This window comes from Drosophila yakuba, chromosome 3L (genome assembly GCF_016746365.2).
Source record: "Drosophila yakuba strain Tai18E2 chromosome 3L, Prin_Dyak_Tai18E2_2.1, whole genome shotgun sequence".
Taxonomy (NCBI): domain Eukaryota; kingdom Metazoa; phylum Arthropoda; class Insecta; order Diptera; family Drosophilidae; genus Drosophila; species Drosophila yakuba.
Genome location: NC_052529.2, coordinates 23,662,287 through 23,734,224, shown reverse-complemented (window position 1 = coordinate 23,734,224; position 71,938 = coordinate 23,662,287). Strand labels below are relative to the sequence as shown.

At 41.7% G+C, this 71,938-nt stretch overlaps 4 protein-coding genes across 4 annotated transcripts; 2 read left to right on the top strand and 2 right to left on the bottom strand.

Annotated features, from left to right (window-relative positions):
- Positions 1-17,493: 17,493 nt before the first annotated feature.
- On the bottom strand, positions 17,494-22,971 carry LOC120321457. The gene is made up of 2 exons (XM_039373975.2): positions 18,430-22,971; positions 17,494-17,713 (listed from the first exon to the last, which is right to left on the bottom strand). The coding sequence occupies exons 1-2, from the start codon at positions 22,379-22,381 to the stop codon at positions 17,637-17,639; spliced, it is 4,029 nt and encodes a 1,342-aa protein (XP_039229909.1). The 5' UTR covers positions 22,382-22,971; the 3' UTR covers positions 17,494-17,636.
- Positions 22,972-38,892: 15,921 nt separating this feature from the next.
- Positions 38,893-41,953, bottom strand: LOC6535216 (casein kinase II subunit alpha). Its single transcript, XM_015195613.3, has 2 exons — positions 41,826-41,953; positions 38,893-40,234 (listed from the first exon to the last, which is right to left on the bottom strand). The coding sequence occupies exon 2, from the start codon at positions 40,102-40,104 to the stop codon at positions 39,094-39,096; it is 1,011 nt and encodes a 336-aa protein (XP_015051099.1). The 5' UTR covers positions 40,105-40,234; positions 41,826-41,953; the 3' UTR covers positions 38,893-39,093.
- Positions 41,954-47,795: 5,842 nt separating this feature from the next.
- Positions 47,796-49,180, top strand: LOC6535215 (60S ribosomal protein L10). Its single transcript, XM_002095838.3, has 5 exons — positions 47,796-47,876; positions 48,010-48,040; positions 48,101-48,406; positions 48,472-48,634; positions 48,937-49,180. Exons 2-5 carry the CDS (start codon positions 48,018-48,020, stop codon positions 49,099-49,101), a joined length of 657 nt encoding a protein of 218 aa, XP_002095874.1. The 5' UTR covers positions 47,796-47,876; positions 48,010-48,017; the 3' UTR covers positions 49,102-49,180.
- Positions 49,181-51,182: 2,002 nt separating this feature from the next.
- Positions 51,183-51,689, top strand: LOC120321413 (CCR4-NOT transcription complex subunit 4-like). Its single transcript, XM_039373736.1, has 2 exons — positions 51,183-51,540; positions 51,577-51,689. Exons 1-2 carry the CDS (start codon positions 51,318-51,320, stop codon positions 51,618-51,620), a joined length of 267 nt encoding a protein of 88 aa, XP_039229670.1. The 5' UTR covers positions 51,183-51,317; the 3' UTR covers positions 51,621-51,689.
- The last annotated feature ends 20,249 nt before the right edge of the window (positions 51,690-71,938 follow it).

Sequence of the window (71,938 nt, the reverse complement as noted above, 5' to 3'; positions counted from 1 at the left end):
GTTGTCAAACCGAGGTAGTTCTCGCTCGAGGAAAGGTCCAATCCACGGCTCCGGGTACCTTACGGGGGTGTCGTTTCGTTGCGCCTTCTCCTCCGAGTCGTATCCGGCGTCCGCGGTTCCGCAGGAGGGACTGCTTATGGGCGTCGGCGATTCCGGATCCTGGAATCGGACTCTCTTCTCGGCCCTGAGAAAAAGGTTCCGCCGAGCATGCCAAGCAGGAGATCATCCAACACGTCTGCCTTGATGAGAGCGGAGAGGCTGACCCAAGCTTCGCCCAGCTGGACTGTTGCTCTGAGTGTCTGTGTTACTTCTCAGGATCGGATGGCTCGAAGATTGCGAATATTGGATAACGGCAGTTGTTTTGCCAGGCATCTGCTGATAAAGCTGTGCGAGGTTCCCGTATCCAGGGTAGCAATGAAGGGTCGTCCCTCGACCAGGGCGCGAATACGGTTATGACCCTGTTGGATCGCGGTCGTCGGTTTCCTTGGGCGTTCGGGTAACTCCCGGATACTCGAGGCCCTTGTCCGTTTTCCTGCGTCAGAGTCCGGCAGCATTCGATGGTCCGTACATCGGGTTGGCCACAATCCCAGCAGAATAATGTCCGGGGGTTCCGACACTCTGCAGCGAAGTGTTCGGTCCGTCCACCGTTCCGGCAGGAGGGTGGTGCGTCTGGGATCTGGTTGCCCGAAGAACACTTTGTCTCCGCTCGGCCAGTGCAGTAGCCTAGGATGGCTTGGCCTCCGCCGCTGCGCGCAACTTCGAAATTTACCACGAGTTCAGTCAGCTCGGGCAAAGTTCGGAAGTCCTGTCGACGGGTAAACATCTGTTATTCCGGCAGCATATTTTCATATATGCGTTCTAGCTCTTGTTCCGACGCAAGTCCGACGCGTCGCGACATTAGTCAGAGGTCGACTAGGTACTCCTTGAATGGCTCCTGTTTCCTACTGTAGTAGTGCGTCCGGATTTCGTCCTCCAGACGTTGGTAGTATCGGGGTGACAGAAAGAATTCTAGGAATTCCCGTCTGGGTGGAATCAGAAAGCCCAGATTGTCGTTCGAACGCGTAAAGTCGGGCAAGTTGTTTTTCGACTGTACGGTTTGGGTCTAGCCCAAGTTCCAGAAGGATGGCTTCGAGTTCGTGCTTCTTGCGAAGCTCTCTTTTCAACAAGTCCGGAGTCTCTCTGCATTTCCAGAGTCTCCAACCTTTCTTCTATCAGAGTCTCCAAACTCTCTTTCTCCAGCCCAGAGTCTCCAAACTCTCTTTTTCCGGCCTTCGCACTGCCGTTAATACGCTTTGCCTTGTTGCAAAACTGGCGACGGCAGGCCCTCCTTATGCGATCATCATCCGCATTTGTGCGGAGTTTCAACTCCTCACATCTCCCCCTTTCTTCGGAAAAAAATTCAACTCCGGCCTTGCTGTTACCGCGGAACACTCCTGAGATCTCGTTGACGCTCACAGCTCCATCTCGAGTTCCACAGCGCCGATCTCCTTCCTGTACGTTTCTCGGTTCTCCTTTTCAAATTTTGCCGCCCATTTGAATTTTTGTGACTCTACTTCTTTCATCACCCATATTCCGTAATTCTCGTGATCTTGTCATCTGGTCACACTGCTACCCGTCGATCGATTGCTATCGATAACTTTCGTTGGTGCGGCGTTACCACTCGATGACCATCGTGTTTCCATAGTGTGACCCGTCATGTGCTGCTTATTCCGATATTTTTGCCCATCGATTGACACTATCTCGGCACTCGATGCCGCCTTGTGATCGAGGCGCCCCCTTCCATAATCTTTGATGACTATAAACTTTGACTTTCTTCCCTGCAGACTTATTTGGCGTGCATTGCGGTACTGCTGTACCGTCCCTCCCCTTTCCTCAGGAGTATGTGGGTTCCTTGGTCCGGTGGTTGTTGAGGCAGGATTCTGGTTCGCTCGTGGTCCGTTTCCGTTGACTCTCGCCTTGGCCTAACGCTAGAACGGTTGTTTGATTCATAATCTGCGCCCGTTGACTCTCGCCCTGGCCTGACGCTAGAACGGTTGTCGAGCCTAGTCCGTTCTCAGGTGCTGTCTTTCTCAACTTTCGCGCCGTTCGTGACCTTACTCCTCCCTGGTGGTGGCTATCGAGGCAATACTCTGGTCAGCTCGCGGTCCGCATCCGTTGACTCTCGCCTTGGCCTGACGCTGTGATGGTTGTCGGACTCGCGGTCTGCATCCGTTGACTCTCGCCTTGGCCTGACGCTAGAATGGGTGCAGAACCCCGTCCGTTCTCAGGTGCTGCCGTTCTCTTGCATGCCTTCCCTGCTCTCTTCCGAGGAATCTGCATCCACGTTCTCGTCATCATTCTCCTCTTGACCCTGCTCGTCTCTCTCCGTTGACCTTCCCGCTGCATTTCCTCCATGCTCAGACTTGCGATGAGGTCTTCACCCTCGGGGTCTGTTAGCTTTACGCTTGGACCTGGTCTGTCTGGATATGCCGCCTCAAATTCGGTCCAGACTGCTGCAAACTGTGGGTCGTTTTCCGTCTCTGCGTAGTACTCCGCTAGGGCCTTTCGCATGTCCGCTGTCCTGCCGGACAGCGATATTCGTAACCTCTGTGCGACATATGCGGAATCTTCCTTTTTAAGACGGTAGATCAAACTCCTCATCCCTTTGGTCTCCAGTCTCCGGATTCAAAGTCCACGAAGGCCGGGTCCAAAGTTCGACTTGTCCCGTTATTTGCCTTTAAACCTTCTGACTCTCCAAACTCTCTTTTCAACAAGTCCGGAGTCTCCACCCTCTCTCTCTTCATTTCCAAAGTCTCCAACATCTTTTCTATCAGAGTCTCCAAAATCTCTTTCTCCAGCCCAGAGTCTCCAAACTCTCTTTCTCCAGCCCAGAGTCTCCAAAGTCTCTTTCTCCGGGCTTCGTACTGCCATTACAACGCTTTGCCTTGTTGCGTAACTGGCAACGGCATTTGTGCGGAGTTTCATCTCCTCACACTCTTTCTTGGCATATTCGCTCGCAACCTCCTTAATATTAAAGAACTTATTTTACACTTCAGCACAATTGCTCAGAATATTCAGTTCGTTATTACTTTTAATTTTTGAACTTTTTAGCTGTTTTCCGATAATTAATTGCAAATTAAAAAATTTGATTGGAACGACATAAAAATCTAACATATAATCCTCTTCATCAATCTAATATGTTTTATTGGTGTTGCGGTCACTATCGAATCCAATTAGAACGACATTGCAGCTTTCCAGCTTCGGCTTGCCAATATCAAAATAAAAATCTTCCCGTATGATATTGAATTTACTGCTCGTATCGAATAACGCCGTACACTTCTTATTTGCAATATAAAATTCTTTGCTGGTTAAATGGTTTCTCAAACTGCGCGTGTTCGTGTTAAAAAATTTTTTGTCAATATTTGCGCATTCTTTAGAAATATGTTCGAACATACTATTTGTGACACTTTCTGCCTTTTTCTATATTCTGGCAGTTATTCATCACATGCCCTTTTTCACCACAGTTGTAGCATTTCACCTCTTTTATCGCGTATTTGTTCACATTCTAATTTTTTCTATCGTTTTTTTTCACACTGTTTTGTTTATACTTTTTTTGTCGATGCCGTCAATTGAATACTGTCTGAAAGCGTCATCTGCAATTTTACCTATAAAAGCAATATCTTTCATTCTATAAAAGTACTCGAAAACACACTCGTTTTTTCCACGTTTCGGTTGCGAGTTTGCAAGTTGCTCGCGAACTTGTAGGGGTCAGCATAGAAAGCCAAAAGAAAATAAATTGTACCGCAGCAGGAAATACAAATTGCCCTTAAATTCGTTCAGGCCCAGTGTAAAAGCTAGAGTAGTAATTCCAATCGGTAATGCAAAACTAGTCGCACCGCTTCAATACTCCCAGTTATCTAACTATCTCGCTCTCGCACACATTCGCAAGGCAAGCAGACAGAATAGAATAGAGACAGAGCCGGGAAAAGTCCCGTTTCTAGCGGTTCACGCAAATTCCAGTGCACATCGACTGTACAATGCGTAGATCAGCTCGTTCATTTGGTTTTGCAATCTCGAAGTATTTAAACGTGCGAAAAGTCATCATCTAGTGCAAAGAAGTAAAGCCACGTGGACTTTCTTTAACCACGAGGGTGTTACATAAATCCCAGTTTGTGAACAAAACCAGATATTGAAGTCAGTAAAATCAGTCTATATTTACTCGCTTGCTCAGGTAAATATTTGCAGCCGTAAAGTTCATAGGTAACTTAGTTTATGTTTTTTGACGTAGGTCAAGGCCAGAACACGCGCTTGTCGCGGGCGCTATCGCGCTTGCATTTGTTAAATCACCCTTCTGGACCTGGCCAGCCTACAGTTCAGCGTGCAGCCACAGTTTATGGGCGCGTTCAGCGCGCAGCCACAGTGACTGGGCGCGTTCAGCACATTTCACGGACAGTAACTTGATGTCGGAACAGAACAGCACCTCGGCCTAGGCAACACCGCCTGAACCACCACAGAATGAAAATCGTCGCTAGGGACTAGCCAATCCTAGGCAAGATGCAGGATATCCACCAAATCTGAACCGTCTCGCACCGCCGCTGAAAAGCCGCATTTACCGTTTTGCTATAAGCAAGCCCGCCGTAGCGCGCACCGGCCACGTGCGGCTCATGTTTAAGGAAAGTCGTCTCCCAGAAGTAGATCGTCTTAAAGAGCGATCCGCGGAAGCTCGTCAGCCGAACCGAAGCACGTGTGTCTCAGCCACATAATTTAGGCAATCATTAAGGACCGCCATCGTTTAAAGCCATAGACAGAGAAGTCGTTTGCATTCTTTAAATTAATAAACTTTAAGTCACACGGTTTATCTTATACTAGTTATATTCTTTTTCATATAGTTGTAAAACAGAAAGCGATCTGTATACCGCCGGAGTATATCCCATTTAAGAATGAATTAACTACGCATTTACTTTGACAACGTTTTACACAGCACCTGCATCTCGATGGGCCCAGCGAATCAGCAGCGAGGATCTGTACGTAAGTGATTAAGCCGCAATATCGGCAAACGTAGCGCATATATTTTTATATTCAATTTTAAGTGGGACTTGTAAAACCGGCGTATAAGAAAGCATGTAGGTTAAGCTAACGAACTATCTTTATTTTGTTTTGGAAAACTTGTAATTGAGAAGAACACCCATGAAGGGAACCGATTTAAATTATTTTGTATTATGAATAGTGGTTATTATGAATAGATAAATCCACCAATCCGGGTCTGTTGCCAGTACCGTGATGCGAATGTCAATATCCTTTGAAATGAATTGAAATATAATAAAATAATTAGTGCACTTAAAACTTTTCGTAGTAGAACGGGTGTAACATATAGATGAGGAGGAAGACCCACGCCATATCCGACGAGCTTTGTATCGAGCAATTGCAAGAAGTGCACGAACACCGATCCATCTATACGCTAGAGAGCCCTCTGCGTTCTAGTGAACACCTACCTCAGGGCTACCCCAAGAGAATGGCGCCCAACGTGGGGCTAGATACTAAAGAAACAGTACTACAAGTACTACGAAAAATAGCGTCCACAACTTGGAGGTACTAGCCTAGCATCATTGCTCATTTTTTTATTGGTATTAATCAGATAAATTTAGATTTCAGAAATAGTTAGAAACTACAAAAACGATTTCGCATTTGGTGTTAGCCATAAGTGTTTTAGGTTTTAGCTTTCTGGAAAAGCTTCTGCAATTCTGTATCACGAATTGAGAAGACCGAAGCAAACGTATTCACTAGGATGACATACAAGTTTGGAATTAAGTAAGAGTACTAGACTTTCGTTTTGGGAATAGAAGGAAGCGAACTTGGAATTTTGTATTTTGGAATCGCGATCCTATATCGAGTATTACGGTATGATCGACCAATGCAAACCGGTTGGCGAAAACTTTTCACGTTCGAGCGTTTTAGTGATTCTAGTATTAGGGCGTTGTACGCGTACCGAGGAATAGCAAGTCATTGGAGAAACTTCGATACTTGACCAGTACTGCGAATTCGCGTCCGAGGAAGAACATTTGTACTAGTATAAAGTAGTTAAGAGAGGATACCTAGCATGAAAAGGATTTGACAAACAACTCACTGGGAAGCACAGACAAAATTTTTGAGAATAAATAAACTTTTATTTCAAGTTTTAATATAATACGAAAATGTCAGTACGACATAGCGCGGAGAATCTGGCAGCCGTTTCAAACGAAGAAGTACCTGTCTGCATTTTATGCGCTCGACCTTTAAACTATGAGTACACGACAGCATTGTCGCCCTGTAATCATAGATTCCACCAACAGTGTGTTGTTAATCATTTGCTAACAACAAATTCCTGTCCTACTTGCAACCAAGTATGCACGGTGCATCAGTTAGCGATTTCAAATAACAATCTGTTAGCAGAGCTGGCAGATGCTGAGCGAATAGCGAGTAACGCAAGTGGAACAGAGGAAAACCGTTCAGAAGGGTTAAACAGCAATCGAGGCCGAGGCAGAAGGGCTAGAGGAGCTAATCAACGAAGAGGCATGGTTACTAGATCGCAACAACAACGCAACGCGGCTCAGCAGCATGATCGAAGCGCGAATACCGATTCAGTTTTTGATTCATCTAGAAACGAGAACATGGAAGAAATAGGAAAAGTCGTTCAAGCAGCAATGCTGTCTCAGCAGCAACAACTTATGCAGAACCTTACTCATTTATACAAACACAGTTGTCAAATTTAAATATAGGTCACGCGGTGCAGTCCTCAGATAGGAGAAGGTCAAATGAGGCCATTGATCAACCAGTTTTTTTACCTGGAGGGAATCCTGGGAATCGTCACCATAGTCAGCATTCAGACAGATCTCACACGTCAGTACAACCAGAGAAAGTTCCTAGTATTATCCAGAGTTGGCACTTAAAATTTGATGGGGCGAAGGATGGGTTGCAAACCGAAGATTTTCTATACAGAGTTCAAGCTCTAGCACATCAGAATTTGAATGGTGATCACCAACTACTATGTGATCATTTGCATCTCTTTTTCATAGGCAAAGCGAACGAGTGGTATTGGTAATTCCACCGATCATGCCGACAGTTCACTTGGAAAGAATTTTGTAAGGAATTTAGGGAGAAGTTTAAGGATATAGACACAGATATGGACATATGGGAAGCCATTAACAATAGGCGTCAAGCAGAAAGAGAACCATTCGAAGACTATCAGTTCCAGATAGAAAAACTAGTTTCTCGACTGAGTACCCGTATTTCTGAAGAATCTCTAGTCCAACTCCTTATCCGACATGCGAAACCATCTCTCAGATACGAGTTGATGCATTTGCGAATAAACAGTTTAGTAAGCCTGCGAGAAGAAATACGCACTCACGAGCAATTCTGCAAGCAGAACAGACAGTCGCTAGGGCACAAGAATTTCTCAGTCCGTCCCAGTGTGTCCCAAATCGAAGAGGACCTCGAGGATACAGAGAAAGGAGATGTCGCCGCTTTACAACGCAAGTCAGCGAAATGCTGGAACTGCGAGCAGCTTGGACATCGATTTGACGAATGTCTCGAAGCTCGCAATATCTTTTGCTACGGATGTGGAGCCAAGAACACGTTCAAGCCAAACTGTCAGAATTGTAAGCAGCCGGAAAACCGACAACGGGATGCGTCGAGCCTAGTCCACGCGTCGTGTCCGAAATATTAACGACCAACAGTAGTAAGCAGACCGATACATTCGAGAGTTCGGATCTGAACATACCCACTAACCATCTCGAAAAGTCAATTTTAAACAGAACTAGAGTCCCACAGCCGTACCACATTCGAGAAGCGAATTATGCAGCAGTCAGACAACGAATTTTCGGAGACGTCAGCAGCTGTATTGTTTCTCAGAAACACAGACGATCAACATTACGAATACAACGGTTTTGGTTGAACGTTCGACAATATAGGAAGAAGCTAGTCGCAGCCATCTTTCTTAATTCCGATAACCGTTTGTACACCGAAATTGATATTTATAACGCACGTTATACAGCTTTGCTAGATTCAGGCGCTACTATTAGTTGCATCGGTGGCAAGGCCGCTAAAGATCTTAACGGTCATCCGGAATTGCGAAAATGTTCAGGTCGCGTAAAAACAGCGAATAACACTGAGTGTCCAGTTACGGGTAGACTAGTGATCGATATCACTTACAGAAATCGCACCAAGAAAGTTGAATTTTTCGTTATACCAGACCTCAAACAAGATATCTATCTGGGTATTGATTTCTGGCGCGATTTCGGATTGTTGAGCAAGATAACAGAGGAGACAGAATCTGTTTCGGAACTTGATGTAGGAAGAGAGAATGAAGTCGTTGATAGCCCAAAAATGCATTCGTTATCGGCAGAGCAACAGATAAGACTGAAAGGCGTTATCTGCAAGCTACCCTCTTTCGAAACCGAAGGATTAGGAAGAACGCAGCTAATAGAACATTCCATCGATGTAGGTGAGGCAAAGCCTGTGAAGCAGCGACATTGGCCAATTTCACCAGCTAAAGAAAAAATGATGTTTGCAGAAATTGAGAACATGCTATCCCTAGGCGTTATAGAAGAATCTCGAAGCCCATGGAGCAGCAACTGCGTACTAGTCAAGCGGGGAGAGAAAGTTAGACTATGCTTAGATTCGCGAGAGGTGAATAAGCTGACTATTAAAAATGCTTATCCGCTTCCTCACGTTGATGGAATTCTCAGCCGGTTACCACCAGCACGTTATATCACGGGTCTAGACATGAAGCACGCATTCTGGCAAATTCCGCTGTAGGTAAAGTCAAGACAGTGCACGGCGTTTACCATACCGAATCGACCTTTGTATCAGTACAAAGTAATGCCTTTTGGTCTGTGTAACGCAGCACAAACTTTATGCAGACTAATGAATTTAGTAATACCAGTTACGTTACGTACTAGGGTGTTTGTATACCTAGACGATTTGCTAGTCCTGTCAGACGATTTCGAATCTCACATGAGCTTACTGGAAGAGATCGCTATGTATCTTCGTCAGGCTAATCTCACGATAAATATAGCGAAATCAAAATTTTGTATGACGGAAATTAAGTACTTAGGCTTTATTATTGGTCACGGTAAACTGAAGGTAGATCCAGGCAAAGTCAGTGCCATAGATACATTCCCAATACCGAACACTGTTAAGCAGCTCCGAAGATTTCTCGGGCTCGCTGGTTGGTACAGGCGTTTCGTAGACAATTATGCATCCATCACGTTTCCCTTGACCGAACTTCTGAAGAAGAACAAGACTTTCTGTTGGAATCCGGAGGCAGAGAATGCATTTAGCCTATTAAAAGCTAAACTGACATCCTCGCCGGTATTAAGAACTCCAGACTTCGATAGGAAGTTTATTTTGTTATGTGATACCGGCTGTGTTTTAGCACAAGAACATGACGGAGTCGAGCTGCCAATTGCATATATGTCAGAGAAACTAAGTAAAGCGCAGCGCAATTACTCAGTCACTGAGCTGGAATGCCTAGCGGTTATTAAAGGCATTAATAAGTTTAGACCCTATATCGAAGGTCAAGACTTCCGCGTAGTTACTGATCATGCGTCGTTGCAATGGCTAATGAAACAGAAAGATCTTTCTGGACGCTTAGCCAGGTGGGCAATTCAGTTGCAGGGGTTTTCATTTAATATAAAGCACAGGAAGGGATCGCAGAACGTTGTAGCTGACGCACTTTCGAAGCGCGAAGAAGACGTCATAAGCGAACTGACTGATTCTGGCCCCATTGTCAATTTATCATCTAACGAATTCCTATCGGAAGAGTATCTTGATCTAGTCAACCGTGTCAAAGAAAATCAGGATAGGTTGTCCGATTTGAAAGTAATAGATAAATTCGTGTATAAAAGAACAGAGCCCTCCAGAGGAGATAGACTACAGGAAGCAGAGTCTTGGAAACTCTGGATTCCGAAACTACTAACTGACCAAGTCTTAAATCGCGCACACGACTCACCGGATTCTGCTCATGTCGGAATGACTAAAATGATCGAAAAGATAAAAGGATATTTATTTTGGCCCGGAATGGTGACTCAGATTCGAGACTACGTAGCGAACTGTTCGGTATGCAAAGCTACAAAGAGTCCCAATCATATTCTCAGACCGCCAATGGGTAATCCGACAACGTCAGAACGGCCATTCCAGAAACTTTACATGGACCTTTTAGGACCTTATCCCCGTTCGAAGAACGGAAATATAGGGCTCCTTATAATAGTCGACCATAACACCAAATTCCATTTCTTGCATCCAATGCGAAAATTTACATCTGAGAAGATATGTGACTTCTTATTGAAGAATGTCTTTTCTACATTCGGCGTTCCGGAATCTATATTAACAGATAACGGGTCGCAGTTTAAGTCTGGTAATTTTAAGGCGTTCTTAACTCGATTTGGTGTGAAGCATGTGTGCACAGCTATTTACTCGCCCCAAGCCAACGCGAGCGAGCGAGTAAACCGATCCGTACTAGCGGCAATTAGAGCGTATATCGGGTCTGATCATACCACTTGGGACAATCATATTGAGAAAATTAGCGCATCCTTGAGAGCTAGCGTACATCGGAGCACCGGATTTTCACCGTATTTCTTATGCTTTGGGCAGAATATGATAATGAATGGACAGGATTATGAACTCTTAAGAAAATTGCAGTTATTGAACAACGATACAGCATTAAAGACGCCTGATATAGTTCAGTTAGCGCGCAGGGAAGCGCGAGGCAAAATGAGAGAGACACATACAAACAATGCGAAAGTATATGATTTGCGTAGCCGTTCAGTACGTTTGAACGTAGGCGACACAGTATATGCCCGCAATTTTGCGCAAAGCAACGCAGCTAAAAAGTTTAGTGCCAAACTCGCTCCTGTTTTCATTAAAGCTAAAGTGTCAAAGAGAATCAGTAACATCTATTTTGAGTTAGTAGACGATTCTAGCAAGGTCTTGGGTGTTTATCACCTAAAGGATATTCGAACTTAACGCTTCGCCGAGTTGCGACTGACCTTTTTCAGTTAATACTTCGTCGAGATATGACTCTTGCTGAATTAACTGTGGTGTAGGGGTCAGCATAGAAAGCCAAAAGAAAATAAATTGTACCGCAGCAGGAAATACAAATTGCCCTTAAATTCGTTCAGGCCCAGTGTAAAAGCTAGAGTAGTAATTCCAATCGGTAATGCAAAACTAGTCGCACCGCTTCAATACTCCCAGTTATCTAACAATCTCGCTCTCGCACACATTCGCAAGGTAAGCAGACAGAATAGAATAGAGACAGAGCCGGGAAAAGTCCCGTTTCTAGCGGTTCGCGCAAATTCCAGTGCACATCGACTGTACAATGCGTAGATCAGCTCGTTCATTTGGTTTTGCAATCTCGAAGTATTTAAACGTGCGAAAAGTCATCATCTAGTGCAAAGAAGTAAAGCCACGTGGACTTTCTTTAACCACGAGGGTGTTACATAAATCCCAGTTTGTGAACAAAACCAGATATTGAAGTCAGTAAAATCAGTCTATATTTACTCGCTTGCTCAGGTAAATATTTGCAGCCGTAAAGTTCATAGGTAACTTAGTTTATGTTTTTTGACGTAGGTCAAGGCCAGAACACGCGCTTGTCGCGGGCGCTATCGCGCTTGCATTTGTTAAATCACCCTTCTGGACCTGGCCAGCCTACAGTTCAGCGTGCAGCCACAGTTTATGGGCGCGTTCAGCGCGCAGCCACAGTGACTGGGCGCGTTCAGCACATTTCACGGACAGTAACTTGATGTCGGAACAGAACAGCACCTCGGCCTAGGCAACACCGCCTGAACCACCACAGAATGAAAATCGTCGCTAGGGACTAGCCAATCCTAGGCAAGATGCAGGATATCCACCAAATCTGAACCGTCTCGCACCGCCGCTGAAAAGCCGCATTTACCGTTTTGCTATAAGCAAGCCCGCCGTAGCGCGCACCGGCCACGTGCGGCTCATGTTTAAGGAAAGTCGTCTCCCAGAAGTAGATCGTCTTAAAGAGCGATCCGCGGAAGCTCGTCAGCCGAACCGAAGCACGTGTGTCGCAGCCACATAATTTAGGCAATCATTAAGGACCGCCATCGTTTAAAGCCATAGACAGAGAAGTCGTTTGCATTCTTTAAATTAATAAACTTTAAGTCACACGGTTTATCTTATACTAGTTATATTCTTTTTCATATAGTTGTAAAACAGAAAGCGATCTGTATACCGCCGGAGTATATCCCATTTAAGAATGAATTAACTACGCATTTACTTTGACAACGTTTTACACAGCACCTGCATCTCGATGGGCCCAGCGAATCAGCAGCGAGGATCTGTACGTAAGTGATTAAGCCGCAATATCGGCAAACGTAGCGCATATATTTTTATATTCAATTTTAAGTGGGACTTGTAAAACCGGCGTATAAGAAAGCATGTAGGTTAAGCTAACGAACTATCTTTATTTTGTTTTGGAAAACTTGTAATTGAGAAGAACACCCATGAAGGGAACCGATTTAGATTATTTTGTATTATGAATAGTGGTTATTATGAATAGATAAATCCACCAATCCGGGTCTGTTGCCAGTACCGTGATGCGAATGTCAATATCCTTTGAAATGAATTGAAATATAATAAAATAATTGTTAAGGGGTAACCAATGAATATACAAGCGTTATCAAGGTTGGGAGGGTATAGAATGGGGGCAACTTACACCTAATCCACCCTATATTGCTGGTATCCGCCTCTCTAATACACTACTTTTTAGGGTCCGTCTGTTAAGGTCCGAGTATTACACTTTTTGAACCAATCATTTAGAGAACAGATAGTGCACTTAAAACTTTTCGTAGTAGAACGGGTGTAACATATAGATGAGGAGGAAGACCCACGCCATATCCGACGAGCTTTGTATCGAGCAATTGCAAGAAGTGCACGAACACCGATCCATCTTTACGCTAGAGAGCCCTCTGCGTTCTAGTGAACACCTACCTCAGGGCTACTACAAACTTACTTACTGCTTACACTCGACTTAAATTCGGATAACAATCCTATTTTGAGAAAATTCCACGAATTTAGACCTCTCTTGCTCAACACAAACCACTATGCAATTCCTTTTAGTGCCTTTTTTTGCAAACAGAAACTTCTGGAAGTCATTCCAATACATGAGCGTCGCTTGTTTGTTTTTCGTAATAACTTCGAATGGAATAGTGTTAAAACTGCGTATGCTCTCTTCTACAGATCGCAAAGCGTGGCGTCGACATACTGTCGTTTTCTGTACATACGTTGCACTTGGTATTCATCTCGTCTGTTCCGTGTACATTTTTGTCATTTCTTTCGGCGTTCGTTGCTCTGTTTTGTCTTCGTCGGCTTCGGTTGACGCCAGTTAACTCTTCTTCAAGTTGCGGAAAATGTGTATAAATTAACCATCTCTGTGTAGATTTGTGTCGCGATTTATTCCCAAAAATCAACTAAAGAAAATAGTATTTTAAAAAGATAGCTAACCTTATACCCTAAAACTGGTGATCCGGCGACTCGTGCAGAATGTAAGATAACAGGCGAGCCAAGAACTGCCACGATGTCGATGAGTCGCTGGGAACGTTGTTGGGTAATATCCGCTGATTAAGCTGATCCGGAATTCGTGGCCCGCCGATTACGTGTGATCAGCTTGGCAACTTCTATGTTGCTAGGTGATCGTGCTAACTGCTTCAGTGGAGAACGTTCTCGGACTTCTTAAAACCGTCAATGATGATTTGCAGATCGCGTTAGAGTCGAACCCTCTGGTGTTTCTGATAAAGCTTGAAGGAAGTATAACAATGTCGATGTAGCTGGCGTTGATTCCTGGTGTATATTTCCTCATCGAGTGTAATGAGAAATGTTCCTTTTACCAGTTCTTCGTTGATTGTAGCCGTTTCACCATTGATGATGATAACGCCGTCATCGATTGCGGTTAAGGGCACAATGAGGCTCAGGCGAGTAGTACAGTGTGCTGTGCCTGAGTGCAGTTGTTGGGCGCATGTTGTGTAGGCCAATTTCTTACAGAACGTTGTTGTGAGGGTAGCGCTGCTATTTCCAATCGGTACTATCTGGTTACCGCAGTCAGCTATGATTTTGTTTTCCGCAAAACTAAGAATAGTGTTGATATGGTGAACAGGATGTAGGATTATTTTCTTCCATGCTAGGCTGGGCTTAGGATATTTTGTTATAAAATGAAGAAAATTTTTGCTTAATTTAACTTTAATTTGGGCTACTTCCATTATGTCCGAAATTGTAATATTGGTAGAGTGTTCATTGATTATATTTTTTAAATCATTGGAGTCCAAGATGGCGAGATTAATTATTCCAATTTTTGCTAGTGTGACCGATAGCTTTAAGGAAATAATAATCATAGTTATTGAAAGCAAGGATTCGTATAAATGCTTTGTATTAATCTGTTTTTCTGTTGCATTTTCTATTAAGATAGTTACAATGTTTGTTAGTGCGTTTATTTGTTCTTAGGTTTTTGTGTTAATATTAATCTATCTGTTTAATGATTCCATGACGACTTTTTGGGTCAATTTCAAATTCTCGAAATCTGGAGTACCGGCTAGAAATTTTAATGCAGTGCCTAACAAATTGATACTTCCAGCATAGTATGATGAACATTTACTGTTGCAATGTCGCAAGTCTGAATCTAATATGTGTCTCATAGGTGACTGAGGGAAATGATTTCGCAGTTGTTTTGTTTCTTTTACTATCGTGGAATACATGGTTAAGATAGTTTAATGTCTTAAGTATTTAAAGTTCTTCCAAATAATTATTATTGGTATGGCGGAAAGAAGTATTGTCCAGATCCTGGTGTGTTAATAAAGGAAAAGGAAAAAAGAGAATTTTATCTGTAATTACCTCAAATTATTATTGTGAACCAACTTTTTATTAAGATTGCGGTCCACTAGTCAGCTTCCACATTTTCTTCCGTGTACAAGGTCGTTCGTTTATTTCGTCTTGATTGATTTAACAAGGACCTTGTCCCCCATGTCGAAAGTTTTGTCTTGTCTTGTTAATTCTTTCTTTATGTGCACTGAAAATTTTTCTAATTTCCGCATTCAGTTCTGATGAATTAATTCATTCATAGGGTTTTATTTGAATATTTGAGTAAATATTCTATAGCTTGCGCGAAATCTACCAGGATAAATCGTTTTTGTTCGCCAAAAGAAATTTAAAAGCTGTAATAGTGGGATTTTTATGTCAGCTATTGTTCTAGAAGCAATTCGTTGGACAATCGAAAATTTTGAGAATTTGTTTAAGCAATTGACGAAAAGTTTTCTGTCAGTAGATATGTATGTTCGTATATGTATGCTGATATGTAATAATACGCCTGTGTAAAAAGGAATAGGCGTTCCCCAAGAATATGTTTCTGGGGGTGACGATCATATTTAGCTTTTTGACAGGTTTTACAAATTGCAAGGACTTCATTTGCCAATTGAGTCATTTTGGGAAAAAAATAGTCCTGAAGAATTTGTTTCACGTTTTCTTGAGCGGCTCTAGAGCCAGCAGCCCTCTTGTACGCATACAGCGACAGCTGACCACTGTATTGGTGCACACGTCTGCATGCACTTTATGCATTTTAAAAATGACAAAATGTGGCCTTCATTTTAGAAGTTCTTACACTTTAAATCTATATTATTTTTTAGAAATTGTCACCACCTAAAAACTCTAGCTTTGCATTGCCTTAAGATAATAATTATTCAAATTCAACATAGAAATAATAATAGTAATAATAATTTTCGCTTTCAGTGCTGGACAGTGGCATAGTAGATGCTCTACCGTTTCTTCCATTTCTTCGTCCCTACAGCTACGGCAGAAATCATTGTACGGGGCATTTAGTCTTCTGGCATGGGTGCCTATCAACCAAATGCCCTGTGATGACACTCATAGCAGTGCTGAGGCTTGCTCTGGTCAATCTTAAAAGTTTTGACGTTCTTTTTGAGCTTATTTTTGGCCATATTTGGCGTGTTAGGCGACAGTGTGTGGTGTTTTCCCATATTGTCTGTTTGTTACGGTTTAGGTTTTCCCTAAGTAGTAGTTTACAAGTGGCTAAAGGCAAACTCATGCCATCCATCTCTTGTATAAGTGGCGCGGTAGTGCCTTCTCGAGCTAGTTGCCTTCTATGTCCCTGTGTCCGGGTACCCATATAAGGCTGATTACGAATTGTTGTGTCATCTCGTGTAAGGATGAGCGGCAGTTCGATACTGTTTTCGAGTGACTTGAGATTGAGCCAATCGATTTGAAAGCTGCTTGGCTGTCACTGAAATGTTTCGTGTGAGCTTTCCGGTTTTAATGATTTTAAGTGTTTTAGGGCCTCCCTTATTGCTGCTACTTCAGCTTGAAAGACGCTGCAATGATTGGAAAGTCTGAACGAGATGCGCCGGCCTAGCTGTTTGGAGTAAACTCCTCCTCCTACTCTTTTCTGTAGTTTTGACCCGTCCGTATAGAAGCATATCCCTCTCTGGGATGATTGTGTTGAAAGGTGTTTGTATGTACTCCGTTGGAGTGCAGTAGTCTGTCCTGGAGGGGACTATTTGAATGTGTTTTAGGATACATGAGTGACCCGCTTTTGTGGGTTCCACTGTTTGGTATCTCTAAGCCTGATTTCCGCTACTATAGATGGTTCCATGCCAGCTAGTTCTGGACTTGGGAGGTTGAGTATGGCATTTAGGCCTTCGTTTGGGGTGGTGCGTAAAGCACTACTGATGCAGAGTGCTGCAGCTCTTTGCATCTTTGCTAGCATTTATATGCTGCATTTATTTTTCAGGGACGGCCACCATACCACGACCTCATACAGTAGTCTTGGTCCGACGATAGCCGTTGAATAGTTGTGATGCCTCACTGCTTTGACATCATTGTAATGGGGTTCGCAAATAAGAATCATATATACACTATTTAACTTCATTTATTTCTTCATATACAAAAATCACGTCTGATCGCTATGACCGCAAATTCCAAGAGAGAAAGAAAGAATACAGTTCAGTTCAATTAGCATCGATATATAAAATGTTAATCCGCTGTTAAGACAGCTGAAGCACCGGGTGACTCCGCTCATAATCCGTACATGCCGCCCGCCAATGCGTCGTCCAGCATGAAGGCTCCTTGTGATTCTTGATCCGTGTGTTGATCATAATTATGTTGAAATCGGAAGTGGACAAAGCTTTGTGATTGACCTCTTTTGAATGCCAGATTTCGTCTTTAATGTAACCACTCTGACTAGCGAGTCCGATCCAGGGTGCAGTTCGACGACTCGGCCTATAGTCCATTTAGCTGGTGGTAGATTATCATCCTTTATAATGACTAAGTCGTTGATGCTAAGATTATCTTTGATTTGGCACCACTTTGGCCGAGTTTGCAAGTGTGATAACCAATCACGAGACCATTGAGACCAGAATTGTCGCGTCATGTGTTGTTGTGCGAGAAATAGTTCACGCAAAGGCTTATTATTCGGCCGACCTTGTGGCGGTGCCAGTAGTGCGTCACCAATTAAGAAATGTGCTGGAGTTAGTACTTCTAAATCGTCAGGGTCGGCGGTTAGCGGGCAAAGTGGACGTGAGTTCAAACATGCTTCAATCCTGATCAAAACTGTAGTAAGCTCCTCATACGTCTGCTTGTGGCTGCCGACGATCCGTTTAAGATGATGCTTCATTGCTTTCACGTTTGCCTCCCAGATGCCACCAAAATTGGGAGAATATGGAGGTGTGAAATGCCACCTTGTCCCATGTTGACATGTCGATTCGTTTAGGGCTGCCTTGCAAGTGATGGGCTGGTTAAGCGATGTACTCGCGCCAACAAAATTTGTGCCGTTATCACTATACATATGTTGAACTTGTCCTCGACGTCCGGTGAATCGCGTAAATGCTTGCAGGAAGTGCTCTGTTGAAAGTCCAGTGACGGCTTCCAAGTGGACCGCCTTGGTTGCTAAGCATATAAAAATGGCTACATAGCCTTTGTAGGTGGTTGATCCTCGTACACGCGCGGCTTGAAGTTCAATCGCACCAGTGTAGTCAACTCCTGTTGTAATGAACGGACGAGTTGGGGGGTTGACTCGATGTAATGGCAAGTCACCCATCAATTGCTTCGCTACGACTGGAGCTACCTTAAAACATGTGACGCATTTCCGGATGATTCGCCTGACTGCTTGTCTGCCTCTGGGAATCCAGAATTTGTAGCGTATGTGAGCCAGTGTTAATTGAGCGCCGCCATGTAGAGTGAGCTGATGAGAGTGTTGAATTACCAAATCTGTAAATAGGTGACAATGAGGTAATATAATTGGATGTTTTCGAGAAAAAGAGAGATTTGAATGCTTGAGACGGCCACGAATCCTCAAGATATTGTTGTCAAGAAACGGTGTAAGATTTGAAAGTGTGCTACGGGGTGGTAACGGCTTGTTCCTTTTAAGCGCTTGGATGTCGGCGTGAAATGTATCGGATTGTGCAAGGCGAGCTATGCAGCACAGGGCCTCATCCAGCTCGTCAGGAGAGAGTGATCCGTGACTTCGTTGTGCTCGAGCATGAGCATTGTGGCAGAATCGTAACATGTATGCCGTGACACGTAGCAGTTTTGTATACGACGAGAATCGGTCAATAATAGAATCCTTTGTGTCTGACAAGGTAGTGAAGGCTCTAATTTTTATGGATTTGGCCTCCAGATCCCGTTCTTCTGGATTGAGCAATTGTGATTGCGTGTTTGGCCAAATATTGTGTGGTTTGCATAGCCAGGATGGGCCATGCCACCAAATATCAGGTATTTGGCTCGGTGGTAAGCCTCTGGTTGCGCAATCTGCTGGGTTTTCCGATGTGTCTATGTGGTGCCACTGAGCCGCTGAGGTGTGGTCGAGAATGTAAGACACTCGGTTGGCTACAAACGTTTTCCACCTAGTAATGTCTCCTTTAATCCAGTGCAGAACAATGGTAGCATCGGTCCAGTAAAAGGTAGATATATGTGCATTGGTCCATCGGTTATTCTCCAGCACCCATTTGGTGAGTTTGGTAGCTAATACTGCACCGCATAGCTCAGTGCGCGGTATTGTTAACGGCTTGGTTGGCGAAATTTTTGATTTTGCGACGATGAGCGTTGTATAGAAAGTCCCATCAGACTGTTGGGTGCGTGCATACACTGCTGCTGCGTAAGCACTGGAGGATCCATCGCAAAAGGTGTGCAGTTGTATCTCACTACTAAATAGTGGCGTAAATTTGACGCTGCGTGGTATTTTGATCGTCTTAACCTTCATTAGTTGCTGTCGAAATTGTTGCCATTTGACGGCAATGGTGTTGGGAACTGGCTCATCCCAATCCAGTGATGTACTCGATCCGTCCTCGCGATATTGCTTCGCTAGTGTGATTTCTTTCAATATAATCTTTGCTGAAATTACAACTGGAGCGATTAATCCAAGAGGATCAAATAAACGTGCTATGGTCGATAGGATTTCTCGTTTTGTTATACCGGCTGGAGTATTTGCTAGTAATTTATAAGTGAAGCAATCTTGCTTGGGCAACCAGTACATACCCAGTGTTTTGATGGTGTCCGCATTGTCCCAACTGAGGGATGTCTGCTTGCATCGATGCTCGAGAGGTATCGTTGCCATCAGATCCTGGTCATTACTAGCCCATTTTCGTAGCTCCATGCCAGAGGATTTTAAAGCTAGCATAGTTTGCAAACTTTTCCGTATTGCTGCCTCTTGTGAATGATCGCCTGAGAGAATGTCGTCGACATATATCTCATTTTTGAGAACGTTGGATGCCATAGGATATTTTGTCTGTGTGTCTTCAGCTATTTGATGGATGACTCTTATAGCTGTATAAGGTGCAGACGCTGTTCCAAACGTGACGGTAGTTAAGCAATGCTGTTTGATGACTCCATCCGCCGCCCGCCATAAAATCCTCTGGTACTGCGTGTCATCAGGGTGGACATTGATACAGCGATACATTCGTTGTATATCGGCAGTGAAAACAAACTGATATTGTCTCCAATTCAAGAGAACGGCTGGCAGATCATTTTGCAGCGTGGGACCTACACATAGTACATCGTTTAACGATCTGCCATTTGAGGTCCGGGCCGATGCGTCAAAAACGATACGTTGTTTTGTGGTGAGGCTTTCTTCTTTGAAAACTGCATGATGTGGTAGCACGCATGATGCAACATGCCGACCGTAGGAATCCGTGGTTATGGTTGAGTTTTCGCTCGTCTCTGCCAACGTGATTTGACCTAGTTGAAAATATTCTTCAATTCCTTTGCAGTATCTGATCCATTTGTCTGGGTCCCTTTGAAGGCGCCTTTCGAGTTGAAGATATCTGTTCAGGGCGATCTGATGAGATTTTCCGAGCGTCATACTGGGGTCAAAGTTCCTCTTGAATGGCAAACGGACTTGATAACTGCCGTCTGGTTGACGTTGATGGGTCTGCTTAAAGAAAGACTCGCACCATTGATCTTCTTTGGAGAGCTTTGGGCGTTCTGGAACTGATTCTACCTCGCAAAATACCTTAAGCAGCTCTTCGGAGTTTATTATGGCATGATTACATCGAATGTGGCGTGTAATATGCGTGTTGCCAACATTGCCTAACAGAACCCATCCGAGTTGAGTATTCTGCGCTATGGGTTCGTTTGGCAAGCCAATCTTAGTTCCAGGTAACAAGAGTTGTGCCATAAGGTCGGCTCCAAAAATGATATCGATTCGCTTGGATCTATAATAATAGGGGTCTGCGAGCATGAGACCATGGATATGACTCCAGTTTCCTGCTGGAAAACTTTGACTTGGCATGTGTGATGTCAACGTGTTCAAAACATAAGCATCGTCGACCTTTAACGAGAAATTTGGGTTAGTTGCTGTTTGCACCGAACAACTTACGATGAATTTGCAGCGTCGTCCTGAATCTTGACCGACTCCGGTGATTGAAGTGCGAGTTGTGCTTCGGGAGAGCTGGAGAGACTGTACAGCATGCTCCGAAATGATAGTTGCTTCCGATCCTTGGTCAAGAAGCGCGTTTACCGTGGCCTGGCATCCTGTCTGTGTGTTACTGAGTACAACCCGAGCTGTTGCTAGTAGTACCTTTCGATGAGTCATAGATGAAGTTGTAGTTGACATGCACTGTAGAGTCGGCTTGGCATCTGAACTGGCTGCTGAACTTTGGCATGATGTCGAGGAGGGTATCAGCGTTGGCTGTGTTGCTGGAAAATGTAACATCGTGTGATGACGTTGACCACAATGAAGACAATTCTTGTTGCTGGGGCAGCTTGCTTGTGTGTGCGATTTTCCCAGGCAATTGAGACACAATTTTGCCTTGCTGGCCACTTCCTTCCGTTGGTAGCAATCCATTGAAAGAAATTGCGGACATCTTCGAAGTATGTGTAAGTTGCCACAATGATAGCAAGCGGACGCGGAAGCACCCGACCTGGTGTGGGCGCTGTGCACACGCACGCGTTTAGTACCGTCTGAAGTTTCATTTGACTGTTTCATGCCGCTGCACGCGTTACGGCTTTCAATAGCGTCTAACGTAACAAGTCGATCATTGAGGAACTGTTGCAGATCTTTGTATGAAGGAACGTCAATCTTGCTGCCCAGATGATGCTCCCAAGCTGTGTGAGTGTCTTTGGGTAGTTTGGTTGTTAGATAATGAGTCAACCAAAAATCTCCTCCCTGTAGTGGCGCCTTGACGGTATTGCAAGCGGCAATGCAGACGTTGACTGTGCTAACCATAGACCGTATGTCAGCAGATTTTTCTTTCGAAAGATTCGGTAAGTTGTAGAGCATGTTCATGTGGCTGGCGAACACAATTCGTGGGTTGTTATATCGTTGTAGAAGTGTGGTCCAAGCGACTTCATAGTTTGCTTCAGTTAAAGCGATTTGGCGAATGTCGTTGTCCAGGCCTACTGGTAATGCTTCCTTTAAAAAATGGAACCTTTGAATCTTATCCAGACGCTCATTATTGTGAATTAAGCGTAAATATGCATCATGAAAACTTGGCCAGTCCGCGCAGTTGCCAGAGAATTTCGGAACTGGTAATTTTGGCAGTGGTATCCGTACTTCCTCTACATGTGTTGTTATTGTAGAGTTAGCTGATTCGTTGTGCGTCACTGTGCCTGGATAAATTCGTTTCTTTTCTTCGGCCACGAAACAGTAAACTTCCATGCCCAGGTCTTCGAATTGGCTGATTGTATTTTGTTGCTTATACACACTTTCTTCGTAGTCTGCCATGCATATAAGTGTGTGATGCGCCTGATGAAATTCTTTGTTAAACTCGTCGATTTGATTCAAACGTTTTTCGAAATATATTTCCGTTTTCCGCGCACTCGAGTCTTTTTTCACATTACTGAACAAGCGCTTCAAAGACTCAATGCGGTCAGTTTGAACTCGCACCAGTTGATCAAATTTCGACATTGTTTATACTGACGTTGCTCCACTGTATGTAATATGCACAAATGCTCGTATGTTATCGGTGTTCTTCTTTGACGTCTTGTTTTTTTGAGTTGGCAGAGATTCCGGCAAATCTAACGGAATCGAAGGGCAACGGGACTTAGCTCTGTCGTGATGAGAGCGAGCGCGAATGTTTGCGTATACTGCTCTGTCGTGATGAGAGCGAGCGCGATAGAAAACGTAGGCACGGTGATTTATCTGGATGAAGCCGACCACGAAGATAAAATTGCCAAACAGCTTTTAGCAATTATTAATTATGATTCTTATGAGCAAGGTTCCCCTCATGGGCCACCAATGAATAGTTGTGATGCCTCACTGCTTTGACATCATTGTAATGGGGTTCGCAAATAAGAATCATATATACACTATTTAACTTCATTTATTTCTTCATATACAAAAATCACGTCTGATCGCTATGACCGCAAATTCCAAGAGAGAAAGAAAGAATACAGTTCAGTTCAATTAGCATCGATATATAAAATGTTAATCCGCTGTTAAGACAGCTGAAGCACCGGGTGACTCCGCTCATAATCCGTACAGCCGTATACATCCAGTTTACTATATAGGATGTCATGCCTCATTTGAGCCCTATTGCTTTCTTTCACGTGAAGAGTGCTATTGAGACTTTTTTGTATCTGTTTGTGAGATTCAAGTTCCAGTTTAGTTTCCTGTCAAGTATAACGCCCAGGTACCTTGCGCTGCTACTGAAAGTCTTTGATTGTTGAGGATAGGTGGGACTAAGTCTGGTATATTATACTTCCTAGTGAAGAGAACCAGCTCGGTCTTTGAGGGGTTAATTCCTAATCCGATCATCATTCGCGATCGAGCTCTGCTAGAGAGCAGACGTGCCTCTAGCCGCGGAACTTTTTGGCATTGTTTCTTTCGCATCGTTTTCTTTTGCGTCGTTTCCTTTGCGTCGATATTCTTGTCTGCCTAGTGCTCGATCACATTTATTTGCGACATCGTGGCGCGCGGTGTCCGCTATCTTTCTAAGAAAACCACAACAAACGCAGAAGTTTCCAGAAAGGCGTTGCAAGCGCAAGGGCTTGCCCTTGCCCTTGGGAAAGCTGTATACTTTGCTCTTGCTCTTGGAAGCGAGAATTCACAATAAAGAGAATTTCAACAAACAATTTCAAAACTAATGCTGACAAGCTTAAGCTTGTAAAAACCATGGAAGATATTAATTTTTCTGGACCACAGGCTAACTGTAGTATTACTGATCAGCAGAGTATGGAGCAAATAGCTGGCGCTACTCCAGCAGAGCTTAGGACTCAACTATTAAACGAATTTAACCATAAGTGGTCCATTTCTGAAGCAAATAAATTCCCCAATGCAACTATCGCTTGCACAACTACAGCTGTTACGTTTACGCTGGCTTCGTCTATGACAACCAGTAGCGTTACCACATCCTTAACTGGCGGAGTTACTTCAGTGGGCAACATGATAGTTGATGAAAGTTCAGATTCAACTTCTTGCCCTTTTCAGCCCTCGTATGTATCGGTGGCTCCAGTTAAGAAGAAGAACCACAATTCGGTAACTAAAACGATCAAGAAAGGAAAGGCAAAGACCGTCCCTGTCGCCAAAGCTCTGCCAAAATCGGCTACCTCCAGCAACCGTTTTTCCGTTCTAGCTCAGGATGAGATGGAAATTGACAACTTAGCTGCCGCTCATATTGAAACCGTAGCCCAGACTCAAGCTGCCTCAAATCCAACCTTCCGGACAGATCAGTCACAAGCAACCAACAATCCGTTGAAGACAAAAAAGCCTTCTCCAATATGTGTGCCTTCCTGTAATAATATTGATGCCCTCGACCAAGCGTTGTGTGCAGTTATCAGCCTATTCTTTCAAAATGTCCAGATCTGGCGTAACAAGAATACTTACTGCCGACCCTGCAGCCTATAGGGCAGCCGTCAAAGTACTAACTGATAACAACTGTCAGTTCTGGCATCATCAACTCGATGAGGAAAAACCTTTTCGTCTAGTAGTTCGAAAAATCAACCCAACTGTTAGTACAGAGCGAGTAAAAAATTTCTTTATCGACTATGGACATGAAGTATTAAATATTCATTGCCCAAGAAAGCCAGATTGGTCAAATGCATCTCCTAGTCAGGATACTCTTGAAGACATACGTACACGACAAGCATGCTTCTTCGTTAATCTCAAGAAGGCTCCAAATAACATGAATGCTTTAAAAATTTCAAAAATTGGCCCCCACAATGTTATAGTGGAAAGGGCCAGAAAAAATAAGGAGCTTGTACAATGTTTTAGGTGTCAAGATTTTGGGCACACGAAAAATTATTGTTTAAAGCGCCCAGTCTGTGGAAAATGTGGTGGTGAGCACCCTACCAACCACAAGGACTGCAACATTATCTCACCAGAGGCCTGTAAATGTGCTAACTGTGGGGAGGATCACCCAGCTAGCTATAAAGGATGCAAAGGTCGACAGCAAAAAATGAAGGCTCTTAAACCAGAACCACGTTTCCCACCACTTACAACAGCCAATGAGCACTTGTCCTCCATCCTTCAAAACTTCAGCGCTGCTCCTGCAAGAGACAGGTTTTCTCAAGCACAAGGTATTCAAAGAGTGCCTACGTTTGCTGACATTCTCAGAGAGCCACGAAATGACTCGCAGATCCCTCTGATGACAACTAGAAACCTTGGACGTACTCAACATGTTCCTCAGAGAGATTTGCCAACTAATTATTCAAATTCATCAGAACATCTACCTGTTAACGATAACAGAATAAATAAACTTGAAGATGCTTTGGTTAGCCTCTCCCCAAAAGTTGAACAGCTTTCCACATTGTTTGCCCAATCGGTTGAATCCATTAACTCCTTGAGCATCTTGATCACCAAACTCTTAGTTAAGCTAACATGATGCAGCAGGATATTCGCCTCGGATTATGGAACGCACGGGGAATCGAGAGAAGCACAAATGAGCTTCATCTTTTCCTCTCTGCCAATCGCATAGATGTTATGCTTATCACAGAAACTCATCTTCAAGGTCAAAGACGAATCTACATTCCAGGTTTTGTCTGCCACAAAGTTGATCATCCCTTGGGTGGTCGTCGGGGAGGAGCTTCCATCTTGGTCAGACATGATTTGGAGCACCACAAATTGGACGAAGCATCATCTACAAACATTCAGCTTGTCCAAATTCGTCTAATAACATCAACTTGCTGCAGCTTATCACAGTGGCTGCAGCTTATCTTCCCCCCAGGATGAGCTGGACGGCTATTGAATTTGAAATTATGCTTCAATGATTGGGTAGCAATTTTATCCTTGGAGGTGATTTTAATGCAAAGCATCCATGGTGGGGAAACCAAAGAAAATGCACGCGTGGTAAACGACTACATGAAGCTATATGTAGTTCCCCATACCAAATACTAGCTACTGGAAATCCGAGCTTTTACTCCTATAACACGCAATTAAATCCCTCAGCCCTAGACTTTTTTGTGACAAATGGTATAGCACAAAACAGAACATCTGTGTGGAATATCTACGAGCTGTCATCAGACCATATTCCGATTGTGGCCACACTGTTTGAAGCACCTCAAAATATCCAGACTAGGACGCGACTTCTTCCCCCTGGTGCTAACATTAAAAAGTTTTAAAATGAGCTCGAAAAGTCCGTCTTGCTTAATTTAGAAATCAACTCGACTGAGGATGTTGATCACGCTATTGACGTTTTAATGGCCAAAATTAAAACTTCCGGAATTGTCGCTGCTCCCTCTAATGCGCATCGCCCTCACGCTCCTAGTCTATCATCTGCTGCTGCTGCGCTACCAAACCTTAAGAGAAGAGAAGAGAATTCGTGCGCACAAGGGACCCTAGACTAGATAGGATCTTCAAACGGCTGGCGAATCGTTTGCATAAAGTCTTGGCTATTGACAAGCAAAATTAGATCGATAAGCAAATGGATAGTTTAAGCCCAGACGCTTCAACCAATTACGCTATATATATGGTATCCAAATCTATGGGATAGCTGCCAAGTCCCATTTGGCGAAAATTCGCGTAGCACAAGCAAAGATTTTGCGTAGGCTTTCAAATTCCCCGTGGTATCTGAGGACAAGAAACATTGAACGTGACCTGAAAGTTACTCCCATTAGCGACGCTATCAATAAAATATCTGAAAGATACGGAAATCGGCTCCGTTGCCATCCTAACCAACTAGCCAGCTGTTTATCTACCCCACGTGTCCCTGTACATCGTCGCAGAAGAGGTGCACTGAGGAGATTCCCCATTGATCTTACATATCGAAAAATATCATAAAATAGTTCTATAGGAAATAAAAATAAAATTAGTTCTAAGATATAATAAATGTAATCTAACATTTGGCGCTACATTTTGTAACCAATTTTATCAAGCTGTCTATAGTTATAATGGTTGCAATAAGCATATTTAAAATCCAATTAATAAATAGATATCAATAAAAAAAAAAAAAAAAAAAAATTAATCCGATATTCTTGGTCCAGCTGGACAAAACATTGAGTTTTTCGCTCATGAGATCGCATAGCGTTTGGGGGTATTTGCCTGTGAGGATGATAGCAACGTCATCCGCATAGGCTATTATCCCCTTCCATGTCGCATAGTATCGAGTTGACTGCTATGTTCCATAGAAGTGAGAAGAGGACGCCTCCTTGCGGAGTGCTTCTGCTGACGTGCCTAGTGAGGGTTGACGCGCCTAGTGAAGACATAACCTTCCTGCAGGTGAGCAGTTGGTTTATGAGTCCCACCAAGTGGCGGTCCACCACAAGGTCTGTCAGGGCTCCGGTCATCGCCCTTGGGATGACGTTGTTAAAAGCTCCTTCTATGTCCAGGAAAGCTACCAGTGCATATTCCTTTTGGGACATTCATTTTTCTATCTTGGAGACAAGAGAGTGTAGTGCTGTCTCTGTCGATTTCCTATTCTTGTCGGCGTGTTGCGTGTCTGTGATGAGACTTGGATTGAGAGTTGATCTCAAATGCAGGCCGATGATTCTTTCAAGGGCCTTTAGTAGGAAGGATGACAGACTAATTGGTCTGAAATCCTTGGGGGTCGTGTGTGATGGTTTCCCTGCATTGGGAATGAAGACAATTCGGGACTCTAGCCACAATTGCGGTAGGTGTCCAAGAAGAAGGGACCTTTTAAAAATGTCTAGAAGCCAGTTTATGGATATATTTCCCGCATGTTGGATTTGTGCAGGTATGATTTTGTCTGGACCTGCAGATTTGTATGGTTTAAAACTGTGTATGGCCCAATGGAGGACCTTTGGGTCTATGCACAGTTCGATACTTGTCAGTGTGGCGTTTGTTTGTTGGGGGGTGAGAGCGTTTTGGCTGTTTCCTGGGAAGTCAGTGTCTAGAAGTATCTCCAGAGATTCCTCACTTGTGCTGGTCCAGGAGCCATCTGCTTTTTTAAGGTAGCCTAGGATTGTGACCGATTGGGATAGGATTTTTCTAAGTCTGGCTGCTTCAGTTGTATTTTCAATTTCTGAGCAGAAGGAATACCACGAGGATCGCTTTGCTTTCCTGGTGGCTTTTTTGTAGTTTGCAAAGGCTCTCTTGTAGGCGGTCCACAGGGCCTCCTCATTTTCTGCCTTGGCCCTGTTAAAAAGGGTTTTGCAGTCTATTCGGAGGGGGGACAGTTCACCAGACCACCAGGGAGGTTTGCTTTTCCTTTTGGGCTTGCTTTTGGGGCAGGCCTTTTTTAGTGCATAGTTGCGTTTCTGTGAAAATTGAAACTAGTTCGTTTAGACTAGAAATTGGTTGAGGGTATGGAGGGGAATTTTTTCCCTTAAAATATTTTTGTATTTTTGGCAGTCTGTTTTTCTTGGGTTTGTGAAAACTGCTGGTTTTGAGGGGTTGATTGTGAGGGTCGTTTCTATATACCTGTGGTCCGAGAAAGAATGCTTATCTAGCACCCTCCAGTGAGTTACTGTTTTTAATAATGGTTTAGAGACGACAGTTAGGTCTATTACCTCTTTTCGGTTCTTAATGATAAAGGTTTTACCTTTTTTACATATGAAGAGATTTGAACTAAAGATAAAGTTAAAAAGAGACTCACCGCGGTAGTTTGTGTCTGTACTTTCCCATTGTGTGTGGTGGGCGTTAGCATCACAGCCTTTTAGTAGGCCTATATTTTGGTTTTCGCTGTCTTCTACCAGTCTCCTTACCAGCTCATCCGGCGGTTCTTGCCTTTCGTAGGCCATGTACGATGACAGCACTCTGAACGGAGATGGCTGACTCTCCACGGTGGCTGCCGCGTTATCTGCATCGCTGTAATTATTGAGCAGAAAAATGCTAAGGTGCTTTTTGGCTAAAATGCAAGCACTTACTTTACCTTCGCTGGGAGCTGTTTGAAGCTTATATTCCTTAGTAACCAGGTTGGCCTGGTTTGTTGGACCCTCCATTTCGTCGACCTTCACCACTCGCCAGTCCGAGGTGGGAAGCTCCGCAGAGCGTTCATCGTCACAGGCGATCACCTTGACGCCGCCTTGGAACCATCCCACGTCTTTGCAGACAGGAGGGGGGCCAGGTTCTTTGGCTGGAATTTCAAAGCATTTTGTGGCTAGGGCTGCTCCACCTTGGTTGCGCCTGAAGGGGGCATGGCACTAGGGCCTGGAGATATTCCCATGGCGACGGCTTTGGGCGGCTTGCACTCAGTCGCCTCAGATTTGAGGAGGGGTTCACTCGCCAACTTCGCTGCCTTGAAGTTTGTACGGCCAGACTCAGTCTTCACTGCCGTTTGAGTAGGTTTTTTGGGAGATCCTGACTCCTTTTTATTTATTTTTATCGACTCCACATGATTCCCACGAGTTGCGGAGAAAAGGAGGGTCACCCGGGCGGAGATCCGCGACGCCCGGGTAAGGCTACTTAGAACAGGGGGTCGCCAGGTACCCTGAGCTCTCCGTTTGAAACTGAGCTATTTTGTGACCCGGGATAGTCAGTCAGGCTGACTCTCGGCACGGGTCGAGTGACACCTTAGTCCGGCCCGGGACACCCGACTACCATTTGCCAGCATCCTCTGGTAGGGACATATCCTTGCCAGGGGGCCTGTTTCCAGCCGCCGTCGAGTAGAGAGTATAGTCGCACTTCCGGGTGTATGGACAATTTCGGCGCTTTCTTCTAGCAAGCTTGATTAGAGTATTCACGACGTGTGAAAAATATAAGACAATGATTCTTCGGTGCTAATGTCCCTACTTCGTGCTTCAAGAAATCAATTTTGCAATAAACAGTTTCCATATTTTTATTTATTTTATTAATTAATTTTTTTGTTTATGAATTATTTTTATGAACTATTTATTTTTAAATGTAATATCTTTTTTTTGGAAATTCTTCATTTTAAATTACAGTAGTTATAAATATTTACTTTTTAAACGTTTTAATTATATACTATAGTTATTTTGTCGAATAACTAGTATGAAAATGACCCATTTTCATTATTTAAAATGCAAATAAGATTCAGTTAAATTATTTTGTTATATTTATACCCGTTACCCGTAGAGTAAAAGGGTATACTAGATTCTTTGAAAAGTATGTAACAGGCAGAAGGAAGGGTTTCCGACCATATAAAGTATATATATTCTTGATCAGGACCAATAGCCGAGTCGATATGACCATGTCCGTCTGTCCGTCTGTCTGTCCGTCCGTATGAACGCTGTGATCTCAGGAACTACAAAAGCTAGAAAGTTGAGATTAAGCATACAGACTCCAGAGACATAGACGCAGCGCAAGTTTGTTGATTCATGTTGCCACGCCCACTCTAACGCCCACAAACCGACCAAAACTGCCACGCCGACACTTTTGAAAAATGTTTTGATATTTTTTCATTTTTGTATTGGTCTTGTAAATTTCTATCGATTTGTTAAAAAACTTTTTGCCACGCCCACTCTAACGCCCACAAACCGCCCAAAGCTGCTACGCCCACACTTTTGAAAAATGTTTTGAAATTTTTTCATTTTTGTATTGGTCTTATAAATTGCTATCGATTTGCCAAAAAACTTTTTGCCACGCCCACTCTAACGCCCACAAACCGCCCAAAGCTGCTACGCCCACACTTTTGAAAAATGTTTTGATATTTTTTCATTTTTGTATTAGTCTTGTAAATTTCTATCGATTTGCCAAAAAACTTTTTGCCACGCCCACTATAACGCCTACAAACCGCCAAAAACTGTGTTTAAGACTCTCCTTCTCCCTTCCACTAGCTGAGTAACGGGTATCAGATAGTCGGGGAACTCGACTATAGCGTTCTCTCTTGTTTATTTTGTTTTTTTTTTTTTTAAAACGCATAATAACGGGTATAAAAAACTTCTTTCAAACCATTATAGTTACAAATCGAAATTGACCAAAACAATAATCAAATTTGTTTCTTAGATCAAAATTGGTTTCAATTGTTGGGCGCATGTTGTGTAGGCCAATTTCTTACAGAACGTTGTTGTGAGGGTAGCGCTGCTATTTCCAATCGGTACTATCTGGTTACCGCAGTCAGCTATGATGTTGTTTTCCGCAAAACCAAGAATAGTGTTGTTATGCTGAACATGCTAGGCTGGGCTTAGGATATTTTTTTATAAAATAAAGAAAATTATTATTGGTCCAAATTGATTTCGGCCCTAAAATCGTCTTCTAGCACAAGCACGAACACGCACTATGTCCTTTATTGTTTTTACTCACACAAGCAAGACAATTTTATTTTTAGATTTTTACGCTCTCGATTTTAGGCGAACGAAAAGAGAGCCAATGTATGGCCGTTACGCATCTTGTTATTATAATGTCTTTGGTCAGACTGCGCGTCCTCTTCTAATGTGCGATATAGTTCTCTTTTCCTGGATTGTAAAATATCTGGGTATTGTGCTCGTCGATGAAAGCTTTCCAACGCTTAATTTTGGCGTTCGGATTACGATCTGAAAATATTAAAATTTTTTAACCCAAATAAGTAGTTTCTAAAATTCTTTAGGGCCCACACTATGGCAATAAGCTCCCTTTCGTTTGTTGCAAAGTTTGAATACCTATATTTTAGAGTTCTTGATATCATGTATATAGGTGTGATAGGACTGCTCCTAAACCAAAAGAAGAAGCATCTATTGTCAAATCCTAGGGCTTCTTGTAACCTTGTGTAACAGAAGTGAGAAGCTTTTGAATTTTTTCAAATGCCTGGCGTTGACTTTCGTCAAAATTTAATGGTATCTTTTTGGATTTCCCTGCGCTCACCTTGCCATTTTTGTCCTTTAGGATGTCGCTTATAGGTCTTTTTATAGATGCAGTCTTTTATAAAACACCTCTAATAGCTTAATAAGCCCAGGAATGATATATATATATTTTTTTATTACTTTGCTTTTATTTATTGAAGCTTCTTGCTTAAAAACTAACAATAAGTTTAAAAATCTTAGCTATAACAATTTTTTTTTTCTGAACAGTTGTATTATTTTTCCAACTGTTCTATGATTAAACGGCCCTAAAAATTTCTTCGCTGGGTTGGTAAGTCTTTTCGCCGGAGACGGGAACGGCTGCTGAGCTGGGTTAAACCTCTCGCTAGGTGGTTGGGGTGCGAGTAAAGGTTGCTATGGTATTTTTCCTTAAGTTCCGTAATTGCATAGATAACTGATTATATATATATATTTAAGTCTCTTTGGATGTTTTTATTCCGAACGTACCACGGTGCTCCAATGATGGTTCTCAGAATCTTTGATTATGTTCGCTGTATGATGTCAATGTTGCTGTTGCTGGTATTGCCCCATAACTGTGAGCCAAAGATCCAGATAGGTTTCAATACAAAATTTTAAGACTTTGTGATCTAGGCTGAGCGGAGAGTTGATGAGCCAGTGTAAGTGGTTGGCATTGAGTTTCAGTTTCAATAAGAGCGGAGGGCAGTCTTGTTTGTTTAGCGTAAACGTCACGTGCATGCATTTTTGCTCGTTTACCTTTATTCGCCAGTCAGAGAGCCACTTCTCAATGTGAGGTGCAATGCCAGCTGTGCTGTAGTTTGGGTAGGGAACCTTGAACGGCTAAGGATAGCTGAATCGTCGGCAAATGTGGGTACCGTTAAGCGATTATTTGTAGGGATGTCGGTAGATGAGGTATAAGGTTGGCCCAGGAACGCTGCCTTGGGGGACTACAGCCTCAATTACATGATCTGTGGAAGTGGCAGTGTTGCACCGCACTGCAAACTTTCTGTCGTAGAGGTAAGGCTTTAGAAGTTTGTGTGTGCTTTCGGGTAGGGCTGTTTTAATTTTACACATTAGGCCGTCGGTCCAGACTCTGTCGAATGCTTGGAATACGTCTAAAAATACTGCTGTACAATATTCGCGATTTCCGTTGTTATACGATTCACCTGTTCAATGGTTCCGTGGCATTCGCGAAATCCAAATTGATGGGCTGGGATTATGTTGTGGGTTCTTAGATATAGATTAAGTCGAACCAGCAGGCATTTTTCGAATAGTTTCGAAATACATGAGAGTAGACTTATTGGTCTGTAAGATAAAGGGACTGTGTGGTCCCTACCAGGCTTTGGAATCATTATGATAATCGTCCTCTTCCATCGTTGTGGAAAGTAGCCAAGTTTGGTGATGGCATTAAAGAGCTGGGTTATGTAGCGAACTGGTGTTTCCGGTGTTATAAGGGCGCAGCCCGGGTTTTTTTTTCGGGCTGAGATTGTCTTTGATTATTTTAATTACTTCTTTAGGATAAAACACAATTGGCGTGTGTTGCTGGTGGCAGTTTACGGGTGAGGACGGTAGCGCGAACGTGCTAGTAGCCTGGTTTGGCGTGAACAAATTTTGTAGGTGAGCGGCAAGTGTGGTGGCTCTGTCTGCATCACTACGGGCCCAGCCGCCTGAGGAATTCCTTATCGGCAAAACGGTATCAGTCGGTGGTCGAAGAGTTGAGTGGGCTCTCCACAGTGACTTATGTTTCGTGCCTGTTGGTGTGAGTTGCTCTATGTATCGGCGATGATCGTCTTCCTCTTCTTGTTTCAGAGCGTTGGCTAGTTTTCGTGTAGCTACTTTTAGCTTTTGTTTTGCAGTTGGGGATCTAGAAGATTGCCATTCTCTGGGTAAGCGTCGTTTTACCTGGACTATTTGCTCGATTTGTGCGTTGGCTCTTTTTTGAATTAATTGTAGTATTTGTGATTTTGGGTGTTGCAGTAAGAGCTGCTGCAGTAAGGATGCATTGCAATGCACACGTGCAGCTCTCTATATCAGATTGATTATTGAGTTTTGGGCTTAGCTCAATGTGTGAACTTATATATATTATTTATACCTGAGCCAGTTTGTTTTGTGAGAAGTCAATCTGTATGGTGGTTTAACGTTTTCTGCGTATCGGCGGAGGTGAATTAGGCGAGTGATCAGATGACAAATCCGGCAAACATTCAGCTTTAACCAAACTGCGGGGAATATTTTTCGTAACTGCGAAGTCGATCAGGTCAGGCAGCTTATTGAGGTCTGATGGCCAGTATATAGGACTCCCAGGGGAAACATGGTCAAGTTTATTAGTGGCATTTGTTAAAGTCTTATAAAGCTGTTTTTCTTTTGGGTTCACAAGTCCCGATCCTCAGTTGTGAGATGAGTTTCCGAAAGAAGCAATTACGTCGATATGCTTCTCATGTAGGAATTGAGCTAGCTCAAGTTTGCGGTGTGAAACGCCATTGGCGTTCCACGTAGATATGCCTAAGGTAGCCATTATTTATTGGATTGTTGGGCTCTGTATCAAAAGGTTTTGATTACGCAACATGTCTTGTATGGTGGTCCTCATAAATGTCATAAATTCCATCATGCTCTGTTGTAAGGCTTGCATCATTGCTTCTGTTTTTGTTTCTTGCTGCGTAGCTGGGTTATAGTTTTATTGTGTGTCTAATTTTGTATGCACTTCATGTTGGGTTCGGATATTTTGGGTTGGAGGCGTCATACCTGATTTTAAAACGTTTGCAAAGGTTATCTTGTTAGTGCTTGGTGTAGACCAGGGAGCGAAACTTGTTGTACATTAGGATTTGTTTCTAATGGTGTCAGCGTAACTGTTCCTTGGCGTGCCCGCGCCGTGTTCATTCTTTTGTGAAGACGGCTTTTCAGCTCTTTGTAGATTGGACAGCCTCTCTAGTTTGCTGTGTGATTACCCCCACAGTTATTGCATTTTTTTCGTTTGCATTTTCTTTATTAGTTTGGCTGTGTGTGGAGTCATGGAGATACGACCTGCAATACGACCTCGTGTGGCAGTTTGTACATTGTACAGGAACGTTGCGTTTATGCGGCTCTTCTAATGTGATCCTACGGTGCAGAAGGAGCTGGAGTTTGTAAGTGGGATGAACCTCGTTTTTTTTAGGAGGCTTGTTTTCTGGTTCAAGCTCAATCTCTTCAAGATTGGGGCTTCAAGTGGTTTGGGCTGCCTGTTTCTGTTTTTGATATTGAACACGCCTTTGGCAAAAAATCCCTTTTCCTTTAGCGCCTCACTTATCTCTTCGGGCGTAACATCAGACTCAATGCCCTTCAGTACTAACATAGACATTGCATGATTTCCCTAACTGTTCTTTGAGCACATCATCGTCTATGGCCCATTGAAAAATACTGGGTGCATTTTTCAACCCAAAAGGAAGTCTGCAAAACTCATACTTCCCGTTTCCTACTGAGAAAGCAGTTTTATATCTTTCTTTTTAAGCGAGTAGTATCTGATAAAAACCATACTTTATATCCAAGGTGGTAAAGTATTGTGCCCTGCCTAAGTTTGCCAAAATTAAAACAATGACACCATCTGTTTACATAGCTTGTGTTTCTGCATTTACAAAATTAGAGGCGCCCTTCGGGTATGCGTACAATTTTAAATATGTGGGGTCCTTGTTCTTTGTCCAGATTCCGGTTTACAAACATAAAGTGAAATTTTTCTTTAATATCTTGAGGTACTTCTATTTACGTCCGAGCATTTAAGAAATTAGATTATTTCAGGCCATTGTTAGTTATAAGATTTTTATTTTTTAAGTCGACTACAGCGTCGGTTTGTTTAATTAATTCTAGTCCAATTATTCTGTCAAATGTTGTGAGGTTTGGTAATAAGAATGTTGTATTTGTGTTAAATAGGTGCATAACCCACTTTTTGTTTATGATGCTATACCCGTAGATTAATTTTGCATGGAATGGGTATTTATTATCTTTATTGTCAAGTGGAGGAATATCTGATATAAATGGTTGATTCTTTGTTGTTTTAGTCCCGTATACCTTACACTGCTATAGTTTGGGTTGATCATTTTGCAGTTAGATTCGCCACTGTCTGTTCTGAATTTGTCCATAAGATTGGCTGCTTCATTGGTTTTGAGTGGGTTGTCTAGAAAGTAAAGAGCTGTTTATGTACATTAGTTGGACTTGATCTCGCTTAGGTTGTCACTGTCTTGTATTGAAATAAGGATTTTTACTTTCTTGATTAAATCTAACATCTGGGGTTACATCCATGCTTCGGTCAAGGTGCTCGTGGTTAGCTTCGACTTTCTAAGCTAATACTAATGCAGAAGAAAGATCGGATGGTCTTGCGAAGAATAGAACGTTGCTTAACGACTTTTTAGTTCATAGTTTTCATTCAAAGGTGAGGCAAAGGTGTTGTCGTAGTATAGTCTTGTTTATGATAATATTATTATGATGTTTGTTTATAGTCTACATCGCCATAATATTGTAGCTGAGTCAAATTTCCTTGGCGGAGTGTTGACATTTCGTGCTCTACCAAATACACTGGTCGTTAATCAGCGTATGTAAAATCGAAGCGGTTGTTTATGGCCTTAAAGTTGAAGAGAGTATCAAAAGATGAGAGAATCATGTCAGCTGAACCTTTTATTTTGTTCCTCATTATGCCAAGTGCTTGATATTGCTTGGAACTACTATCGTACCTTTCGTACACTTTATATGCTGTATGTGCTGCCTTCCTCCATGGAACCTCTACCGATGTGCCGACATTTACACTACCTAAATGATCTTTAATATCTTGTAGCTTTTGATTAAATCTTTGCTTTTAATTATGCATTGGTCAGGGCCATGTTGAGAAAGCTTTGAATTTACAATTGTTTGAATCTATCTTATAATGTTCGAAAGGATTCCAAAGAAGTTTCGGTGTTGTAGAGTCAGAGCGTCTGATCAGTTAGAGTTACTTTATTCGAATATTTCTTATTCGACCCGTACATACAGTACTTATTCTATATACATATAGTTCCATATACATATACATATATGTATGTAGAAGGCATGCATGGTCTGCATGCATGAGCTGCAAAGTGCAAGCTTAGCATTCCCACGCTCCGCGATCGGCTTTTGTATAAGCGTTAGATCGTATTACTTGAGCGCTGGAATACTTGTGTAATTGTTGGTGGTCTTTTGGGTACTTGAACGTTATGTTTATTATGACAAAGTGTCACAATGTTTTGAAGCTTAGTTGTACCTATTAATTTATTAATTAATTTGTATACCTAGCTCCCAGCCTGACCATAAGCGAATTCAGTCGGACAGTATACACGTAGATTGGCCTCAGACGCTAGAGGCAGCACCCAGGTTCTTATAGCCGGCGACTTTAACGCATGGTCAGAGAACTGGGGCAGTGCACTCACCAACTCGAGAGGTTGGATAGTGTTAGAGGCGTTCGCGCCTCTGGACCTAGCGTTTTTAACCCAAGGGAACCATCACACGTTCAGGCGCGCAGGTATGGGCACTGTGGTGGACCTCACCTTCACTAGTGCTATTATTTGCGGTTTGGGACGCCCAACCACTACCCATACCCAAGCCAGGAAGAAATACAAACCGGACTCCCTAGTTCAGGTCCTACCCTCAATGCGCCATCTGAAGACCGCGTGTGACGCCAGGCTGAAGAGGTCTATCTCAGACGCGGGTGACCTCTCACCGTCCCAGTTTGAATTCAGGAAAGCGCGATCCACGGTGGACGCCATCAGCAGAGTTGCGGCCCAGGCAATCGAAGCACGAGATGGAAAGCGGGTACCAAAGAGTTCTGCCTTATGGCCACCCCAGACATCAGGAACGCCTTCAACACATGGCTTTGCTGGTAGCCGCCAAGCATCTCGACCAGGCAGAGGAAACGTGCAACAGCAACATTAGGGCTATCGAACAGCTCAATGGGACTAAAACTGGCCCCGAAAAAGACGGAGGCTGTATATTATTATTAGGCCAGAAGCAAAGCAGCGCACCTTGGATACATGACAAATTAAGTGGCGCAACCCAACCTACCCAACCTAAAGCCGTTAATAGAACGCAAGCATTGAGAATTGAGCTTTTAGCTAACGCAAGTATTCAGCTGGCACGGCTGCTTTTGCAGCTATCTAAAGCGCTTCGGACATGAGGGGTCGGTTTTTTGTTTACGGATCGAGGGTTCTACGACCGCGTTGAAATGTCTGTTGGTAAAACGGTCGAGGGTCTTACAAACACGTTTGAGCGCCAATTAACAATTTCTAAGTAGATTATTTGAAGAAAGGCTAAGACCGTCTCGAATTATTCCCAAAAATCAACACGCTTAGTCGCTGGGAACGTTGTTGGGTAACATCCGCTAGTTAAACTGACCCGGAATTCGTGGCCCACAGATTTACGGGATCAGCACTTTTCTGTACCCTATGCCTAACACGTTGTATATCCACCTAAGGTCAGTCTGCGTCAAAGTATCTACTGCGTATTCCCTCTTTGCACCATATCGGTGGTCATTTTCGGCAAAATCGAAACCAGTAAATTCCCGTAGTCCTTGACGATTACTTCTGTCTCATCCAATGCACTATTTCTTGCTTGAACGTAAGCTAGCACTTATAAAATTATTTAAACACGCCATTATAATACAAACAATTTCGACTGTATATTTTTTTTTTACGTTCAACTTTTGTTTAATGTTATACATTTTTTTCACTTGTTCAATACCGTTCACATTTCTACAAACCCGGACGAGCGCCCAAAATGTGGGTTTCTATTATAGTATTATTAACTTTATTCGTATTTTAAGACAAATAATATAGGATAAGGAAATTATAGGTCGTCGTTGTCTCTCGGTTACGTCTTCACCGTCCGTTGTCGCTCTTGAAGCCACACAGGCCAAACGCAAACTTACTTTTTCCACGAGCAAACTACAACTCCCTACCGCCGTCGTTGTAGTCGTTGCTCTTATTTTCATTGTCGTTGTCTAGGGATCACCTGTTTCATACTAGTGGGATTTGGGTAAACAGCCAAAAACCAATTCCACCAAAATATATAAATATATATATATATATATTTTTTATTTTTTATATATCTAAACTTTCCCGAATATTTCTAATGAATTCTCAAATAATTTTAAAGTTAGCTGAATTTTTTTTTAAGGTATTCAAAATTCATACAATAGTTGACAAATATGTAAGTTCATCGACTTTTTATAAAATTATAAGTGGTTTTTTTTAAAGGAATATAAAATAAATGGTTAAAATTTACGGCTTTTGTTTACATATTTTTAAAGGTGTTATACAAAAAAAATATTGCAATATCATTCTCAGAATAAATATTAAGGAATTAGATTTTTACTTTTAGAATTTATTCGATTTCTTTGTTTAATCCCTTAACGAACAGTTGAAGTCATTTTTAAGACAGTAGCTTAATTTATTTTATTTTTCTTCGGATTTTATTATTTTTTTTTTTTGCATAATTATCATATTGTTAAATGGCTGCTATCCCAAACTCGAATTACAGTATTTACCATAATGAAAAAACTTCTTATTGCTGATTATTGGGATTCATTTGTCCATTGACAATAGGTAAAAAATATGGATGGGCCATTGCTTCGCGAGCTGTGAGTCGGTCAACGTGATCATAGCGCAAGAGTTTATCAAGAAAGTCTAGAGCTTCAGGAGAAACTAAATGTTGGTTGTCAGAATGGACAAATCTTTCCCATCGCTTTCGTGAGTGACGCTGTAGAATATCGTGAAATCTTGGATCGAGGTCAATATTGTATTTATCCAAATATGCGTAGAGTTCTTCGGTGCCCAGCACCTTTGCAATGCGTACCAATTGATCATAGTTGTCATGACCATGAAAAAATGGTTCTTTTCGGAATATCATTGACGCCAACATGCAACCCAATGACCACATATCCAGTGAGTAATCATACATCTGGTAATCTACCAGTAATTCGGGGCCTTTAAAGTATCTGGACGCCACGCGAACATTATATTCTTGACCAGGATGATAAAATTCGGCAAGTCCCCAATCTATAAGGCGCAATTTTCGATTTTCGTGATCGATCATAACATTGTGGGGCTTTACATCACGATGCATTATTCCCATGCTATGGCAGTAGTCAAGTGCCTTAAGAAGCTCAAACAAGTAATAACGAATCTCATAATCAGTTAATGTTTGGTAAAGTTGCTTGAAATCTGTGTTGTTGACGTGCTCAAAAATCAACGCTGGTGTACGAGATACTGGATCCTTGACAACGGCTAAAAGTGTTATTATATTAGTTCCTCCACGCAAGTTCTCCAAAATTTTGATTTCACGCTTTATCTTCTTCTTTTTAACTGGTTTTAGAATTTTAACCACGCACTTTTCTGTGGTCGTAATATTAATTGCTTCGAAGACCTCAGAATACTTTCCACGGCCTAGTTTACGGACCAACTGATAATCGTCCTGATTGCCCCAATCAACCACATAATTTTCATAGTCCCAATATTCATCCGGCTTATGGGCATTGACATCTGTGTACACGCGAGCAGCACTTGGAAGAGTCATTTTTCTCAACAATTCGTTCTTTTCTGTCTCTTTTTTAAAACTCTCTTTGGGCTGTAACAATAAGTTCCTCTGAGCTGATTCTGTTTTCAGTCGGTTGGTCCTAGCAACAATATTAATATGGTACAACAATCTGAAAGTAAAACAAAAACGTAGTTAATCAGAAGCAAGTGGAAACAAATTTCTACACATTAACATTGCATAACACAAATTATCAAAAAAAATATGAAAATAAAAAAATTTATAATTTAGCTTAATATAATAGATAAAAGAGAAAAACAAGGAAGAACGCTATAGTCGATTTTTTTCGAGATTTTTCTATGATGATAAAGAATATATATACTTTATATGGTCGGAAACGCTTCCTTCTGCCTGTAACATACTTTTTACAAATCTAGAAGATTGCAAAAAAAAATTACAAATTCCTTTAATATTTTCTTTGCAGCTAACCACCAAAAATCAAATCACACTCATTCTTTAGTTTTTAACAAATTAATGTTTTTAGATAAATCAAGTTAAATGACGTAGTCTGACTTCCTCCCTTTTTCCTCCCTCTCTCCTGCGTTAATATTATTTCAGATGATGCAAATATAAAGTTGCATGATTTTAAAGCGCATTTAAAATTTAAAATATTTTTAAAAGGGGATACTGTTAAAAAATAACATTTTTGTCGGTCTTTTTGTCAGTATATTCGAAAACGTTATCTTCGGTTCCTAACATAAGCGTTTTTTGGCAAATCGATAGAAAATTACAAAACTAATACAAAAATGAAAAATATCAAAACATTTTTCAAAATTGTGGGAGTGTCAGTTTTGGGCCGTTTGTGGGCGTTAGAGTGGGCGTGGCAAAAAGATTTTTGGCAAATCGATAGAAATTTACAAGACCAATAAAAAATGAAAAAATATCAAATTATTTCTCAAAACTGTGGGAGTGTCAGTTTTGGGCCGTTTGTGGGCGTTAGAGTGGGCGTGGCAACATGAATCGACAAGCTTGCGCTGCTTCTATGTCTCTGGAGTCAATATACTGAACTTTCTAGTTATGTAGTTCCTGAGATCTCGACGTTCATTCGGACGGGCATGGCCCGATCGACTCGGCTATTGATCCTGATCAAGAATATATAAACTTTATATGGTCGGAAACGCTTCCTTCTGTCTGTTACAACGAATCTAGTATACCCTTTTACTTTACGAGTAAGCATCGAGCATCGAATGGAAACGCCTTTCATGGCAATTCATATTTTAATAAATCATGCAATATATTTCGTCACAAAAGTTAATATTAAACACTTTGTATGCTGAATAACAATGGTTTTGCTCCTCGTTAGGTGTTTCTTTGAAACACGTTGACGTTGACCAAAATAGTAGGTTAATATTAGTCCTAAGATTATTTCAAATATTTGTAGGAAAATGTGTTATTTCAAATAGATACAAAAACAAATTAAGTAACAAGTACAGAATTGGTGGTTATTAATGCAATACACAGAATTGACATTTTTAAGCGCTTGCTGGCATTATTGTATGCCAAACTCTGCTGCCAACAATTCACTATAACTTTAAAAACGAACAGAATATAGCTTTACAATGGACAAGCAAAATAATCTAATTGAGGGTTAATTTATTGCGCCGTGCTTACAAAAATGAGGTGGTGTCGCAAACATACCTTCACCGCAAACTGTTAAAGTTCGTGCATAAATGCATAAATATAAATATGAAAAAAAAACATACCCAAATTGTGAAGATTGATTGTAATAATAAGGTGGCTGCCCAAAGTATTTTGAAAGATTTCTCCGTCCCGTAAAGTATCCAATAGAGAATCCACAGTAAATGCCGGGTATGTTCCTCAGAGTTTTGCACTAATTTATATAATAAGCAAGTTTTTAATGAGAATAGATTTTATATTTACTTTTAAATGAATACATATTTATTTATTAGACGTATGTTGTGCCTATTCATGTACATAAATAAACCATAGGTATATACAAATTAACATGTAAATATATTATGTATGCATACATATATATGTATGCAAGTGCTATAATTCAATGAATACATTCACAATCTAACGAATGTTCAATATACACACTAAAATCATAATGTAAAATCGAAAACAAATTTTGATGATGAGTTAACCGGCTTTTGGCACTTAATGATTCAGAAAGGCCACATGTGTACATATATACATATATAAGCCAATTTCGTAGACTTGCCACACATATACAATTATTCATATTTACTCATATCATGATTTTATGAGAAAAGACGATGTACCGCAAAATTCACAGATACATATTTGTTTAATACTATTAAATGACAAGAGTAATAATACTCACGCCTTAATAAAAAATCAGCGTGCGTGGTTCTGGTGACAATTTTTCTTTATTTTAAGAAAGTTAACTTAACCGCTGTATATTTTACTGCATAACAATATAAATGGTAGTCAAGATAAATCGAGAAGTCATCGTTATTTCAGAAACAATGGAAAAAAACCGAACATTCTGATTATTATTATTATTTTGCGATGTTTATTATATTTATTTATTTATGTCTTTAAGTCACTCACTCATTGAGTACATTGGAAAACGTAAAATATATAGCTCGTGTATTTATAGAGTCTGTGCTTAGCAATTAAAAATGAAAATCGATATAAAAATAAGAGAGAACGCTATAGTCGAGTTCTTCGACTATCTGATAACCGTTACTCATCTAGTGGAAGAGCAAGGGAAAATTTCTTTAGTGACATCCAAACATTTTTCAATATTGTTGGCGTGGCAATTTTGGCCGATCTGCGGGCGTTAAAGTAGGCGAGACAGCTTGGGTCAACAAAATTGCCCTGCGCTTATGTTTCAAGAATCGGTATGCTTAATCTTAACCTTCTAATTTTTATAGTTCCAGCGATCTCGACGTTCATACGGACATGGCCAGAGCCACTCAAGAATGATCAATTAAAAACATTCTTCAGCCTGTTATAAATTTTCAACGGATCTAGTATACACTTTTACTCTACGAGTGACGGGTATAATTAGGGTTGATAGATGGTTAAATGTCCGCAAATTAATTCGTCAGCACAGATAAAAACAGAGGTGATCACTTTAATCGTATTAATACCCATGTTTTGAAATTTAATCGTTTTAAGCATGAACCAAATATATTATTATTAAATCAATAGTTCGCTTAAGCTCGTTTGTACGTTTTTGAATAATGTTGAGAATAAGCATGCAGAATTCCACGTTCACTCAAAACCTCACAAGTCCACACTTTTGAAAAAATGCGTCCTTATATTACTTGTCTTGTATTAGATTAGACCTTCACAATCTTTTAAAAGCTATCATTTAAAGACTTCCGTAAGCGATCATGATGAAGAGGATGCAGCCTTATAATTGACGTGTGCGGTGTTGCTGTCGTCTTTTGACACAGGGGATGCCATTTGCTATTTATACCCGTTACTCGTAGAGTGGGATCAATAGCCGAGCCGATCTGGCCATGTCCGTCTGTCCGTCCGTATGAACGTCGAGATCTCAGGAACTATAAAAGCTAGAAAGTTGAGAATAAGCATACAGACTCCAGAGACATAGAAGCAGCGCAAGTTTGTCGCTTCATGTTGCCACGTCCACACTTTTGAAAAAGGTTTGAATATTTTTTCATTTTTGTATAGGTCTTGTAAATTTCTATCGATTTGCCAAAAAACTTTTTGCCACGCCCACAAACCGCCCAAAGCTGCCACGCCCTCACCTTTGAAAAATGTTTTGACTTTTTGCCACGCCCACTCTAACGCCCACAAGCCGCCGAAAACTGTCAGTGTTGAAGACTCTCCTTTGCACTTCTACTAGCTGATGAAACGGGTATCAGATGGTCCGGGAACTCCACTATAGCGTTCTCTCTTATTTCGTTTGGTTTGTCTTAAGCCGTTTGCTTAAGGCCGACTTATACATAGAGCTCCTCGGTTGCTACTGTTTTTTAAAATTTATACTTAATTAAAGTTGATTAGCTGCATTAGTATAGCATTGGTTTAATAAATTAATTTTATTTGTATGGGCGAGAAGACAAATCAAATTTTAGAGGGAACAAGCGCAGCCTGACCTACTGTCAAAAATCTAGGCGCGACACACACACTTAATTTGTTTTGGTTTCCTAAATGGGGTAGGTTTTCCCGATGATATTGGGGTAAACTATCTGAGGAAAGGAACAATTCCAGATCGCAACCTTAGTAAAGATAATTAGAATTATAATATCAAGGCTGTTAACCCGCCTACACAACGAAGTTACTTCTCGCAGTCCACTGTTGAAGTTTGTCGTCCGTGCCATAAAATAACGATAACACTAAGTGTTTTAAAATAAACATTTGACTTTTAAAAAGTGTTTTAAAATAAATATTTGACTTATAATAAATTATCTGCTGAAAGAAATATTCGAATTAAAATGCTGAGAAGGAAAAATGAAACAAGAGAGAAAGATAATGATTTTTGACAAATCGATTGAAATATACAAGACTAATAAAATAATGAAAAACAAGATAGAACGCTATAGTCGGGTTCCCCGACTATCTGATACCCATTACTCAGCTGGTTTAAGTGCGTAGAGAAATTACAACACTGACCGTTTTTGGCGGTTTGTGGGCGTTAGAGTGGGCGTGGCAAAACGATTTTTGGTACATAGAGTTAAATTTACAAGACAAACAAAAATGTGAAAAAATTTCACAACATTTTTCAAAAGTATGGGCGTGGCAGTTTTGGGGGGTTTGTGGGCGTTAGGGTGGGCGTGGCAAAAAGTTTTTCTGCAGATCGATACAAATTTATAATACTTCCTTCTGCCTGTTACATACTTTTCAACGAATCTAGTATACCCTTTTATTCTACGAGTAACGGGTATAAATATAAAAACATCTTTCAAAAGTGTGGGCGTGGCAGCTTTTGGGCGGTTTGGGGCGGTAAAGAGGGAGTGGCTAATAGTTTTCTGCAAATTGATAGAAATTTACAAAAAAACATGCAAACATGATTCGACAAACTTGCGCAGCGTCTATGTGCTGCGATCTCGACGTTTATAAGGACGGAAAGACAGACCTGTCTTGAGATCTCGACGTTTATATGGACGGACAGACAGACGAACGGAAGGATTCTACTTTTCGCACTCTACTATTTTCATAAACTGCTGTATTGTTTTTCTGTAGAAAAAGATATATGCACCGACCGACAGACAGACATACCCATAAGGTGGTGAAAGATAGTTTTTGTACTCGTTAAAAATTGACTGAAGGTAAATCTCTTTATGCATCTTCTAGAAGTTTGCAATTATGCTGATGTCGCAGTCTATGCTTGTGTGATCTTGCTACCTTTATCTCACCCCTAGTGTAGGGAGTATGTACGTCCGTATTTCTTATGGTTGTGTCTTAGGAAATTTTGTACAAATGAGTTTTAGTTGTCACGCTGAATTAATATGTATAATGATTATTCGCAAAACAGTTTCTCTCCAATTTCACTGTAAATCCAAATTCCTAATTTTTTGTGAAAATCAAACACTTCTCAACGAGTGTTAGTAATGGCAAATTAAAAACACTGGCTGAATTTTTGCGAAATAAAAACACATTTTTTTGTAGCTAGGGCTAAAGCTGTCACCAAATATGGCCTTTTTAAAATTATATATTACGGCTATGTAATATGTTTAATTCGTTCAGGGGGGAAATGTCATTGCCTTTAATTCTGTTTTTGAGCGCGCTATATTCATCGTTATATTGTTCAGAGTTTTACTTATGTAAATGTTTTTACAATAATATTTATATATATTATATTATATTATATTATATTATATTATATTATATTATATTATATTATATTATATTATAATATAATATATTGTTCAGAGTTTTACTTATGTAAATGTTTTTACAATAATATTTTGTATATTATTGTAAAAACATTTACATAAGTAAAACTCTGAACAATATAACGATGAATATAGCGCGCTCAAAAACAGAATTAAAGGCAATGACATTTCCCCCCTAATCGAATTAAACATTTTTTTGAGGACTCGTTTTTCCTACATCTTACGCCTTTAAAGTAATAATAATCTTAAAAGCAATAATCAGGCATGCTCCGTTAAGCAAATGTGGAAATGTGTTTGAACTCGCAAAATCAGTGCTACGGTTTTCGAATTTGTCTGGCTTAAATGAAAAATAAAAGATCCTATTCACTAAGGAAACAAATATTTTACTCAGTGGTCTATTGATGTTTATTCCACACCATCAAAAGATAATTCTGCCATTTAGTTATTTTATAAAAAATATATTTCTGATAAGCAAAATTTTGCGTCAGAAAAAAGAAATTTTGATTTGGCAAAGGGTCGATAAATACTTCGCCAAAAGTTATCGCAATGGTGATTATGGTGGTAAATCGAATAAGGCAAGTAAAAATTCTTATAAAATATTAATAAATTAATGAATATTTCTAAAAAATCAGGCATGCTCCGGTAAGTGAAATCGAAAAATTGATGCTCCGCTTGTCGAATTCGTACGAATTCCAATTGTAAACGTGGACTTCTGTCTAGCCGAAAGGAAAAGTATATGCCTTTTTTTATATCAAATTTGATCTTATTCTCTTAAGGAAAAAAACAGTTTACTTAGTGGACTACTGATGTTAATTCCACATCACCAAAAAATATTTCTGCCTCTTAGTTATTTTAAGATAAATGTACCACCTCATATTTCACCAACAAAATGTTGCCGTCGGCAACAACAATTTTCGATTTGGCAAGCGGTCGATAAGTATGTCGGCAAAAGCAAAAAGGAGAACCAAAAGTGTTGTTTGTAAATATTTCTATTTAATTGAATTTTTTGAATGGTCAAAGTGCAGTAAAAAAGTAATAGCAAACATCGGAAATAAAACCGTGAAAAAGGTGGCAGCTCTAGACTTTCTTATGCCCTCCAATATCTGTCTTTTCCTGGCTTCAAAACAAGCAATTGCAAATATAAAAGACATTTTTTTGGGTTGTTTGATTTTGACAAAAATAAATAAGTCAGCTGTTTGAGCAGCAAGAAACGATGAGAAACGAAACATTTCGATAGCAAAGCGATAGGAACAATTTTGCGAAAACCAGAGCAGCTGAAAACGATATCAAAAGATTACCTTAGCATGCCAGAGTGTATAATTTTTTTGTTTGCACAAATAAATCAGACGCGCATCTAAGAAGCTGGGGCTCGCTTAAAGTTCTGTCGAAGCTTCTTTATGGGTAACAGTCTTGTCTAAGAATTGACTTTTAGCAATTCCTCCCAAATTACCGGTTGTTTCTATGGTACTTCTGTATATGTTATACATTTTGTGAAAGACAAACAGATAAATAGAATAAAGAATTTGCCATTATAGTTCGAATTGTAGCCAATCTACTAATATCATTTATGTGCACGAATAGCATTGACATAATTGTGATAAGCAAGAAACTGAGTTGCAAGCACAAGTAGTGTTCTGCTATAATAATTGCATCGACTATAGAAATCTTGCTTACATATAAAAAAAGATTATATTTTATTTTCAGATTTTAGTTTTGAAGCTCAAAGAGGAAATATATTTATTATTTAAATAAAAATTTGTTGGGAGATACGAACAAATAAAATTTGTCGATTATTTAGTTTGTAGTGAAAACAATATATAAGGCAATAAGGTTATGTATTCAAATCGTTTCAAATCTAAGAAAAACATGTAGCTCACGTACGAGACCATGGGTTTTTTAGGAAAGATATTCTGCTTCCGGTACTGTTTCTTCCTTTTCTCGTGTGCTTCGTTGGAAGAGGTAACTGAGCTCTTTAAATGATCTCTTGAAATCTGAAATATTTCGTTTTAAAATCATTTTATATTAGCTTACCAAGTTTCGTTTTTGTTCTGTAATGTAACTAAAAATCGTATTTATTTGTTTTATATTTCAGGAGTCAAAATGGGTCGACGACCAGCAAGATGGTAAGTAAATCATTTATATTGCATTACCCGGGTCTTCACTACAAATCTAATTTTATGCAGCTACCGCTATTGTAAAAATAAGCCGTACCCTAAATCTCGATTTTGTCGTGGGGTCCCCGACCCCAAAATTCGTATATTTGATTTGGGAAGGAAAAAAGCTACTGTAGAGGATTTTCCTCTTTGTGTTCATTTGGTTTCTGATGAATATGAACAGCTGAGTAGTGAAGCTTTGGAAGCTGGACGCATTTGTTGCAACAAGTACTTGGTAAAGTACTGCGGTAAGGACCAGTTCCACATCCGAATGCGGCTGCATCCATTCCACGTCATTCGTATAAACAAAATGTTGTCGTGCGCTGGAGCTGATAGGTAAATAATAGTTCATATATGTGTAAATTACTGTATTCTCATGGCCTCTTTTGCACTTTTAATAGGCTTCAAACTGGAATGCGAGGAGCGTTTGGAAAGCCGCAGGGTACAGTTGCTCGAGTTCGTATTGGTCAACCCATTATGTCTGTCCGTTCTAGCGATCGTTACAAGGCTCAAGTTATTGAAGCTTTGCGGCGTGCAAAGTTTAAGTTCCCTGGACGTCAGAAGGCAAGTTACCAATTATTTATTTATTCCCTTGCCGCGCATTAATGGGTTCCCACCGACATAGACTGTTTGTCAGTGGCCAAACGAACTATACAGTATTAGATCTATTTTTCATTGCTCAAACGTTTATAAGCTTTATATTATATATTATTTATTACATATTATATATATATATATTATATATATATATATTATATATTGGTTGTAACTTCCTGGCCTACTAAGAGCTTTGTTTACAGGAAACTAGATAAAAGCTTAAAAAATCAATTTGATAATTCTTTGCTTTTCCTTATATATTTTTTTAGATCTATGTTTCAAAGAAGTGGGGTTTCACAAAATACGAACGTGAGCGTTATGAAGAACTTCGCGATGATAACCGCCTTGAGCAAGATGGTTGCAATGTGAAATATCGCCCAGAGCATGGCCCAATTGCCGCTTGGGAAAAAGCCCAGCGTGATGTTTATGCTTAATAATACAGTTAAATGAAATGTCACATGAACTTTTGTAATTCTGAAATAATATACAAAATTACTATTTGCTGAGCACATATATAAATGCGTTGCTTTATGGTACTATTACTATGTTCAGTATGATCATTAAATTAGTTTTGTTCCAGTTTTTTTTCGCAACAGCAGATCAACCTTCGTTGATTGTGGTAGATTTTGGGCAAAAAATAATTTAATTTGGTAAAAAAAACATGCCATGTAAAATATGCGGAGAGCTCTAGACCCAGCAGCTCTCTTGTACGCATACGGTGACTGCCGACCACTGTATGTGTGCATTGTAAGGCATTGTAAATTTGACAAGTTCTTTGCCACCACGTTAAAACTGTTTTTGCTTAATACAACAATTATTGGAATACGGCATAGAAATAATAATATATGAATCGATGCACATAATACATAATAAATTTCATAAATGACCTTATAGTAAAATAATTGTTATTAGAGTACTCCGCTTGCGACGGCAGAAATATATTAAAAGACAATAATTCAAGAAATAAATTTTGCAATAAACATAAACAAACAATATAAGCGCGAATAGTAATTGCGAAAAGTAGTGATAAAATATAAATGTAATGGGGTAGGTCATTACAATTGTAATCCCTGTGCTGTACCGATTATTACATATGTATATATTATATTATTATTAATTATACCCGTTACTCGTAGAGTAAAAGGGTATACTAAATTCGTTGAAAAGTATGTAACAGGCAGAAGGAAGCGTTTCCGACCATATAAAGTATATATATTCTTGATCAGGATCAGTAGCCGAGTCGATTTGGCCATGTCTGTCTGTCCGTCCGTCTGTCTGTCCGTATGAACGTCGAGATCTCAGGAACTACAAAAGCTAGAAAGTTGAGATTAAGTATACAGACTCCAGGGACATAGACGCAGCGCAAGTTTGTCGATTCATTTTGCCACGCCCACTCTAACGCCCACAAACCGCCTAAAACGCTCACGCCCACACTTGAAAAAGGTTTTGATATTTTTTCATTTTTGTATTAGTCTTGTAAATTTCTATCGGTGTGCCAAAAATGTATTTGCCACGCCCACTCTAACGCCTACAAACCGCCCAGAGCTACGACGCCCACAGTTTTGAAAAATGTGGTGATATTTTTTCATTTCTCTATTTGTTTTGCCAATTTCTGCATGTGAAGCAGCTGTGGGCAATAGTGCAATCACGTTGCTTGTGCCCTCGTGCGAAACAGTTCAGGCAGAGCTGCCTTCTCTTGACGTAGTCGGAGCGACCATTCACATCCATTTCGAGGAACCGTGGACATAAGCGAATAGGGTGGTTCTCCCTGGAACAGAGATCACACCCCTTGGGGGCGAAAGCCACCCTGGCCTCGTATGAGTTGAGCCTGCGCGGTGGGGCGCTTGCAGTTGCCGGTCTCGGCGGAAATTGCCCCGAGACGCTAGGCCGTACATCGTCGACAGCCTCCAGAGTACGATGACGCTTGGTCAGGAACGCATCCATCTCACTCCATGTTGGAATTTCGGACTTGTTGTGGACGGATTGCTCCCACAAGAATAGTGTGGTTTTGGGAAGCTTTGCGGACACCATAAACCCAAGCCTCGACTGGAATGGAGAATGTCTTTAAGGCTGTAAAACATCTTTGAATTGTCCTTTGAAGGTCTCTTAAGGCGGTTCCGGACTCTTGGTGGACGGCTGGGAGGCTGTGTAAAATCTTCAAGTGGCTTTTAACAAACAAGCGTCCGTTTTCATAGCGATCCGTAAGGCCTCGCGACGCTGAACTAAATGAATTTGTTGGCACAGGATTCGCACGAATGAGAACAAGCTGTGTCCGGCATGCCGAAAGGAGTACCCAGAGAATCCAGCTGACTTCAGCCCTTTGTCAAAGGAAGAAATGATTGCCTTCAAGTCCCAGAAACGCCAAAGGGACCAACAACGCAAACAAAAGATCACCGAGAACCGAAAACATTTGGCCAACGTTCGCGTGGTCCAAAAGAACTTGGTATTCGTTGTGGGCCTACCACCCCGACTTGCTGATGCGGACATACCAAAGAAGCACGAGTATTTCGGTAAATATGGGAAAATTCATAAGGTCGTTATAAATCCAAGTTCCACGTATGCCGGGGTCCAGGGTCCATCTGCTTCTGCCTATGTTACATATGTTAATAACTAGGATGCCTTGCGGGCCATTCAAAGCGTCAATAACATTATGATAGACGGGCGGCTCATAAAGACCAGCTTGGGGACAACTAAATACTGTAGCCACTTCATGAAGAACCAGCAGTGTCCCAAGGGCGACTGCATGTACTTACATGAATTGGGCGATCCCGAGGCCAGTTTTACAAAGGAGGAAATGCATCAGGGAAAGCATCTGGAGTACGAGAAGCGCCTGCACGATACTCTAATTGCCTCACTCGGACCGAATACAACAGGTATTGTAAATGGTTACGGAGCTTCTAAAGCAAATGCCACGATTCCATCGTCGTCATCAGCATCATCCTCGTCCTCTTGATCGGGAACAAATGGTTCAAGTGCAGGCAATGCCCAGCAGAAGGAGGCCTGGTCCAGCTTATCGGTCTCGCCCATCAATGGCAAGGAGGCGAGTGCGAGTTCGAACAGTTCCAGTGGGAAGAGTAAACGGGAGAAGCTGCGCAACGAGAAGAGGCACGAGAAGAACAAGTCGAAGAACAAGGCAACACAAACACCAATGCCTCGAGCAAGGAGAACTATGTTCCAGAAACGAGAAGCAGCACAAGTACTGAGACATTCGCAGAGGCCACGGCGGATGCACCGGTTTCCACCAAGGCAGAACCGTCGCAAGGCATTCCTTTATATGGATGACTTAATAGTCATCAGTTGTTCCGAAAAGCATATGCTTAAAAACCTCACTGAAGTTTTTGATAAATGCAGGGAATACAACCTAAAGTTACATCCCGAAAAATGTTAATTTTTCATGCATGAAGTCACATTTTTAGGACATAAATGCACAGACAAAGGAATTTTGTCGGATGACAAAAAATATGATGTCATTCAGAACTACCCAGTTCCACATGGGACAGCGCTAGACGTTTTGTAGCATTTTGCAATTACTACAGACGTTTTATCAAAAATTTCGCCGACTATTCGAGGCACATAACAAGATTATTTAAAAAGAATGTTCCATTCGACTGGACAGATGAATGCCAAAATGCATTCATACATTTAAAATCGCAGCTAATAAACCCAACACTCTTGCATTACCCAGACTTTAGCAAAGAATTTTGCATAATAACAGATGCAAGCAAGCAAGCATGTGGCGCAGTGTTAACTCAAAACCACAATGGCCACCAACTCCCAGTTGCGTATGCATCAAGAGCTTTTACGAAAGGTGAAAGCAATAAGAGTACGACAGAACAAGAGTTAACAGCAATTCATTGGGCAATAGTACATTTTAGACCGTACATTAACGGAAAACACTTTACTGTGAAAACAGATCATAGACCATTGACATATTTATTCTCAATGGTCAACCCCAGTTCTAAATTAACAAGAATAAGGCTTGAATTAGAGGAATATAATTTTACGGTAGAGTATCTAAAGGGCAAAGATAATCATGTAGCTGATGCGTTATCAAGAATAACCATCAAAGAGCTAAGGGAAATTACTGGGAATACATTAAAAGTCACTACAAGATTTCAAAGTAGACAAAAATCCTGCGAAGGAAAAAAACAATTAGATTTGCATGAGCAAACCAAAGAAAAAGCTTCAGAGCCCAACGTATACTTAGTCATAACAAATGACGAGGTACGAAAAGTATGTTTAAAGTAAGAAAATCATTGCAAGATATGATGTTGGTGATCTTTATACTAATGGAGTTCTTGATCTAGTTCAATTTTTCCAAAGGCTTGAATCGCAAGCCGGTATATACGATATCAGCCAACTCAAAATGGCACCGTGGGAAAAAATCTTTGAACACGTTTCAATAGATGAATTTAAAACAAGAGGGAACGCTATAGTCGAGTTCCCCGACTATATGATACCCGTTACTCAGCTAGTGAAAGTGCGAAGGAGAGTCTTCAACACTGACAGTTTTTGGCGGTTTGTGGGCGTTAGAGTGGGCGTGACAAAAAGTTTTTTGGCAAATCGATAGAAATTTACAAGACCTATACAAAAATAAAAAAATATTCAAACCTTTTTCAAAAGTGTGGGCGTGGCAGTTTTGGGCGGTTTGTGGGCGTTAGAGTGGGCGTGGCAGTATGATTCGACAAACTTGCGCTGCGTCTATGTCCCTGGAGTCTGTATGCTTAGTCTCAACTTTCTAGCTTTTGTAGTTCCTGAGATCTCGACGTTCATACGGACAGACAGACGGACGGACAGACGGACAGACGGACGGACAGACGGACAGACGGACAGACGGACGGACAGACGGACATGGCCAAATCGACTCGGCTATTGATCCTGATCAAGAATATATATACTTTATATGGTCGGAAACGCTTCCTTCTGCCTGTTACATACTTTTCAACGAATCTAGTATACCCTTTTACTCTACGAGTAACGGGTATAAATATGGGCAATAAAATATTAAAGTATTTAAAAGTAGCGCTACTTATCCCGGTGACCAAAATAAATAATAAAAATGAAAAAGAAGCTATATTGTCTACACTACATGATGATCCAATACAAGGAGGTCATACAGGCATTATAAAAACCTTGGCCAAGGTCAAAAGACATTTTTACTGGAAAAATATGAGTAAATACATAAAAGAGTACGTAAGAAAATGTCAAAAATGCCAAAAAGCAAAACAACAAAGCATACAAAGACCCCAATGACTATAACAGACACGCCAGAACATGCTTTCGATAGAGTTGTCGTGGACACAATTGGTCCACTACCTAAGTCAGAAAATGGTAACGAGTACGCAGTAACTCTCATATGTGATTTAACCAAGTACTTAGTTGCCATTCCAATAGCAAATAAAAGCGCAAAAACAGTCGCTAAAGCTATGTTTGAATCTTTTATTCTAAAGTCCAATGAAGACGTTCATAACGGACATGGGAACAGAGTATGAGAATTCAATAATTACTGACCTATGTAAATATTTGAAAATCGAAAATATAACATCAACAGCTCATCACCACCAGACAGTTGGAGTGGTCGAACGAAGTCATAGAACTTTGAACGAGTATATACGGTCCTATATATCGGCGGACAAAACCGATTGGGACTTATGGCTTCAATATTTCGTATACTGCTTCAACACGACCCCATCTATGGTACATAATTACTGTCCATATGAATTAGTTTTCGGTAGAACAAGTAATTTACCAAAACTTTTTAATAAGTTACATAGCATAGAACCAATATATAATATAGATGATTAGAAATATAGATGATTAAAGAAAGTAAATATAGGTTAGAAGTAGCATATGCTCGAGCAAAAAAAATGCTTGAAGCACATAAAGAGAAAAATAAGGGAAATTACGACCTAAAAAGTAAAAAATATAGAGTTAGAAGTAAGAGATAAAGTTTTATTAAGAAATGAGGTAAGCCATTAATTAGACTTTAAATACACAGGGCCCTATAAAATAGAAAGCATAGGAGATAATAATAATATTACGTTACTTACAAATAAAAATAAGAAACAAATAATTCATAAAGATCGATTAAAAAAATTTCATTCATAACTGATTTTAAACTTATATTTTTTCTTAATCATTTATACAAAATTTTTATTTCTTATTCACTTTTATAATACTATTTTTCAAGCTGAGCAAAAATATAAAAAAAAAAAATAATAATAATATAAAAAAAAGGTATGCATTCATTAAATAAAATAACTTCACTAGGTTACGTCATTTTTCGAAAGGAGGGAGATGTAGTATGCGCATATGTAATATTAAAAACATTAAAATACAATAAGCATACAAACGCATAGCAGCACTTTGTTTCTATGTTTATGTCAATAAACTCCAAGACGGATGTAACATGATCGTCCACTTGAAGGCTACAAAGTATAAGTGCATGGTCAGCATTCCCACGCCAACCAAATGCACAATACATATGTGCATAACTCACTTTCGCGATAAGCATAGTTATATGAGATATACATAAGAGAGCCGCTCCGCTGCTGGCGTACCCGGCCGCGGAGATGCGGATTGTGACCTGTCCAAGCGGATCGAAGGGATCGTATTCGGCTTCTTGTCGCCTCCCGTGGGTATTCTCAGAATCGTCAGGGTTTGTCACCTGACTTGGGCAACGGGTGCCTTGGATGAAGCGTCCAGACGGTCACACTAATGCTCCTGGCGCGACAAGCTTGTCGTCGCCGAAAGAAGAGACGAGTTATGTGAACAGCCAAATAGCACACGGTCGCTGAAGCCGGCTGAAACAACTGCGTTATTTAAGAACGGCGGAAAAAGCCAAAAAAAAAGGTTTAGAAAACGCTTGCCCGGGTTTAGAAAACGCTTACTTGACTTCAACAAACCAACGGGCAGGAAAATATACTCGGCGGCGGCGAACGACGATGACACGGCCTGTGTGGCACACGAATAAATTGGCGCCGCTGCTCCGGAGCGGATCTGAAACTGGCGAAAGTTGCTCGGGCGGATGGTGCCCTTTGCGGAATGGACAACAGAATTGGAAACGTTGAGCTTTCTTATATTCTGTTATTCAGAAAACCAAATTAGGTCGACGAAGGGTTGATCTTGTCTCGTAATTCGAAAATAATTAATTACTAATTCAGATAATAGTAATCGCAAAAATTCACTTATTCTCAAATAATTGCGAAGCCGGAACGGTGGAATTAAAACCTTGGCTGTTATGCCGTCGGCAAGCAGTGTGTGCGTAAGGGACGGAAGATAGAGGGAAAACAAACAACAACAACAACACCGCGCCCTCTGCAGCGGTTAACTCGAAACTGGACAAAAAAACAATTGCGGTCCCGTCCTTATGGATTTGTAATAAAGTTGTTGTTTTAGTCTCGCTTGTAGTTCGTATTTATATTATTAGCAGAAAAGTAGTTCCTGGAAAAAAGCCGGATAATATACGTATACGAAATATGGGCATGCATGCAAATGTATGGGCGCAGTAAAGCATCGAGAAGTGGACTGTATTAAATGTGCTCGGCTATACTTGGTGTTCTGGCCTTAGACCGAAATTCCGCGAGCTCTGTTTCTAGGAATTTATCCATTTCGTCGTCTTCGCAGTCCTTTTGGGACTACTGCGACTGAAAGCTTCTCCTCGAGCTACCCGTTATGTCAGCTTCTGGGTTTGGTTCTAATCCGACTTGCCCCCGGGTGTCGTTTCATTATGTCTCTGGGCAGTGACTGGCGGCCTCCATAGGAGTGTGTTCTGTTGTCTGAACTGGACCGGGATAGATTGCGCCCACTGTGCCTCACACCGTCTACACGTGACCTGTGTTGCGGCCGGGGCTTTGTTTCGGCTAAATCTATGCTCTTTCGAAAAAGCTTCCCGTTCCTTGTGCAGCTCCTCGTCTGCCAGGATCAGAAGTGCCGCTAGGTCGTCCACGTGGTTGGATCTCAATGCTAATGTTCGTTCGTGTGGCGTGCAGTGCTCCTCTATGAACTCTAGCGATTCCTTTTTCCAGTATCCCAAAGGTCTTATTAGGGTCTGCATCTCGACCAACTACTCCTTGAATGTGACCATTCTGTGACTAGTTTCGCGATTTTCGCGAAACCCACCCGTTGGCTGGGTCTGGGTGTATCTGTACTTGGCCTTTTCTCCCTGCTCTACTCTCTTCGTTGACCTTCCTGCTGAATCTCCTCCATGCTTTATCCTAGGGGTTCGTTAGCTTTATGCTTGGACCTGGACTATCTCTATATGCAGAATCTAATTCTGTCCAGTTTCCAGCCTGCTTATAAAGGTCTCCAGTCCCCGGTCCCAAAATCCATGGCTTAACCGTTTGCCTGGTCCAAAGTCCAGCTTGGTACCATTGCTTTTCCTAATTTGGCACGTCGACGCTTACTGTTGTCTAGCTGTCCAGCGCCAGTTCGTGCCGTCTTACTCTAGCTCTCTATATTCTCTCTTTCTCTCTATAAATCGATTTTCTCTAAACTCTCTTTCTACCGATTCCGTTTCTCCATTCTCTCTACGGATTCCGTTTCTCCAAACTCTCATTCTGATACTCCTCGGTTTCGCACTGCCGTTACTACGCGTTGATTCGTTGTGCAACTAGCAAAATGGAGGCTTTTCATTAGCAATGGATATCTGCTTTTGTACGGAGCTTTAACTCCACACAACTGATAACTTACTACCACGTCGTATTTACATCCATTTATTAAATGACGTAGACGTAGATGCAGCGCATGCAGACAAACAGCATATAACTGCCACGCCCGCTCTTAAGAAGAATTTTTTGATTTTTATTAGCGTTGAGCTAATAAACAGAATGAATATTAAGAGATTTCTAACGAATATATCTTATTTTGGTATTTGAAGCGAAATTTGGCATCGATGAACGAAATATTAACGACTTAATTGCAGAACGCTAATCCAAAATAATGATCAAAAGAAAGAGAGAGAGAGAGAGAGAGAGCGAGCTTAAATGCTTATACAGCAATAAGTAAAAAAACCAAAAATTAAGAAACTGCTGGCTGCTGCGGGACCCGACATACTCCCCCATTGGAAGCGTTCAAAAAAAGAAGTATGGGTAGAAATTAGATCTACCGTCTCAAAAAGGAGGACTTCGCGTATGTCGCACAGAGGTTGCTCACACCGGAGCTGTCCGGACGAACAGAGGGCATGCGAAAGGCCCTGGCGGAGTACTACGCAGAGACGAAAAACGACCCAAAGCTTGCAGCAATCTGGACAGAATTGGAGGCAGCTTATCCAGACAGACCAGGTCCAAGCGTAAAGCTGACAAACCCTGAAGGTAAAGACCTCATCGCAAGTCTGAGCATGGAGGAGATGCAGCGGAAAGGTCAACGGAGAGAGACGAGCAGGGAAAGGAGGCCAAGTCCAGAATGCGTTCAAGGATTGTATGGTCGAGATGCAGACCCTAATAAGGAAACGCTAGAGCTCATAAAGGAGAACTGCACGCCAGACCTCCGAAGATCCTTCTATTTGGACGACCTAGAGGCACTCATGATCCTGCCAGACGAGTACGAGGAGTTGCACAAGGAACGGGAAGCCTTTGAGGCAACAAGGCCGCGGCCGCAACACACGTCACGAGTAGTAGGTGTGAGGACGCAGGCGATCTAGGTACATAGACAGGAACAGTGGGCGCAATATACCCCGGTCCAGTCCAGGCGACAAAACACAACCCCATGGAGGCCGACAGTCACCACCCAGAGACACCATTGAATGACACTTGGGTGCAACTTGGTGCAACCCACGTTGCCAATCCGCAAGAAGCTTGTCGTAGGTGCGGTGGACATGACCATTGGGCAAGATGCTTCCGAAACCAGAGGCTGCTGTTCTGCTGGCTGTGCGGAAAATAGGAATCGGAAATACGGAATGCTGCCAGAGAACGGGAAATGGCCAGCGATCCCAGCCGCAGAGAGGCAAGCCGGGGTCGCGAGGTGCTGCTTCTCCAAACTATCTGGCAAATTAATCGAAGAGGAGCAGCAGTTGCCCGCAGCGGTAGCAATCGTTGGGGACATGTACAAGGCCACAATCGACACCGGGGCGACAGCAAGCTTCATAAGCGAAGCCCGTGGTGCCGCGATGCCCGTGGAACAATTACAAGAATACGACGGCAGGTTAGGTTGGCAGATATTGTCGAGTTCAGCAACAGGCGGCTCAACATGAGTCTGCTGATACTACCAGGAATAGTGGATGCGTTGGTGCTGGGGTGGAATTTCCTCACGCAAGTCGGGGCCGAGATCAGGTGCGCCGGTCATGAAATCCGGATACCGGCCAGAGGCAGGCACCTCGGGTGGCTCGAGGAGAAGTTGTAAGTTGCAGTAGTCCAAACGGACGGCGAATAGAGCTTGCGGATTTTCACTCCATGACCGGAACATCTAGTATAGCCAAGCACACGATAACCATGAAGGATGATAAACCAATTAAGCAGAGATACTATCCCAAGAATCCAAAGATGGATGGAGATGGGACTGATAGAACATTCAAGGAGTGCTCGCCCATAGTAAAGAAAAAGAAAATGGAAAATGGAGACTATGCGTGGACTTCAGGCAGATAAGCGCGAAATCCATAGAGGATGCCTACCCAATTCCATGTATAAATTACATCCATGACCACCTTCCGGAGGCGCGCTTCAAAAGCAGTCTGGACCTCAAGGATAGGTATTGGAGAATACCGTTGGAAGAGTCAAGCCGAGGCTTCACGGCTTTCACGATCGCAGGGAAAGGCCTATTCCAATGGAGAGTGATGCCGTTTGGATTACACCCCGCGTCGGCCACATTTCAACGGGCACTGGATCAGGTAATTGGACCAGAAATGTCGCCACATGCCTTTGCGTATCAAGATGACATCATCGTGATTGACACCCTAGAGGAACACAAAAGAAACCTCAGGGAAGTGTTCCGCCGCTTGAAGTACGCGAATCTAAGAATAAACCCAGAATAATGTTAATTCTTTAGGCAAGAACTACTGTACCTAGGACACCGCGTCACAAGTTGAGGGATAGGCACGGACACAAAGAAGGTAGCAGCCATAGCCCAGCTAGAAGCACCGTCATCGGTCTGCGAGCTAAGGCAATACCTTGGAGTCGCATCTTGGTACCGACGTTTCGTGCCTGTTTTCGCGCGCATTGTAAGGCCACTCAACGACCTCCTCCGCAAGGGTACCAAGTGGACATGGTCACTGGACCACCAGCAAGCTTTCGAGGAGGTGAAAGACAGATTAGTTACCGACCCAGTCGTGTCGTGCCCCGACTTCGAAAAATGTTCATCCTGCAAACGGACGCCATTGACTACGGGATTGGCGCGATCCTTACAGAAGATGGCGATAAGGTCATTTCATACTCCAGCCGGACCCTAAACGGAGCCGAGAAGAACTAATCAACAACAGCGAAGGAGTGTGGGCAATTCGGAAGCTAAAGCCGTACCTGAAAAGCTACCACTTTAAGGTAGTGACGGATCATATGGCACTGAAGTGGTTGAACAACATAGAAATCCCTTCGGGAAGAATTGCCAGATGGGCGTTAGAGCTACAGCAGTATGACTTCGAGGTCACATATAGGAAGGGCCAGTTGAACGTAGTAGCAGATGCAGAGAGACGCAATGGCGTACGTTCGGAAATGCGAGGACTGCGCCATGTTGACACAGAACCCTGAAGAGCCCTGGGCGACAGTGTGTGCCGATTTCGTCGGACCAAGGTCGAAGCACGGAAATAATATGTTGTTGGTGCTGATCGACAGGTTTTCTAAATGGACGGAATGGGTGCAGAAAGCGTTCAGGGAACGCATAGTCGCACGATTTGGGGTACTGAAAGGGTTTCGATCCCCACAAGTGGGGATTACGGACAATGGCGGGCAGGGCTTTCAAGAAATTCTTTAACGACATGGGGATAAAGCAGCAGTTTACGGCACCGTTGACCCCGTAAGAGAATTCGACGGAGAGAGCGTTCTGTGCAGACAATGATAGCACAGTTTGCCAGACAGAACCAGAGGAATTGGGATGAAAGATGCCCCGAAATCATTCTGGCTGTGATTTCCAGTATATCGGAATCTACGGGCTACTCACCGGCATTATTGACACAAGGCCGCGAGCTAAGGTTACCGAACGCGCTATATGACAGAAAAACGGTAGGTACATGAAGGCAACCAGAGTCGCCGGACGGAAACGCTGAGAAGATGAAAGAGATGGGCCGTACCATATTTTTGTAGTAGTAGTAGTAGTAGTAATTGTATATAAGTGTAGTAGTATAACCCCCTTTGCAATACTGGAATGTAAGAACTAATTATAAGAGTCGCGAATGTAAACAGTATACACAAACTTGCTAAATAAATGAAGAGTCAGTCGTCGCTGAACTGTCACAGAGCGCACACTAAAGCTCAGAAGTGTTCGGACCTACCCAAGTTTTCAAAAGAAAAAGAAAAATCGGCATTAATGAATTGTAATGCTGGCAATTATACATTAAAAGAACTAAGAGCTCTGTGCGTGCAAAGCAAACTTAAAAGTAGTGGCACAAAAATCGAATAAATATTAAATTTGAGTGGTGCGCGTATGAAACAAATAAAACAGCAATGAAAAAAATCAACGCCACAGAACAAACCTGTAAAATGGACAGGGATGAAAAGAACGGCAACGGCGAAGAACAAAGTAGCGAAAACGAGATAGCAAGAAGCAGCGACAACGACGGCGACACGATGACGGCGACGTTTGCACATACATACAAAGGAATGCAAGAAACAGAAGGTTCGCGAAAAGTAACGGGATCTTGTGAAATGCAATTCGACAACGAAAATGAGATCGAGCAATGTTCTGAGAGACAGATGGTGAGCGCCAGCAACAATGAGTCCAACCAATGTTTCGCGATCCCGATGGTTAGCAACAATGATCCTGAGATGCAAATGGCTGGCAACAAGGAGCCGGAACAATGTTTTGGAAACCAAATGATGCGCAACAATGTAACTATGCAAGGCAGCGATATTCAAAGACTGGAAAATGAGTTGAAAATATTGAAGCTGCAAAATGAGATCGACCAGTTAAAACAACAACGAAGTAACGACACAGACTTAAACATTTCTTTCGAAATTTTAAAGGAGATCGTTAAGGTATATTATGGCGGAAACAATTTCAATGTTTGGCTATCTCAACGAATGTCCAGAAAAATTTCAAGGTCGGCGACGCTATATACGTTAAGGGCGATGCTGATATATAGCTGTATTCAAGCACAAGCGCTACCATGGACTCAGCGGATAAAACGTTAAGCCACCTGGAGAAAATATTCATAATGTCCAAAGAGTCAAAGTTGAGTATGCGGGAGCAGCTACAGAATTGCGTCTGGATCAAAGGTGAGGAGTTCTCCAAGTACTACAACGAGAAGTGGCAGCTGGCGGATAATTTAGCACTGGCAGAAGATAAATTTTTGGAATATGTCATTGACGGCATACACGATGTCAATCTACGCAATCTGGCTAATTCGCGTTCGTTCAAGACCGGATTGGAGCTTTTGGAGGCATTTCGAAAATTTGAGTTGGGCTACGTTCCTAAGACCAAGTTACCACGAGGTAATGCAGAGTGCTACAATTGCCACAGTCGGGGCCACCTGGCCAAAGAGTGCCGCAAGCCTAAGAGACAAGATGGGGCTCGTTACGCATGTGGCTTGCAAGGACATGTGGTTAAGGAGTGCAACCAATACAAGAAGTCGAAGGGCGGGACAATGATTATGTAAGTTATATTGAATTAACATTTTGTACAAAGAATAATATGCTGAACCCCATTTTCATAGAATGTCTCATAGATTCTGGCAGCCCGATTTTGGCATACCAAGTCAAATAAAAATGGAAAGTTACGTTGGATTAAATTTAAGTAAATTACAAATACATGGAAGCGTAAAATGTTCAGTTAAATTCTTAAGTAAAGATACTCCTATGTTACTATATGTCGTGGATGATGAATCTATGGGATATGCTATGTTATTGGGAAGGGATTTTTTAGCAAGAGTAAAGGCCAAAATTGTAATTGAAAATGAACATGAAAAAATATCTGAAATAAAAAAAGATTCGATAGTTGAAGAAAATCCAATTAAAAATAAAGAATTTAATAGTCATCATGAGACAAACGCAGACGAACAAAATAATTTTGAAAAACAACTATTATTAATTGATTACAATGATAATTGTCCAAGTTACGGGGTTTGGACTGTCACCCGCTCTCCGCTCCCTCTTACGCTCTCTCGCTCTTCACCACAGAGTCTCCAAGGAGTCTCCGCTGCGCTTGGAAGAGCCTAGCTAATTAGAATAAGCTTCAGTGTAAAAACTATTACGAAGGATTAAAAATACGCGCGGTCGCGCCCGCGCAACTAAGAAAACTAAAGTGTTCACCCTTTCGAGTGTTTTCTTTTCTCAGCCGATTTGGAAAGTTCCAGGAAAGCAACCCCCGACACACCCAACATTTTTGGTCCATTCTAGCCAGATCACCTGGATTTTCAAGTTTGTCCACCAGGGAACAAATTACAAGATACGTACGAAATTTGCATTCCTTTTAATTGCCGGTCTGCAGCAAAAGGTTCGTAAATCCAATTTCGTTCAATTTGCTGTAAGATTTATTATCAAATCTAACGGATTTCTCCGACAAAAGGCAATTAAAGAAAAGTACTTGTTCATTCCCATGGGCGCCGCCATATTACCCACCGTTCTCCTTTCACCCTCATTCGTGAAAATTTCTAAGTACAAATTTCCGAATATATTTAAATATTTATCCAGTCCGAAAAGTGAAAATAATTTGTGCCAAGTTCAGTGAAAATTTCTAAGTCCAAAGCTCTGCCAAAAGTGGCAAAAGTTCTGTTCTCGTTTCACTGTGTCCAACGCAAGCCAAATTCTTTTCGCAACACATTTTTGCTTTAACTCCGCAGTCCATTTAATACAATTTGCTTTGCTATCGAAGAATACAATAACAAAATAAACAACACATACCCTCTGGCCATTCCAAATAAAATATTAATTAAACATTTACCCGCCAGTTCCATATAGTACATATATTACATCAACATATATTACATCAACATATACTACATCCATATACATTGCATATATTACATCTACATAGAGCACATATAAATTACATATATTACACCCACATATATCTAATATACATTACATATATTACATCCACATATATTACCGACATACACATTATCTGCATTCCTTTTAAACATATACCACAGTGTAAGTTGTTTCCCGTCGGCAAATCCAAACCACAAATAAAATTTATTTCAAGTGCCGACGCGGAAAGGACGTTTTGTTTAACATCATTTTTTTCTGTAAATTTCCAAATTAATTTCCAAGCAATAAATTAAAAGCGGTTTTTTCTCTTTTTTTTTAACAAATACATTTTTCAATCTTTATTAAATTCTCTTTTATGTTTTAAAAACAAATTTTAAAAACTACAAGACAATAATTTTTTTTTTCATCCATAAATAAATAATACGACCGCCAATTATAAGTCGTTCACCCGACAAATATTTTTTCCTGTATTGCTTGGATATTAATTTGTGTTTGTTTTAGAAGTACTTACAACGCAGAGAAAAGACTCCAATTCCACCATTCCATTTTCTCCGTTTCCAGTTGTAAAGAAAAAAATAAAATTTTCTACGTTCTAATAAACATTTTTTTTCACCGTGTTCCACATTCCAAGTGCTCCAACCGTATATCAGGTGGACCTAATTACCATAAATCACAGGTCATTTATACAATTCGCTGTTCACTCCGAGTCACCTGTTTAATTAGTCGAAACTACGGCGTTTCCACTTCGTAAATTTTACACCACTTTCTCACCCATTACATCCTATACGGTCTTTTTCCGCTGCTTTATACCGTTCACGGCGGCAAGCTTAAATTTGTTAAGTGCAGTCTAAGGAATCTGTCTACATTTTCAAAAGTGTGACCGGGCTCCAAAACCGCTTCCCATCCATTTCGCATTTCTTCGATTATGCCCATCGGGCATTTCATTTCGGTTTCTGACCGCTTAAGCGAATTTGAGGCTCAGATTAACACTCCGGAATCCGCAGCTCCAACCGTCACGATGCTTAGCGTCCGTCGCGACCAAGTCCGAACCCTATGGGACAAGGTTGAAAAGGAATTCGACCTTTGCTCAGAGTGCCTTGTGTCAGCAGGCGAAGCGGCAGCAGGCAACATGCCTATTCTCAGGGCTAAATACAGTTATTGCTATTCAGTCTATGAAAGGTGTGCTGGTGAGCTGGGCAAGCTCGTTGATAAAATCGAGCAGGGCACGTCTCAGTCCATCCCAGCCGCGAACGCTGCGCCCCAGGCCTACATTTCCTCTGGCTGTCGGTTGCCTCCATGCGATACAGAAGTTTTCGCAGGCGACTATCTTCGCTGGCCGACTTTCCGGGATCTTTTCACAGTCATTTATATCAATAATCCACGGCTGACTCCGGTTGAAAAGTTATTCCATTTAAATGCCAAAACAAGTGGCGACGCGCATGCCATCGTTTCGATTTCGCCTCTCACCAACGAGGGTTTCCGCTCTGCGTGGGAAAACCTAATAGAGCGTTTCGAAAATAAACGATTGTTGGTAAACAGTCAATTGAAAATACTTTGTAATGTGCAGTCGATACCACAGGAATCTGGAGCGGCCTTGAAGGAACTGCAAAGTACTGTTCAAGGTTGCTTGACTGCCATAGAACTGTCAGGCATCAACACTGAGAACTGGGACTGCCTGCTGGTATATCTGTGTTCATCCAAGCTCCCGAAGATAACTCTCTCCTATTGGGAGCAGTCGCTCCATAAGAAAGCCGACATCCCGACATGGGCAGAGCTGAACACCTTCCTCACAGAACGTCATCGAACCTTAGAGGCCATCGATGATGTGAGACCGTCCGTACCAAAATCAGTCGCACTCCAAAGCGATGAACTCAAGTGGGCCCTCTGGAAAACTAAATTCCTATGCGACGAAAATGGCTCCAAAATCGAAAAGTTGCGACTTGTGCAACAAGGAAAATCATCCTGTCCGTGTATGTCCGCGTTTGACAAATGTCGGTTGACACCCGGTCAGCCTACATTAAACGGAAGCAGTTATGCTTAAACTGCATTGCAAAGGTACATCAGCTTCGGGAGTGCAAACGCACGCACAATTGTTTTACTTGCCGTGGCCGGAATCACACGTTGTTGCATCGAAACAACCCCTTTTCCAGCAATTTAAGCCCTTCAAATCCTGCAAGGCCAATTTCCGCTAATCAGGCCAATTTCGTTCCAAATGAGCAAGCAAGTGTTCAAAATTATTTCTCTGCAGTTTCACCATCCGATCTCCGACTAGGCCCGCGTTGCAGTTGGAGACGACGGCCTATGTCCTCCCTCAACTAGCCGGAAATCTGCCTTCCTAGCCAAATCCGCAAAATTTTCTTCGGGATCTTCCCGATTTTCCACTGGCGGATCCAAAATTCTATGAGAGCGCACAAATAGATGTCCTTATCGGAGCCGACATTCTGCCTTCGGTCCTTCTGAGTGGAGCAAAAACCAACATTTGTGTCCCTCTTGGGGCAAGAGACCATTTTCGGTTGGATACTAACTGGGCCAGTGTCAGCCTCAGCACAAAGCAGATTTTCCTCCTTTTCGACGCAGATCTCCCACGCGTACGATAATTCACTGGACAAACTACTCACAAAATTTTGGGAGGTAGAGAATATACCAACAAAGTTGGTAAAAGAATACAATTCCATGTGCGAGAAGAATTTCCTTCAAACGACCACGAGAAACGAGTGCGGCAATATGTCGTTACTCTGCCTTTTCGCGACCCAGAACATATCGGTTCCGGGCTAGGGCATTCTAGGTCTTACGCGTTGGCTCAGTTTTTAAGAAATGAGCAGCGATGAGGCCTTAAAAGCGAGATACAATTCGGTGATCCAGGAATATCTCGACTTAAAGCACATGCGACAAGTTCTTCCTACCCATGATTGCAACGCCTATTATATGCCACATCACGCCGTCTTAAAACCGGAGAGCGTAACTACTAAACTCCGTGTAGTATTCAATGCCTCTAGCCCTTCATTGAATGGTACCAGTTTAAATGATATCCTTAATGCTGGCCCTGTCTCATAGTCCGACTTGACCATTCAAATTCTGAAGTGGCGGTATTTCCGATACGTGTTCAGCGCCGATATCGAAAAAATGTATCGGCAGATCGGCGCTCCGGTGACCGACCGGGAGAAGCGTGCTCTAAAAGTCCATCTCGCAAAAGCTCCTTCTAAAGAGTTGTTGGCACGTTTCTCCAAGCTTGAGAAAGCTCTACGGGTCCTTGCATATGTTCATCGCTTCATTCAGCGGTGCAGGAAGCAGACATCTCCATCTGATGTGCATTTGCTGGCCAGTGAAATCACCGCCGCCGAGCGGTTCCTAATTTCGAACACTCAGCGCAGAGAATTCCCTATGGAATATCACTGCCTAAGTGAAAAGCGTCCAGTGCCATCCTAAGCAGAAACCCGTTTCTAGATCCGCAAGGACTGATCAGGGCGTGCGGCCGTGTGGCGGCTTCCGAAAGCCTTCAATACAATAAACGGCATCCAGTGATTCTTCTGTATAACTGCCTGCTTTCTCGCCTCCTTGCGAATTTCACTTATCGCATAACTCTCCATGGTGGTATCCAGTTAATGGTGCGCCTCATCCAGTCGAAATACTGGATTCCGAGAATTAAGAACCTAATGAAAGCAGTAGTAAATTCAATTGTCTCGCTCACGAGCATTCCACGGGAGACTGCCGAAGCGGTGATCGTTGCAAGAAGTGCGACCGATCCCACCACACGCTGCTCCACATGCACGAGCAGGTAAGCTCGTTGTCGCAGTCGCGAGTGCGCTCGCGTCTCCAACCGGTGCCAACCCGACAAGCAGCTTCGGCCTCATCCCAACGTTCCCGCCGGCAAAATCCGCGTAGGAGCTCACCGCCACGACGCCCGCAATCGACCACGTTAGGACCATTGCTCTCGTCGCTGCTGCAGCGCCACAGCGTGAACATCTTTCCGACAGCGCTGGTCAAGTTGGAGACCGGGACGAAGACCTTCGAGACCGCAGCACTTATCGATCCGTGCACCCCCATGAGCTGCATGGACGCTTCGTTGGCGTCAGCCTTTACGCTTCCGATGACCAATGTTGGCGACAAGAAGATCTGCATGACGACGAATCGCTCCAGGGTCGACGCGAACACTAAGCTGGAGGTCGTGCTCAAGATCTCGCTCTTCACCACAGAGTCTCCAAGGAGTCTCCGCTGCGCTTGGGAGAGCCTAGCTATGAGAATAAGCTTCAGTGTAAAAACTATTACGAATGATTAAACATAAGCCCGGTCGCGCCCGCAAAACTAAGAAAACTCAAGTGTTCGCCCTTTCGAGTGTTTTCTATTTCAGCCGATTTTGAAAATTCCAGGACAGCAACCCCCATCACACCCAACAATAATGAAAAGGTATATGAGATAGGTTCACAATTAAGTTTTAAACAAAGATGCGAATTTATAAATGTTATTGAAGAATATTATATTGAACCAAAAAGACCGAGTGAACCATTTAGTTTTTCGCCAAGGCGCCTGGCATATGTAGAGAATGAAAAATTACAAGGAATTCTTGATGATTATTTAAAAGATGGTATTATACGACAAAGTGAGTCTGAGTATTGTTCGCCAATTGTACTAGTAAAAAAGAAATTGGGTGGCATTCGGATGTGCATAGATTATAGGAAACTAAATAAGATCACGGCGAAAGTTAGATACCCGATGCTATTAATTAATGATTTATTACATACCCTGGCAAAAAAAAAAAGTTAAAAGAAGTATTTGAGCGATTATTTAAAAACAAATTAGAGCTGCGAATCGATAAATTTATGTTTTCCCAAAGTGAGGTGAAATATATAATATCAGACAAGGGTATTAAAGCAGATGACGACGGTGTGAAAGTAATTGAAAATTTTCCCGTGCCACAAAAAGTTTATGATGTTCAAAGTTTTTTGGGGATGTGCTCGTATTAAAAACGCCTGTTTTGGCATTGTACAGTCCTGAGGATGAAACAGAATTGCACTGCAAGGCAAGTTCGATAGGTTTCGGATCAATCCTTTTGCAAAGGAAAGAAGATGGTAAACTACATCCAATCTTTTACTTCTCAAAAAGGACAACGGATACAGAATAAAGGTATCAAGTTTTGAACTGGAAACACTGGCAGTAATATATGCATTAAAAAGGTTAAGAGTGTACCTACAAGGAATTGAGTTCAAAATAGTAACAGACTGTTTTTCCCTCACAATGACGTTGAACAAAAAAGACTTGAACCCAAGAATAGAGAGATGGGCCCTGGAATTACAGAATTATTTGTATAAACAAGAGCATAGATCAGGAACTAGAATGAAACACGTTGATGCTCTTAGTAGATGTAATACGATTTTGGTAATAGAGGAAAATACGTTCGAGGACATTTTAGTTATATGCCAAAACAGAGACGAGAAGTTGAGAAAGATTGAAAAAATGCTAAGTAAAGAAGAAAGCGAAATGCGAAATGGTGTGATTTACAAAAAAGTATAAGATAAGTTATTGTTCTATGTCCCGGAAGCTATGGAAGAACACGTATTTTATAAATACCACAATGAGTTAGGCCATTTAGGGAAATGGTCGGTAAAAGTTATTGGTTTCCAAATGTTAGAAGTAAAGCAGATGAACATGTTAAGAACTGCCTAAAATGTTGAGCTTTTCGAGGAAGAAATGGTAAGCAAGAAGAAACTATTAATATTGTACCAAAGGGAAATACACCATTCGAAGTCATACATATTAATCACTATGGTCCGGTAAATCAAAAGAATTCTACGAAAAAACATGTATTAGTAATTGTTGATGGATGCACAAAGTTTGTGAGATTGTATCCAGCGAAGTCAACAAACTCAAAGGAAGCAATGGGAGCCTTAAGTGATTTTTTTAGAGCGTATAGCAGACCAACGACCATTGTTTCAGACAGAGGGACTTGTTTTACATCAGATATGTTTGAAGAGCACGTCAAATTTTCAACAGGCTAACCACACGCAACCATTCGCAAATGGACAAGTTGAGCGAATAAATAGAGACCTAGGACCCATGATTAGTAAGCTCGTAGATGTAGAAAGAAACGTACAATGGCAAAAAGTTTTGGAAGAAGTAGAGTATGCAATGAATAATACAAAGCACAGAAGCATAAATGAGCACCCAAAAATAAAGCTGTTTGGTCTGAATCAAAAAGGAAAAATGCTAGATTGTTTAAAAGAAAATGTATTGGGGTCAAGGCTAAAAAGAAAAGAAATTAATTTAGAGAAAATTAGACAAAATGCCGAAGTTTGGCAGGAAAAAGTACAGAACTATAACAAGAAATAAGTTGACGCTAAACGACTAGAAGCAAATAAATACAAATTAGAAGACTACGTCGAGGTCAAGAATTTTGATTCCACAGTTGGAGCGCCTAGGAAATTGATAACCAAATATAAAGGCCCCTATGAAATCGCCAAAGTACTAGATAATGATAGGTATTGTATCAAAGATGTGGGAGGTTTTCAGTTGACACAAAAACCATACCATGGAATATGGGCGGCTCATAATATTAAACCATGGCTTCGAGAAAAGAATTCGGTATCCAATAATAAAAATACAGATAAGAACAAGAGAGAACGCTATAGTCGAGTTCCCCGACTATCTGAGACCCGTTACTCAGCTAGTGGAAGTGCGAAGGAGAGTCTTCAACTCTGACAGTTTTTGGCAATTTGTGGGCGTTAGAGTGGGCGTGACAAACAGTTTTTTGGCAAACTGATAGAAATTTACAAGACTAATACAAAAATGAAAAAATATCAAAACATTTTTCAAAAGTGTGGGCGTGGCAGCTTTGGGCGGTTTGAGGGCGTTAGAGTGGGCGTTGCAAAATGTTTTTTGCAAATCGATAGAAATTTACAAGACCAATACAAAAATGAAAAAATATCAAAACATTTTTTAAAAGTGTGGGCGTGGCAGCTTTGGGCGGTTTGTGGGCGTTAGAGTGGGCGTGGCAACATGAATCGACAAACTTGCGCTGCTTCTATGTCTCTGGAGTCTGCTTAATCTCAACTTTCTAGCTTTTGTAGTTCCTGAGATTTAGACGTTCATACGGACGGACAGACGGACGGACATGGCCAGATCGACTCGGCTATTGATCCTGATCAAGAATATATATACTTTATATGGAAACGCTTTCTTCTGCCTGTTACATACTATTCAACGAATCTAGTATACCCTTTTACTCTACGAGTAACGGGTATAAAAATGATAAAGAAAAACAAAAGTCTAAAGTAAATGTAAAAAAGAAAACCAAACCAAATGTACGAATACTGAAATGAGTAACGAAAATCTAATGATTACAAGAAGTAGAGCGGCAAGGATCAGGAGATCCTAATTATCAGGATGGCCGAGCTGTAGTAGTAGTTGTAGTATTAATTGTATATAAGTATAGTGGTATAAGCCCCATTGCAATATTAGAATGTAAGAACTAATTATAAGAGTCGCGAATGTAAACAGTATGCACACACTTGCTGAATAAATGAAGAGTCAGTCGTCGCTGAACTGTCACAGAGCGCACACTAAGTTGTGGATTTCATATTGCCTGTGATCTGTTAGATTTGCCACCTGAAGAACAGAAAGGAGCGCACGGTACACATCAGCGATGTCATCAGGCCAAAGCCGGAGTCAACGGTGGCATGCCACAAGTAAGCGGGGCACGGAGAAGCAATCCATTCAAGACCAAGGAACCCACATACTCCCGATGAAAGGGGAGGGGCGGTACAGCAGTACCGCAAGGCACGCCAAATGAGTCTGCAGGGAAGAAAGTCAAGGATTAACAACGATGAAACGTTTTCGTTTATAATCCAACTTGCCGGGAAAGTTTTGCTTACAGTGCTTAGGGAAGGGTGCGCCCCGTACACAAGGCGGTTGATCGGCACTCGATAGTGTCAATCGATGGCCAAAAATATCGGAACTAGTAGCACATGACGGGTCACACTACAGAAATACTATGGTCATCGAGTGACAACGCCGCACCCACGAGAGTTATCGGAATCTATCGGCAACAATCGATCGACGGGAAGTAGTGTGACCAGATGACGAAAGAACGTCAAGGAGAACGAGGATACAAGTCAACAACGAGAAGAAACGAAGTCAGAAACGGATCAGCTAGAAAGAAAGGGTAGGGTGGAACGTTCGTAATTCACTGGGCGTCTAGCTAAAGGGA

Bases quoted from the DNA above. Each gene is read 5' to 3' on its own strand.
- LOC120321413 (XM_039373736.1), top strand. From the start codon at position 51,318: ATGATAGACGGGCGGCTCATAAAGACCAGCTTGGGGACAACTAAATAC. The intron at 51,541-51,576 runs GTATTGTAAATG...CTAAAGCAAATG, and splicing joins ACTCGGACCGAATACAACAG to CCACGATTCCATCGTCGTCA.
- LOC120321457 (XM_039373975.2), bottom strand. From the start codon at position 22,381: ATGTCGAAATTTGATCAACTGGTGCGAGTTCAAACTGACCGCATTGAG. The intron at 17,714-18,429 runs CATTTCACGCCG...GGGACAAGGTGG, and splicing joins TCGCCTTGCACAATCCGATA to CATTTCACACCTCCATATTC.
- LOC6535215 (XM_002095838.3), top strand. From the start codon at position 48,018: ATGGGTCGACGACCAGCAAGATG. The intron at 48,041-48,100 runs GTAAGTAAATCA...AATTTTATGCAG, and splicing joins GGTCGACGACCAGCAAGATG to CTACCGCTATTGTAAAAATA. The intron at 48,407-48,471 runs GTAAATAATAGT...CACTTTTAATAG, and splicing joins TCGTGCGCTGGAGCTGATAG to GCTTCAAACTGGAATGCGAG.
- LOC6535216 (XM_015195613.3), bottom strand. From the start codon at position 40,104: ATGACTCTTCCAAGTGCTGCTCGCGTGTACACAGATGTCAATGCCCAT.